This window comes from Hoplias malabaricus, chromosome 4, assembly GCF_029633855.1.
Source record: "Hoplias malabaricus isolate fHopMal1 chromosome 4, fHopMal1.hap1, whole genome shotgun sequence".
In the NCBI taxonomy this organism is placed as follows: Eukaryota; Metazoa; Chordata; class Actinopteri; order Characiformes; family Erythrinidae; genus Hoplias; species Hoplias malabaricus.
The window spans coordinates 9016120-9088208 of NC_089803.1; the positions used below are offsets into that span (position 1 = coordinate 9016120).

The following is a 72089-nucleotide window of genomic DNA, read 5'->3' on the forward strand; positions in this document are numbered from 1 at the left end:
GTGGAGGACTATAAATATCTGGGCGTACACATTGACAATAAACTGGACTGGGCTAAGAACACTGACGCCCTTTACAAGAAGGGCCAAAGTCGTCTCTATTTTCTGAGGCGTCTGAGGTCCTTCAACATCTGCAGAACTATGCTGAGGATTTTTTATGAGTCAGTTGTGGCCAGTGCCATCCTTTATGCTGTTGCATGTTGGGGCAGCGGGTTGAGGGTGGCAGATGCCAACAGACTTAATAAATTGATCCATAGAACCAGTGAGGTTGTGGGTGTAGAGCTGGACTCGCTGACGGCAGTGTCTGAGAGGAGGGTGCTGTCTAAACTGCAGGCTATCATGGATAATGGCTCCCACCCTCTTTATCACATGGTAATGAGACACAGGAGCACGTTCAGTGCAAGACTCATTCAGACAAAATGCACTACAGAGCGCCACAGGAGGTCATTCCTACCAGTGGCTACCAGACTTTATAACTCCACACTTAAAGCACGACACCTTTCACATGTACAGTAATAACAATAGAACAAATTTTTTAATTATGAGTGTAACAACTCAAATGTGCAATACTCATACTGCTGTATACAGTATATCCGTATTTATTATTATAGATGTGTACATATTGTAAAAAATTCCTTTTGTGTTAAATTTTTATTAGAGTGTTTATTCTTTTACAACTGGCTGCTACTGTAATAATTGCAATTTCCCCCTGGGATAAATAAAGTATTTCTGATTCTGATTCTGATTCTGATGACAGTGGGGTTCATCTACAAGAGCAAATGCGACTTTGGACTGATTTTGGATTTTGAGGCGAATGCAATCAATCAGAGGGGACACTGGAGTTGATTTCCTTTTTTTGCCAAATAGATTTGAGACTAAAAGGAATCTAGGATTGTCTTTCTTGTTTTCTATACGAGAAGAGATTTGGCTTTAGATAAGGCATGTTTGTAGTCGGTGGGGCTGTGCTGCCATGCAATTCAGAAACATTTTAGTTTTGTGTGTCTCCATTTACGTTCATAGTTACAAGCAGCCAGTTTTAAGGCACGCATGCTGTCACTGTACCATGGAGCAAGACATTTCTGTCTAAATTGTTTGGTCTTGACTGGTGCAACACTTTAGGTTTGTACACAGTAAAGCCTTGGCTTCCCATGCCCACACTGGTGCTCCCATCCTGGTGCGGGCATAGATAGGTACCCCCACAATCTACTGCTGCAGTGGAGTGGCGATGGCCATGTATGAGGTGTTGTGGGCTGCATGATGGAGGTAGCTTTCAAGAGGAAAAGTACAGAAAACTTGCTGCAGCATGAGCAGAAGCAGAGAGGAAGGCATTATCCTACCCTATTTTAGTGGAATGCTGAGAATGCTTTGGAAAATCCACTCAACAGCTACTGAAAACCCTTGGAGTAACTGGGTCAAAGCAGAAGGTGGCACCCAGGAAATGGGCCTAGAAGCCAAGGAAAGGGATTTTCTGGCTGTGGCCAAAAAGGCATTAAGTGGGGAAAGCAAGAACCCTAGGAACACAGGAACCTAAGAGATTCAGAATGAGCCACAGGAGCTGTAGGGGTGTCATCCAGACCCACTGCCCAGAGAATCCTAAAGGTGCAAAACATCTGTGAAGGATTGTTTCCAGCTAATGGTCCTACAACTAGCCTTGCAGGCAATTAATGCCTTTTCTCCCATCTGGACTTTTTGTATTTAAACACACAAAAAACTGAAAACAGATTTCTACAAAGTAATGTGTTTTAATAAAAAATATTTAATGTAAAATAAGTGACTATTAATATTCACACCCTACAAGTTAGTGTTTAGTAGGCCACAATCACTGCATCGAGTCTCAGTCAGACTCACACTGAACTGCTCCAGCTCTATGAGGCTGCACAGGGATCAGAGATGATTAGCTCTTCAGCCACAAACTCTCAAAATGGATGGAGATCTGTGCTTTGACTCTGCTGCTCCACAACTTTCATCTTGGTGTCTTTAAGCTATTTCTGTGCAGCTGTTTTTTTCCAGACAGGACCATTTAAATGTGTTTATGTTCTGCAAATCCATCTTCCAAAAAAGTTAGATCAGTTGTGTGCTTCCCCGTTACACCTTTGTTTTTATCTGTTTGAGCATTAAGCTTAAGATATTTGCAATGTTTCACTTGATACAAGACTTGGCTGCTCTGCAGTTTTTCTTTTCAGGGTTGCAATTTTGCAAACTTAGAGATCCCTTGTACTCACATGCAAAATGCATTGTTTACCGCTGCTCCAACTATTTAAATGCCTTCATCCTGATGGTGAGCAAAAGTTACAAACTGCATTTTTATACTTTCTTGATTGCTGAAAAAGTTGACTATCCATTCATCAATATTTTTTCATATATAATTGCCATTTTAAACTATTTTGGTCAAGCAATTGAAATTTTTACATTAATATGTTTTGTGTTTTGTCACCATGCCTTCAGTGTTTTGTTTTCCTTTTCTGTCGATATGTTACATTCAGTAAATCTATTAAAATTGTGGAATAAAAATAGAAAAATGCCTGTTTTAAATTTTACTTGTTTAAAAAGTTACTTTCAACATTTTTGCCACTTACAAAGTAAGTAAACATCATTTGAGCAGGGGTCTTCAAATGTCTGCATATGATTGTATATACAGTGCACTGATGGGGAATTGACTGTGTGCAAGAAACTGGCTACTAGCTAAAAAAAAGACTATGTGAGACTCCCGTGTTATGGAGTACATCACAGAGAGCTCAGGGGACAAATTTCAGCACGCTCATTTCCACAAGAGCTTCCTGGACACCATTACTACTACTACTAATAATAATGTTAATAATGTTAATTTTAAAATATTAATGTTTTCTGGTAACATTGTATTGTTCAGTAGTTTGTAATGCACCAGAAGGTCATCCACACACAAGGTAACCCATCGAAATTGTACCTCTACTACTACTACTGGCCAGTCCATTTTTTCATGTTTCTTTAAACATGTTTAGTCCTCATTTAGATGTTAAAATTAAGTATGGATCCCTGACACATTTATCCACGTTTGTCAGCAGAGCTCAGTTTTGCTCAACTGTCCCTAGAGAGGAGCTTAGACTGCATGCCAAAAAATCCTTACATAGTGCAGTTCAGATAGTAATTCTAAGACTACCACACCCAGAGAGTACACTAGAGTTTAAACATGAATATGAATTCATCCATCCATTATCTGTGACCGCTTATCCAATTTAGGGTCGCGGGGGGTCCAGAGCCTACCTGGAATCATCGGGCAATACACCCTGGAGGGGACGCCAGTCCTTCACAGGGCAACACAGACACACACACATTCACTCACACACTCACACCTACGGACACTTTCGAGTCGCCAATCCACCTGCAACGTGTGTTTTTTTGGACTGTGGGAGGAAACCGGAGCACCCGGAGGAAACCCACGCGGACACGGGTAGAACACACCAACTCCTCACAGACAGTCACCCGGAGCGGGAATCGAACCCACAACCTCCAGGCTCCTGGAGCTGTGTGACTGCGACACTACCTGCTGCGCCACCGTGCCGCCCAATATGAATTCATTCATCCATTAATTATTTATAGTTTACACCATAAGTACAGAAACCCTTATTGTTTGACCTACACTGTGCACTACGCAGAGTGTAGGGAGACATCTGAGATTCAGGTTCAGATATGCTGTGGTATGGAAACATCTCTGATCATATTTTCAAATTTATTCAACTTTAAAAACAAAACAGGGAAAGAATTTAGACACGGTCGCAATAAAACCTAATCCTCCAGGAATCTGTGCCACGCTCAGAGCACAGTGGCAGATTATTTACCTGGAAACTGAGAGAAAATATCTGACCAAAGAACATGAGATATACACATGCCACATGCTGAAACAAAACAATAAATAACCTGATTTCTGAAGCTTGTATATGATCTGTGTACGGATAACTTACACACATTCACTCACACTGGAGGCTACATACTAATATTTTTTCCATCCTATGGTGAAAATGCTAATATGGCTATCAGAAATAAGTCTGTTTCTGCTAATTACATTAAACACTGATATCTTTACCCTGACGCAGAGGTAGTGGACTTCTGTGTTTCTGAGTGTTGTGAGACTCTGTCCTGCGCAGGGAGTAGAACTGTGTAGGAGAGAAATTTATCCCTCTTTCACATTTCTTTACATTAGTTCTGTGCTTTGAAACCAGACAATCAGTCCCTAACTGGAGTCACCAGTAAAAAATCATGACTGCAACCCATGCATAGAGTTAGAATGAGGGTGAATGGAGCAAACAAAGTGTGCTGATTGGTGGAAGACTGTCACACCTTGCTCACTGGTGAGGGTAGTGTGTCTCAACAAGGTTATGGGTTAATAAAATAAATAACTATAAATTAATTAAATGATGGCAAACCACAATAGCGCCTTCAGTGCAAGGGTGCTTTATTTAGTGAAACGTGAAAAAGAAAAAAAAGGAAAAAGGAAAAAATACATAAATAAATAAATAAACTAGTTACCAGTTACATACAGGGGATTAGAGGGAACAATCTTTTCTCTTCCAATATAAAGATACTTTCCTGGCACATCTATTCAGCCAACTCTCCAACCTTCACCCCCCCCCCCTTCTGTCCTCAAAATGAGTCCTTATATAGACTCCTAGTGGCTTAACTAATTCAGCATGTACCACTCCTCCTCTTCTACAGGGGGAGACAGCTACAATCAAAGAAAAAAAACAAAAAACAAACATGCAATTGTACTCTGCAAAACCCTTGTTCAAAAGTGACTACTTGATACTAATCAAACTACAAACACACATCATGAACAAGGTTAAATCTAAAATGAAAATAAAAGAAAAATATTTCCAATCATACAATCCCCCCCCCTCACTCAAATGGACCAACCCAACCTGGCTCCAACAGGCAGGTCTGAATTTTCTCAGGCACTATTTAAGGACACCTAAAACTCAGTGTGGGCCTTTTTTTGAACAGGAAGGTGCAGTAAGTCCTATGTAAGTATGAAATATCTGTTTTACAACTCAGTAGTATATTTTTAACTGAAAGGGTGAGATTTTTTACCAAGCTAGCAATATGGATGTAAAATTGAAAAAGAATAATGTAGGTGTGGGCTACTGGGAGATAAAACCGGGACAGAAAGGTCTATGAGGAATAAGAGGGGAACAGAAATATTTATTTAGTGGTCTTGTATTGTCCGTTCTGTCACATCACCCACCACCTCCTCTGGTTTGACCAAGGTCGGCAAACGAGAAAGGTAATCAGCCATAATGTTCTGACGTCCAGTCTTATGACAGACTTGAAAAGCAAAGGGTTGCAAGGCCAGGTACCACCTGGTAATGCGTGAGTTATTGTCTTTCATTGAATTTATCCAAGTCAGAGCTCTGTGATCCGTTACTAACATAAATTGTCTTCCCAGCAGATAATAACGGAGACTTTCCAAAGTCCATTTTATTGCAAGAGCCTCTTTTTCCACGGTGGAATATCTTGTCTCTTTTGGTAACAGCTTACGACTAAGGTACAACACTGGTTGTTCCTGTTCGTTAGTACCTTGTAATAAGACTGCTCCAATTCCAACAGCTGAAGCATCAACCTGTACTGTAAATGGCTTGGAAAAATCTGGGCTGATTAGAACGGGCTTGGAACACAAAGCATTTTTCAAGACTGTGAATGACCTCTCACAATCCTCCGTCCATCGGACTGGATTCTTTGCAGATTTGAGGGTCAATTCGGTCAGTGGGGCAGCAATGGTGGCAAACTGTGGAATAAACCTACGATACCTTCCAACCAAGCCAAGGAAAGACCGCACTTGTTTTTTGGTGTGAGGTCTGGGACTATTTCTAATAGCTTCCACCTTGTCAACCTGTGGTTGTATTAGACCTCTTCCAAGGCGGTATCCCAAGTACCGAGTCTCCACCTGACCCCATTCACATTTGTCCACATTGAGTGTCAAGCCAGCTCTGTCAATTCATTCTAAGACCTCTGCCACATGCTTGAGGTGGTCACTCCAGTTGTTGCTAAATATCACGACATCATCAAGATATGCTGAACTGTAAGCTTCACAGCCTCTCAGAACATGGTCCATTAACCGCTGAAAGGTTGCGGGAGCCCCATGAAGCCCAAAAGGCATGACAGTAAAGTGGAAGAGGCCCAGGGGAGTGCTGAACGCGGTGTATTCCCGAGATGCTTCCGCCAGCGGAACCTGCCAATAACCCTTGCAGAGGTCGAGGGTTGTTATAAATTGAGCATGCCCAAGCCGCTCCAGTAAATCATCAGTTCGGGGCATGGGATATGCATCAAACCTAGAAATAGAATTGATTTTTCTAAAATCAATACAGACCCTTAAGGTTCCGTCAGGTTTAGGGACAATCACTATTGGGCTACACCACTCACTATCTGAGGGTTCAATGTCCCCCAGATCCAGCATAGTGCGGACCTCAGCCTTAAGAGGTTCGACAAGTCTTTCTGGTACACGATAAGGCCTCTGTCGGATGGGATGGTCGTCTTTAAGATGAATACTATGCTGTGTGACATGTGTGCGCCCAGGCTTAGATTGGAAAAGGGAAGGATGTCTATTAAATACACACTTCAAATCTATTTGTTGAAGAGGGGTCAGATGGCCTAGTGTAGGCTTATGTGAAGACTTCCACGATAAGAGTTCAACATTGTGAAATGTTCAGTTTTGACAAATTCATATTAAAATATTCAGATTTTAAAAATATGAATCTAGGTCAACCAGTGGGCTTCTCAGGAAAAGTAAACTTCCACAGGGAGAGCATTAAGCAATCAAAGTGCCCTCTTCTCAATCCCAACCCCAATCACAGAGCAGTCTCACACTGTCCCAAAAAAAGATGAAGGGGTCTGAGAGTAGAAATGGGACACTTCGCCTCCTCCCTTAGCTCCCACTAGAGCTCTAACACTGTTCACACTGTGTTTAGCCGAGCTCTGCTCAACATTACAGTGTTTTATTGGATGCTCAAACAGAACTGTGTTGAAAGTTAATATCGTATTCAAATATAGAGCTGTTTCTGTGACACATGCCTTTCACTTTATGACTGAAAGTCAGCTCCTCTGTAACCCACACTCCAACTGGACACAATCTGTTACTGCATTTCTGACCAGTTCACTGCAGCTTTTCTCTTTAACTTTCCACTAAAAACAGGTGAGATCCCAAACTATTAAAGCCACAACACCAGAGAGTGAGAGGTTTTATCAATATTTTAACAGACTGTGAATCTTCATTTAAAACAGCACTGTTTAATCAATCAGACCTTTACAGAAGTTTAAACATTACCAAAACAACAAAAACCCGTTCCTTTCCCAAATATATTAATCTGGGAACACATTATTTATGTAGAAATACTTACAGTTCTGTGTAAATGTCTGATTATTAAACAGTGCTGTGTGTAACAGAGGTCCGGTCGCCTCTTAAGTAATATTCTAATTTTCTGAGATACTGAATTTGGGGTTTTCATTAGTTGTCAGTTATAAACTTTACATTAAAAGAAATAAACACTTGAAATATACCAGTCTGTGTGTAATGAATGTGTATAATACACAAGTTTCAATTATTGAATGGAATTACTGAAACAAATCAACTTTTTCATGATATTCTAGTTTTATGACCAGCAGCTGTATTTGGGACTGTGGTCACCAGTGATGGTCATAAACAGTGCAACAGACGACTTAGTGTGAGGGCAGCCCTTCACATGGCATCACAGGGTTAAACTAGGTGGGGTATTTTATGCCCTTCTGGTCTCCAAAACAGACCGTGTGAGGGGGTTGTTTATTGCAGTCATTGAGTTGAGGGCCATAGGATGTGTGTGCTAGGGAATTTGAAGAGCAGGGGAAGAATCTTAGATTCCCTGATCAAGTGATTTGAATTATCCATAATCCTGAAGGTGATAAGCATACCTGTGCTACCTCCACTAAACTATGTTTTCAAGGACACAACAGCAAATATAATGCTTTAATATGAAGTGTATCATCTTTTGACATTCTTTTGAATGGCAGATACAACAATGGCCAGGTTTCTCTTCCTAGAGACATTTCCCTGTTAAATTAACTGTCTATACAACGTTTATTTAAATGTCTATACATCCCATATTTGCACATTAAAATATGTATTGAAGCGATACATGATGCACTTTTAGTATTTGTGGAGTGTCCATCTCCAAAACAGTCACGCCCACCTCTCCCCAGCTGACATTTGTTGATATACGTCAGCACTTTTGAAAAGATCCTGGACAACATGTCCTCCGTCAATCTGAAGAAACCTTTCACAGTGTAAATAATTATTTGAAACATGCAAGCAGCATTTCATTGCATTATAAGTTAATTAGTAAATGTTACAAGTTTTAGTTTTAATGTTTGGATACAATACTAAATTTTACTTTTATTTGTCAATATACCATAGACAAGACACGTACAGATAAAGTGGCCAGTGAGTGTCAGTAGAAGGGGGTGTTTCTGATAAAGTGTCCAGAGTGTGTAAATACTGATTTATTCTGTTGTCCAGAGGGAGCTCCTCTGAAAATATGATTTTATCATGAGATGAAGCTGCAGAACGTGTTTTACACTGGGGTTAAACATCAGTACTTTCTGAGCCCAGTCTCCCAAAACTATCATTTCCATTTTGAGTGGCACGGTGGTGCAGCAGGTAGTGTCTCAGTTACACAGCTTCAGGGACCTGGAGGTTGTAGGTTCAAATCCCGCTCTGGGTGAGGAGTTTAGTGTGTTCACCCCATGTCTGCGGGTTTCCTCCCACAGTAGAAAGTGGATTGGTGACTCAAAAACAAAAGTGTCCATAGGTGTGTATGGGAGTGAATGTCACCCTCAGAAGGACTGGTGTGTTCCTGCCTTGCGCCTAATGATTCTGGGTAGACTCCAGATAACTCCAGAACTGGATAAGGGTTACAGACAATGAATGAATGTTAGAACTTTGATGGCCTGTTTAACTATAGCCATCTAATGTAATCCTGTTATTAAGATACATTACAATAAAGTGTCTTTTACAATATGGCTGATGTTTTTTAAGTTTACCCTGCACTTTAGTTTTTATATCTGCATTTGCTTTTTGCAGGCAATATGTGTACTCTGTAAACTGTTGTTAAATATTTTTATACATTTTAATTAAGCAATATAATTAATCATTGCTTGGTTTTGGCTTTGTTTTTTATAGTTTCTTGATTTTCATTTATATCATTGTTCTTGGTGTTATTTTCTTTCGTTTTGAAACTCGATCCTAACTTTCAGACTCTACACAGAAACAACATTTAATGCTTCACATTACATTCTCTCATTGGCTCTTACTTCTTCAGGAAAGGGCGTTACAGGGCGAGCCTGTGCTCTGATTTGGGTGAAGGGGGTTGTTTTTCAGAGCGTACTGCAGTAGAGAAACAGGAAAAGAAGGGAAAACGTCTAGTTTCTAGTTTTAACGGCGTCTAGACAATCGCCGTTAAAAATCAAGATTTATCCTTGCAGAATGCTCCAGAGCAATTTATCGTGGGTCTGTAGATAAACAGGTGAAATGGGGCTTTGTGGTGTGGTCGTGATGCTGTCTCTGTGCGGGTTTCTGACTCCTGCTCTCGGAGGTGAGTGCTCTCTGTTCGAACAGCAGTGTGTTACTGCGCCATCTGCGAAAACGAAAGTAAAAAACAAACGAGGTCTTATATCAAATAAAGTCAGGAATGTGACACAGAATGAACCACGTCCGACTTTAAAACCAAACACGAGCTGAAAGCTGTGTCCTCAACTTAGTAACTCCACTTTAATCCGATTAGTTTATTTACAAAATGAGTTTGACAGAGACAAAATGGCCGCCTTCCCCTAATCATGCACACCCTTTGGTTTGTCTATAAAATTAAATTCTTATTTTTTATTGAATTTTTTAAAATTGAATTTTCAATAACTTTTCAACAAAGTTATATATGAAGGGTGTGCATGATTAGTGTGATTAATGTCTACGATGCACAGCTGTATTTAAAGTCTTATATAACTTTGTTGAAAAGTTATTGAAAATTCAAATTTAAAAAATTCAATAAAAAATAAGAATTTAATTTTACAGACAAACCAAAGGGTGTGCATGATTAGTGTGATTAATGTCTACGATGCACAGCTGTATATAAAGTCATATATAACTTTGTTGAAAAGTTATTAAAAAATAAATTTAAAAATTCAATAAAAAAAAAGATTTTTCCATCCATCAATCATTTTATTGATAAAATAAATCATGTGCATGATATCAAACACAATGTACACTTTATATTAAAAAATAAAGGCTTAACATTTAAAAGAACAGATTCCAAAAACAGAATTACAGTTAGAACTTTAACATTCTCTTTAAATAAAGCTTTCTGCTTCAATACTTCTCACAGTCTCTGGTTTTCTTCACTGTGTCCACAGTCCTCACCACCTGACCCCTCCTGGGGGAATCAGATCAGACAGACAAACAGAGTGAGAGACAGACTGAGTGAGACAGACTGAATGACTGAGTGAGTGAGTGTGAGTGAGAGAGAGAGACATAAATTCTGAATTTAACTGTTAATGAGAGGTCAGTATGAAAACACATTGCTGTGCATTCTTCCCCATCACTCCTAGTGTCTAACGCGGCCAATCTGATGTTTATAAACACAGTGAAAACGAAGCTATTGAAGATTGTCACCTATTGTTAGCGGCGACAGGAAAGTACGTATTTAATCGTATTTAAGCAAATTAAGCTGAAAGACAATGGTGTGCGGTGCTGTAGACAGAGTCTAGAAACGAATGCACTTTGTTGCAATGTCAAAAACGGTCTGTATTTTTTAGCTATTGAAAGGAAAGCTAAAAACCGTGGTCAGAAAAGGTTAGAATCAGGTTCATGGTGAAATTACTGCTTTATTAAATAACTTAAACTCTCAGAAAAAGATACGTTATTGGTCACTAAAGGTACAAGTGTTTAAAAGTCCAGTTTTGTTCCATAAAAGTTCATTGCATTCTCATCTCCAGAGGGAGAGATACATGTTTGTAGTATTTCATTATAGAAATGTCATATAACAAAAAACATAATAAAAGTCCTGAGATGAAATGGTGTATGAAATCGACACATTTTAAAATCTACAATTATAATGTAATTATGTTCCCTAATTAAATGTACAAATATGTGCCCTTTAGGGTACCACCACAATGACAACATTTCTGACAGTGTACATACATAGTTTTTAAACAGCAATTCAATGCAATGAGATAAGTAACTGCTTTTCATACAACCATGAAACAATGTAAACATACGTGACAGTACATAAAATCAATAAATAGAAAATACATTTGTAACTGGCTTTGAAATTTGAAATCAGCAGTGTCATGATTTCCTAAATCCAATTAACATTCAAATACTGTTTTTCAAAGAAACATAATTGTTTTACACCCTAAGAACTGCCTTTTATATTCAGACATTTCTTTAAAAAATTGTAATTTAGGCCAAATAAAAAAAATGCTTAAAACACAAAAATAAATATTTCACCAGTAGGTTTAGAAAAGTAAAAAAATAATAACAAAAATAGAATTTCTAAATGGCTGAAGGGTACACTGTAATAAATGTGACCCATTACATGTGTTACTTAAAAAAATTATGGCAACAAAGTGACACGTAATATTAATGAGTAGATTCTAATTTTCCAACTTTTAAGTAACATTCATTGAATAAATTAACTAAATTTAAGCAAGAAAATTATGTAAATGTTAATAAAATACACAGTTTAAATGTGTTGGATTTAGTAATAACATGCCTAAATATGAGTTAATATAGCTCAAAAATATTGAGTAAATACAACTTAATTTCACAAGGAAAGGAATATTTATCTGAGTAAACTTAATTAATATTTACTAAATATCTTGCAAGTACTGATTTACATTTACTAAATATCTGGCAAAAATTTAGTAGCCTGTACTAGGTTCCTGGAGAAAGCTTGTTTCTATTTACTAATTATAGTAACTTTACATCTATTCAATAATATCACGTGTCACTTTGTTGCCATATTTTTTTTATGTTAAATCTACTTAATTTGTCCTTTTTGTGCCATGTTCGAGTCATCAGGTCAATGTGCATAAAAATAATACCAGATAAACATTTATTCAACTCTTGAAACATTTATTCATACAAAAATTGAAAATTGATACAACTACATCAAGGATCACAGGCAGAATATATTTTGGAATGTGATGCAAAGTCAAAACTTGCTGGTCCACTTAAATCTCAACAATGTTTTGAGAATGCACTCATCTTACACCAGATCAATTTAATTAGGATTCAGCATGCACCTGCAAATAGATGAATATTAGCCCTAACTTCATAAGCAAGTGTAATGTTTTAGTGTTGGTCTTTTCTATTCATCTATTTTCAGGTGCATCCTGAGTCCTAATTAGATTGACTGGGTATAATTGTTAACAAAATATGATCTCTTGTATTTCATATTCATTATGTACATGAAATATAAACAGACATAACCTTGCTGTAGTCAAATAATTTAAACCAGACTGTAGACAGTGAGAAAACACAGGTCATAAAATTGTATAGAAACGATTGGAATTGGAATTTTTCTTGCTTTTAATAAGTACTAATTATATTGTTTATAGTAGTGCCCTCAAGTCACGCTCGAATTTAGTTTTACGATTCAGATTCACAGAAAAATGTAAACTACGAGCCATATCAGCTACAGCCTGTTTTCGAACGCTACAAAAACCCGAAACACAAATTAGTGCAAATAAACAGTGAATATAACACCGTTTCTGACACAGAAATAACACAGCAGTAAAAATTCAGAGTGATCTGAATGGTCTACTTTAACAGAAACCATCGGGTATATGGCGCGAAAAGAGAAAATGCTGTTGGGAAATAGATAAAAAAAAAAAAACTTAGCAGAAAACCAAAGAGATTCAAAATAAAAACAAATGTAGCTATGTGTTCCTACACAATATTATGAAAACATGCATTCTGATATATTGAGAATGGAATGCTAACATAATACGTAAACTGTTAAATGTTTAGTAAACAGACGAATCATTGCCACTGATTTCGTGGTGTGCTCTAATTTGCTGAACTCTGTTCAAACGCAGCTCTGTGTGTGAAGTGAGAGTGCGCTAGAGCTGCAATGACCGTTTGAAAGTGTACTCTCACAGAGACTGAGCGTCGTGTCATGGCTTCATTATAGCCTCAACAGACACATGAACGACCTGCAAACTACAGAAAGCAAAACACCAGTTTCTTAAAACCGTAATTCAGGATTGTAATCACAAAAACACTTTGTTTTTAATCAAACGTTGTTCCTCACCATCAGCTGACTGTCTGTGCTCGAAACCGGTCTTTATGAAGCACCAGTGCAAGTTAATTGGATCAGCCCCTCATCAACGTCAAAATCAAATGTGGTCTCTTTCGTTAGTGATTTCATCTTAATGAGGAATTAGTGACCAATAATGTACCTTTTTTCTTTAGTTATTTAATAAAGCAGTAATTTCACCTGGTAAACTCTCGGGCGAGTGTTGTGGCTGAGGCGCGGCTCAAATGACTCGGCCCTAGTCCGGCAAGCCATAACTAAATCGCGATAAAAGGACCACGGCCGAGTTTGAGCCAGAAGCACGCCATTAGTGCCAGACTCGGCCCAGATCTGGCTCATTATCGATTGTAATAGTTTATTTCCTCTACATCGCCCCCCCCCCAACACACACACACACACACCATCCTCCCTTTCCTCAGAAAAGGGTACAATCAGGTCCGTGGTGAAATTACTGCTTTATTAAATAACTAAAGAAAAAATGTACATTATTGGTCACTAATTCCTCATTAAGATGAAATCACTAACGAAAGAGACCACATTTGACTTTGACGTTGATGAGAGGCTGAGCAAATTCACTTGTTCAACTTTATGGCTGAATAACTCAAGAATTAAATTGGCACGAACGTTTATTTTAACAGCACAAACGCAGCACTAACGAATGAGACCACTCTGGTGCGAATTGGATGTTGATGAGGGGCTGAGTGATGTCACCGGTTTAAATAAATATTTCTTAGCCTATAACTCAATAAGTAAATGAGCACAAATATTTATTTTAACGGCACAAACCAGCACAAACGCAGCACTAACGAATGAGACCACTTCGGAGCGATTTGGACGTTGATGAGGGGCTGAGTGACGTCACTCGTTGAAACTTTATAGCTAAATAACTCAAGAATGAAAATGGCACGAACGTTACTTTTAACGGCACAAACCAGCACAAACGAATGAGACCACTCTGGTGCGAATTGGATGTTGATGAGGGGCTGAGTGATGTCACCGGTTTAAATAAATATTTCTTAGCCTATAACTCAATAAGTAAATGAGCACAAATATTTATTTTAACGGCACAAACCAGCACAAACTCAGCACTAACAAATGAGACCACTTTGAAGCGATTTGGATGTTGATGAGGGGCTGAGTGACATCACTCGTTGGAACTTTAAGGCTGAATAACTCAAAATGGTTCTAGCGTTTCCGAGGCACGAAAGAATGAGACCACTTTGGCGCGATTTGGCCACTAATGAGGGGCTGCGTTACGTAACAGGTAATAAGATATAATGTCTAATTCTTCAAAAACGGTACGAGCACAAACGATGATTTTTGCGGCACAAACGAGCACAAACGCAGCACTAACGAAAGGACACGTTTTTATTCCGTTTCTCATCATATGAGGGGCCAGCTTCACGGAGGTATAATACAGCACTGAGATTGGGAATGTATTTTAACCTACTTAGCTAGTACCTTATGTCGTCTTAATGTGTTTAAGCAGTTTTATTTATTTCATTTCTTATACTGAGGTATGCGGTTCTGTGTGACATAAAAACCCACAAAAATGCTCACATCATCTTGTAAAATACGCCATCAAACCACATAATTCCTCAAATTAAAATACTAATGTATGAGCGATTGTCATATAATTTAAATGTTTTCTAGGTCAGAGAAAAAGAGCTATCTAGAGTTAAACAGGTTAGCTAAAGTTTGTCATTTGAAAAAAAAAAGTTCAATATTACGTATGTAACGTATAGCAGTTGATATAAAAATGTGGTTTGCAAGCAGGAGCCAGAGTATCGCACACACCTTGCATTGTTTCTTGAAACATTTATTGCTCTCTTAGTGCAAAAGAATACAAGCATCAGGCTGTTTTTTCCCCCCTTGATGCTCACAGAACCGCTTGGGTCTATACATCTCCCACACCCCACAAAAACGGTTACACACTCAATAAACACATGTAACTACATAAAACAAGACCTACCTTAACACTAAACTAGACCCACCAAATGACATGAAATAAAACAGCACACATAAACAAATATTAGCAATTATAGTCAACTATCTATATGCAAGCAGTTCTGGGTATTCTGGGTTATGACGATGCCACATAGCCCCCCCACCAATGGACGTCCCCGGCGACCAACCAACACAAACAGAACCCCAAAAAAGAAAAAGAAGGAAGAGAGAGCTCAAAAGTCCACCTAAAAGTGGACGGCGTGGTGGCCTCCGTGTCCGTTGAGGCCGGGCGAAAACAGTTTGTGGCGAGACAGGATTCAAAGGAAGTGCTGGAGAGTTGATGTTGGTCAGTGGTGGTGGGGTATTCGCGGCATGTCCAGTGCCCGGCAGTTTAGGTCTGTACGGGGCAAGACGGTCGCGATGGATGACCAGTCGCCGTCTGCCCCAACGGATCCTGTATACCACCTCCCCCAGTCTCAACAGAACAGTACAGGGCCCCACCCACTCAGACTGTAGCTTTGGGCAGAGTCCCTTCTTGCGCCGTGGGTTAAAAAGCCACACTTCCCCACCCACAGCCAGCGGCTCACCCATGCAACGCGAGTCATATGCACGTTTTTGTTTAGCGCTGTCCTCTGCTTGACTTTCCCTGGTCAATTTGTGGACCCCATGCAGCGTAGAGAGTAAGTCAGCTACAAATTTTGGACCAGGTCCGCAACCCCCATCCTCGTTTGGCGGCGCGCCAAAAACCATGTCTACAGGAGTGCGAAGTTCTCAGCCGAACATTAATAGTACTGGCGTAAAACCCGTGGTCTCCTGAACAGCTGAGCGACATGCCAATAATATGGCTTGCAGTTTCGTATCCCAATCCCGCTGATGCCTACTCGTGACCATCGCTAGCTGCGTAGCTAAGGTTCGATTGAACCGGTCCACCAGTCCGTCACACTGAGGATGAAGCGGGGTGGTTCTTGTTTTGCGCACACCCAGAACCCGGAAAACCTCGCTCATGACTTCCGATTCAAAGTTTCGTCCCTGATCGCTGTGCAGCTCTTCGGTGCCCCCGAACCAAAAAAAGAATTCATTCACCAGTTTATCGGCTGTAGTGACAGCGCTTTGGTCAGGCACCGCTTCCGGCCACTTCGTGAAGTAATCCATCGCAATTAAAACAAAACGGTTACCCGCGTCAGAGACCGGAAATGGCCCCAAAACATCAACCGCCACCCTTTCCATCGGACTACCGGATTGTAGCAGTATTAGAGGTGCCCTTGCTGGCTTGGCCAGACCCTTTTTCGCAGCGCAAATGTTGCAACAATGTACAAACATTTCCACATCCGCACGGCAACCCGGCCAATAAAAACGCTGGCGCAATCTTCGTAGAGTTTTCGTGATGCCAAAATGCCCTGAGCCTGGTGCGCCTTGAACAGCTCACAAAAGCACGTCGCGTAACTCGCGCGGGACCAGATCCTCCCAAACTCGACACAGAGTGCCGCGCACCAGCTTCAAACTCCCCCAATTTGACCGTAACGCCTTAGCAACGGGACCGAGGGCCACGACATCAGCCCAGTCAGGCACTGATGACAATTCCAATGCCGGAATTGCCCACCCGACCTCCGGATCCGCCCTTTGCGCTACGACAAATTGCTCAATCGGCACACAAGTGACAGCATTTGGTTCGGACACGGCCAGTGCAATCGTGGCACAACGCCTGGTTTCAGCAGATTTAGCCTTGGCACGCAAACAGTACTTACACCCAGAACACATGCACGGTCTGCGCGACAGTGCGTCCGCGTGGCCATGACCACGCCCCAGACGGTGTTCGATTTGAAAATCGTATTCCTGTAGTCTCGTAATCCACCTCGCGAGTTGACCCTCAGGTTCACAAAATCGCATCAGCCATTGCAATGACGCGTGGTCTGAGCGCAGCAAAAATGGCGCGCCGTATAAATAAGGACGGAAATGTTCCAAACCCGCAACCACAGCCAATAACTCCCTACGTGTAACGCGGTAATTGCGCTCGGCTTTGTCCAAGCGTCGGCTGAAATACGAGATGACGCGCTCAGCTCCGTCCTGAACCTGCGATAACACCGCCCCCAACCCATGGTCGCTCATTAAGTATCAAGGTCCCCCGCTCGCAAACTATAATAGTATAATAATTTAAATATACTATTTACATAAATATAATAATTTAAATATACTATTTACATAAATATAATAATTTATGTGTGAAAGGACCCTGCCCAAAGTTGACAGTGGCCAACCAGCACCCCAACAGCTTGACACGTCCTCCGGTCACAGTAGCTAAACAAGCATGCTCAGTAATTGCATTGTGCAGTTCATTTGTGACGCTTGGTAATATGTCGGGCCGCAGCAGCGACACTGAAGAGCCCGTGTTGATGAGAGCCCTTACCGTGATCCCGCCGAACTTGCAGTCAATGTAATGTCCGTCGTGAAGAAACGTGAAGAAAACAAGGAGGGCAACACACGGGGGCCAATCCGTCCCTCAATGGTTGACCCCGGCCTCGTTTCCCGGCGCCTGGCACTGTGAGGCCTTGTGCCCGCGTTGTCCGCAGTGCCAGCAGACCACAGAGCACTTTGAAGAGCCACGAGCCCTCGTCGCTCCTGCGCCGGTTTGCCGGGATGCTTTCCAGGGACTGGCACGCCCAGACAGGATCAACTCGACCCTTTCTGCCTTATCTACCGCAGCTTCCAGTGAGCATGTATCAGCCAGGCGGACGTGTGTCTGGAGCTCGCGTGGTTCCAGCGCGTTCAGGAACTGGCTGAGCGCCAATTGTCGTTGGATCTCTCGTGGATAAGTCGGGTAACCTTGCCGCACCAGTAGGGATATCTCGGAAGCCAGGACTGGGATCCGCTCCCCGTTTCTGCGATGACGGCCAGGCAAGAGTTGCCTAGCAGCAGCCTCCGGTGGTTGTCGTCCAAAGCGGACCCGCAATGCGTATTTCAGCGCATGCAGGTCGCGTTGTTGCCATAGTTCGGGCAGGTATGGAGAAGCTGTGTCCTTCCGCGGTATGCCGGGGCTTCTTTTCTCCTCTTAGCTCCCGTTCAAGCAGATCAATCCAACAACCGATCTTGGAGGCCCACTTCTGACACCAAATGTGGCGTGCAAGCAGGAGCAAGAGTATCGCACACACCTTGCATTGTTTCTTGAAACATTTATTGCTCTCTTAGTGCAAAAGAATACAAGCATCAGGCTGTTTTTTCCCCCCTTGATGCTCACAGAACCGCTTGGGTCTATACATCTCCCACACCCCACAAAAACGGTAACACACTCAATAAACACATGTAACTACATAGAACAAGACCTAACTTAACACTAAACTAGACCCACCAAATGACATGAAATAAAACAGCACACATAAACAAATATTAGCAATTATAGTCAACTATCTATATGCAAGCAGTTCTGGGTATTCCGGGTAATGACGTACCCACACCCCCCCCTCACAAACACAGTGGCGGATGCCACAATAACATACGTAACATTAACGATGGTAACTACATTTGGGCGATACCAAAATACATATGTATCCAAAAATATAAGGTTAAATTGAAATACTTACGGGATGAAGCTGTTCCCTGAGGCCGGTGAGAGCCACCTTCCATTTTCTCATTCAGAGTTAATTCATTTTAAAGCTGTCGTTCCAGTCGAGTCGTCTTCAAAAACCTAAATAACAATGTCCACCCGTCCTCCCTGGCCGTCCTCCCGGGTCGTTAGTGTCCCAGTCATTACATCAATATTCTAAAATATTACAATACAGAGCTTACCTATAACTGTATGGCATTTAACAAGTTAAAATAATGATTTTATTTATTTAACATTTATTACATCATTTTCCAGACAGTTACCAGTATTTTCTTTTATTTTTAGATGTGGGCCACATACAATTAATATGCAGTGTTTAATAAAATGCTCTGATCAGTGTAGTGTGTTAACTGCAATCTCCTCGCCAGCCGACTGTGTTCAGCCGGAACTGGGCTAGATGCAGGGTGCCACATTCACGCCGAGTCACGCCGGAGCCAGAATCGGCCCAGATCTATCTTGCTAGCTGGAGAAGGTCATAGACGCCTGTTATTATGAGTTCCGCTAATGTAAACTTCACCCTCTGTGGACACAGACTGTAGTGGAAATAGTTATGCACACGTTGCGGTGGCATTTGCACTACATAGCGGAGTCAATGATAATTAATTATTATTTTATTAATAATTAATTATTTAATTCATTTTGCTAAGCTCCATGTTTGGGAGCCATTAAATATTATGTAGTGTCTTTACCCGTCTTAATTTTAGCGTAGACAAGTAGGTCATCTTCACATATTATACAGCAGAATTAGCTAGAATTAACTATTATTAATGAATTATGCTCATTGACCCGCCGTGGGTTCTTGACTCTGAAATGGAATCTGAACTAGAAATTATAATTCCATACAAGAAAGGTGCACACACAAACAAATAACCAAGGATTGGTTTTATCACACAACTGGTTTATTAATAATAATATCAAATAATGAATATTAATTAGACTTTTCATATAATAAAATGGATTACAGCGATATATGAGGGAACAGGGAGATTAATATATGAGGGAATTTCTCTATGATAATTATTGCCCTAAGTTCTAAGAAAGGCTATTGTTTATCCCAGCAAGCATTTCAGTACCAACCCGTGAGCCATGAGAGACATGAAACCATGTGACCTTACGTATCCGGAGATCGACAGGGAACATGCCGCTGATGGTGCCTTAAGTTCTTAATCAGTAGCTGTAACAATTTACAGAACTTCTTCTGTTCTTTATATTTCTTTACACCACATCTGTATTTCTTCTATTATCCATCCATCCATTGTCCACCGCTTATCGTCTGGGAAGCTGTCTGAGTAAGAATGTACACACTAAACACGCAACTTCTGAAAATGAGTGCTGAAAAACTTTTTGAAGAGCGAAGACATGCAGGAGGAAAATTTTGTACCAAAAAAAGGGAGAAACAAGATTTTGGGCAAAGCAAGGTGATGAGGCCGGTGGGTCATAGCGAAATCCTCACATGTGAGTTTATGTACGCAGACAGACTCCTTCGTGGCTGTTCTGGGCATGTTCCCGATAGTGCAAACATTTGGGAACCGCTGACATAAGCTTCAGACAAAGGTATGAGAAGTGTTTTGCCAAATCTAAAAGCCCTGTTAAATCCACCTCTCATCACGATGCAGTTCCACATGCAAAACAAATCTCTACTGCTCCAAACAAACAAATACGCTGGTTTTCTTAGCCACAAAAATATGATTTTAAGCATTAAGTTGAATGATGGTTTGTCACTCTGTAACTAAACATGAAAGAAATGATTAGATAGAAATCAGGAAACTAATGTAAGAAAATAAAAGCTGATTCTCTCCTTATTTGGAGGTTTTTACATGTTTAGGAGGATTACAAAAAAATTAACTGTGGAGTTCTACATTAAAAACTGTTCTGTCCATTCAAAAGTAGTTATTTCATGTTTTAACAAACTATTCAACTCCAGTAAATACTTTGGATCAAATAATGGCTCAGTCAGAGTATTTATTTGAGCTGAATAACCCGTTCATTGTTGTCACATGAAGTAATTTTATAGGTTTTATGGGCAAACTATGTTTTACAGTGTAGACCTGATTTAAAAAAAAATAGTAGATGTTTTGGTGTTTATATGTTGGCTTTTGGACCGCGACCCTGAAATGGAGAAGCGGAGAAGAAAATGATGATGATGATGATGTTGGCTTTTGGATGTTGAGCCCCAGTAACTTTGTATTAATATGAGAAAATAATATTTTTATTTAGATATAGATACTCATATCTCTTATTCACTTACATATTTATTTATTGTATTTTCACTTGGTGTTGGTTACAGCCTTGCATTGCCCAAACTGCATGCACTATTACAATTTATATACTCGTTATCTAATTGAAGGAGAAATAATGTCATTATTCTGATTTCGTTACACAGTAATAACAGTTCATTTTCAGGTTATGAATGTACTGCTGTACAGAGACACACATTCTTTATATCGATATCTGCATGTCCAAGAACATTATCGCACATCACATGTTTGTCTGTATCATGCACCTCTAATCACAGTGCAGCTTTACAGAATTAATGCCTCCAGCCCTAGGTCAGGTTTTTGTGAAACAACAATGGAGCAGGAAATTAATCCCTCAGAAAAGTGTAAAAAAACAAAAAACAAACACTGAGAGGAATCAGGACACTCGTTTGTTTGACACCTGAGCAAAATAATAAATAAGAGCTGTGTATTTTACCATATAATACTAGTTATATATTTACTATATGTATTCATGTTCATGTCTCTCATTGATAGATCTCTGAAAGTTGTGAGCCCTAAAACTCTAAAAATGGCCTAAAATCATCTTAATACCTTTTTTAAACAAATGAATCTTCTGAGGGTGGCACAGTGGAATGACGATGGAGACAGTGTCACACGGCTTCAGGGTCCTGAGGTTCTGGGGTCAAATCCTGCCTCAATGTCTGTGAGGAACCAATATTTTGGAGTGTGGTGGGGGTTGAGGGTGCCGTGGTGCTCCCTCACTGTTGAAGGGTCTTAGAGCCAACTCCCTCTCCACATGAATATGGACTGACACATTTTAAGCTAAAAATATTACATAATATTTCTTTAAATGTCTCTCCTAGGGTTCAACATCAGCAGTAGCTATGACTTCCTGCCAAGCTGTAGCTATAGATATATAAGCACTAACTCAGTTTTAGAAAACTACAACAGTGCATTAACTGGGGACAGACAAGGTCGATTTAAATTTAATTATACTTAACATATAATCAAACACTTTACCCCCCAAATTTGTTCATTTCTGCATGCTGCTGATCATTTAGATTTGTTGTATTTGAACTAATAATATTGCTATAATACAGCAGTTACCAACATCTAATTGTAAAACAAATGTCAACATAGAAAGTACAAAAGCAGTCTGAAAGAAAGGGTTAAATGAAATTAATTAACTCATTCATTCATTGTCTGTAACCCTTATCCAGTTCAGGGTCGCGGGGGGTCCAGAGCCCACCTGGAATCATTGGGCGCAAGGCAGGAATACACCCTGGAGGGGGCGCCAGTCCTTCACAGGGCAACACAGACACACACATTTACTCACACACTCACACCTATGGACACTTTTGATTCTCCAATCCACCTACCAACATGTGTTTCTGGAGCATCGGAGGAAACCCACACAGACACAGGGAGAACACAGCACACTCCTCACAGACAGTCACCCGGAGGAAACCCACGCAGACACAGGGAGAACACACCAACTCCTCACAGACAGTCACCCGGAGGAAACCCACGCAGACACAGGGAGAACACACCACACTCCTCACAGACAGTCACCTGGAGCAGGAATTGAACCCACAACTTCCAGGTCCCTGGAGCTGTGTGACAGAGACACTAACCTGCTGCACCACTGTGACACCCTTAAGTGAAATTATATTTATTATTATGTATTTACCTGATGTTTACAGGAAGTGGTAGAAGACCTCAATTATAACACAGTAAACATGTTTAGATATTATAAGATTATATATTAATACATCTGATTCTTAAAATTGCAAAATTGTCCTGTTCCTTTATTTATATATGAAATTATATATATGTTTCTCTTTCAGAGAAACACTCCCTGTACAACATTTACACGGCCCTCTCCAAAAATGTGGATCTTCCAGGGATCTATGATTTCACAGCAATGGGTTTACTGGATGACCGAGAGATCGACTACTATAACAGTAAAGATCAGAAGAAGATTCCCAGGCAGGACTGGATGAGAGAGAAGATGCAGGAGGATTACTGGGAACAAGGCACTCAGTCTCGCAAGAGCAAAGAGCAGTGGTTCAAAGACAGTGTGGACATCCTGATGCAGAGAATGAGGCACAATCACTCGGGTTAGTGACTTCTCAGTCTCAGTCATTCATTCATTCATTTTCTGTAACCCTTTTCCAGTTCAGGGCTGCGGTGGGTCCGGAGCCAACTTGGAATCATTGGGCGCAAGGCAGGAAAACACAGTGGAGGGGGTGTCAGTCCTTCACAGAGCAACATTCACTCACACACTCACACATATGGACACATTTGAGTCTCCAATCCACTTACACTAATCCACTTAGTGTGTTTTTGGAGCATTGGAGGAAACCGGAGCACCCGGAGGAAACCCACACAGACACAGGGAGAACACACCACACTCCTCACAGACAGTCACCCGGAGGAAACCCACACAGACACAGGGAGAACACACCACACTCCTCACAGACAGTCACCCGGAGGAAACCCACACAGACACAGGGAGAACACACCACACTCCTCACAGACAGTCACCCGGAGGAAACCCACACAGACACGGGGGGAACACACCACACTCCTCACAGACAGTCACCCGGAGGAAACCCACCCAGACAGGGAGAACACACCACACTCCTCACAGACAGTCACCCGGAGGAAACCCACACAGACACAGGGAGAACATACCACACTCCTCACAGACAGTCACCCGGAGGAAACCCACGCAGACACAGGGAGAACACACCACACTCCTCACAGACAGTCACCCGGAGGAAACCCACACAGACACAGGGAGAACACACCACACTCCTCACAGACAGCCACCCGGAGGAAACCCACGCAGACACAGGGAGAACACACCACACTCCTCACAGACAGTCACCCGGAGGAAACCCACACAGACACTGGGAGAACACACCACACTCCTCACAGACAGTCACCCGGAGCTGTGTGACAGCGACACTAGCTGCTGCTCCACTTCTCAGTCATTCTACTTTAAATCATGTTCTCTTGTGATGTACTAATGGATTTAATTGTCCTTATTATTTTTTGCAGATCTTCATGTTCTTCAGTGGAGAGTTGGCTGTGAGGTTGATGACACAAATGGAGAAATAAAATATTTGAGTGGCATTTATGAGTACGGCTACGATGGATCAGCGTTCATCTCATTTGATTTTGAAAACATGCGCTGGATCGCTCCGGTTCCAGCTGCTGAGCCGACCAAAAGGAAGTGGGACGATAACATCGAACTGAAGCAGTACATCAAGGCTTACTTGGAGAAGGAGTGTGTGGACTGGCTCAGAAACTTCATGGGCTATGGGAAAGAATCACTGAGAAAACACAGTGAGTATCTAAAATTTTTATTTAATAAACAGAAGATTACATTTGTAATCTAAAGTTTTTTTAAAAAAAGTTTAATGTGTAGCATTTTAAGACTGTTTTACTGAGCGAGTCTCTTTTTTGGAAGTTTAGATCAAATATCGAGAATGAATTCCCACAATTTCACACCTATTGGAGCCTATAATCCACAAGAAGAAAAGTATTAAAATTGTTTAACAGACTAGTGGCTTTTAAAGTGTGCCCTCAGTGTTCTTCAGTTGTTTAACACTAGAAAGGCTGAAATTTTCAGAACCTGAAGACAAGACCACCCCTCTTGCAGCCCATTAGTAGACTACCTTTCTTATGTAAATGAGGCAAAGCAGAGAAGGACACATGAGCTCTGAGAGAGAGAGAGATATAGCTAGAAGTGTATAATTTGATATTTAATAAATTTTGTATTTTTCTTTGTAATTTTGATCCAGGGATATTGGATAATTTCTCTTTTTGAAAAAAGAGCGTGACAGAGAGATATTAATCATTAATCATTGATATAGATCATTAATCTATATCAAGATTCATTTTTTGTCTATAGTTTATTATTTTATTATTATTTAAAATAAAGAAAGAAATAAACCTTGCAACAGTGTATGAGGTTTCAGTCAGCACGCTAGAGTTAATAAAAAAACTAGATATAATGTGACAAAAAATAAATAACATACTCCAACGAATGACAAAATTGCAGCTTCAGGTGAGTGTCTAGAAAGTCTGTGTTTTAGTGTTTGATGCTGCTTTTTTTTTTTTTTTTTTTTTACAGAATAATCCTGTGGGGGAAGAGAGAAATATTAGTCAGAGTATTTTGACTATAGTTTATTTTAGAATTAGTTTTCTGATTTCTAGTTTCTTTGTATTTTGGATCTTGATTGTTTGAAAAAAGAGAGAGCGAGACAGAGAGAGTTATTAATCAAGATTCATTTCTTTTTTGGCTATAGTTTAATACAGTATTATTATGTAAAATAAATAAACAAATAAAACTTGCAACATTTGCCTTTATCTTGAATTTGGTACAGTGTATCTGTATATTTCTGAGGTAAACACTGTTGCATTTATGAAAGTTTTGGTAGAGTTTGAGTTTCCGTCGGCATGCTATTAAAAAAGAAAAAAAGAAAAACTGTAGAAAATGTCTCAGCCGTAATGTGACAAAAAATAAATAACATACTCCAATGAATGACAAAATTGCAGCTGTGAGTGTCTAGAAAGTCGGTGCTGTTTTTTTTTACAGAATAATCCTGTGGGGGAAGAGAGAAATATTAGTCAGAGTATTTTGACTATAGTTTATTTTAGAATTAGTTTTCTGATTTCTAGTTTCTTTGTATTTTGGATCTTGATTTATTGGTTGATTTCTCTGCCCTTCGTTGGTGAAAATGTTTCCTTTCTTATTGAATATGCAGAGTCCGCTCTTTGGCTGGCATCGAGTAAACGAGTATTCACCAACGTGCACATATCCTGCCTTTCAAGCACCACACAGTTTCACCATATTATTGCAAGAGCTTATCTCCTCAAAATACCAGCTTTGGACGAGAGAACGTCTAGGAAATGTTTAACTGTTTGGGCGCTGTTTGTATTTTAGCCGTCATGAGCATCAGAGTTTTTTTTAAACATAAATGCACATGACGGCTAAAATACAAACAACCCACACTTTGGCCCAGTGCTGCACGGTCAACTCTGACTATTCTCTGAAACACAGAGCACTCCTCACCCCATCTCCCGCTTCGTGCTTGTACTTAGCAAAACAATAGGCACTAACTATTTAAATAAACAGTGTACATTACACCTTCCGCCAGTGCAGTGCAGTCATCCACACACATGCTACACATCCACACTACCATCGCAAGAGCCCAGAACCAAAGTCCCTGGTGTCAGACTTTGTCAGCTGGTGTGAGCTGAACATCAGTAAGACAAAGGAGATGGTGGTGGAATATTAGACCTGCCCCATCATCAGTCACCAGTGGAATAGAGTGGAAGTCGAGGTGGTTACAGACACACGTTGTTTCCTCCTAAGGTTTCATCTTTCAGTTTTTCCTTGCCACTGTTGACCCAGGTCTCCCTCACCTGGGGGATTTCACGTTTCATGTTAAACCTTTGTCTTTACAGGAATTAGGTGAAGCTGCTTTGTGAGAACATCCGTTCTAAAAAGCTCTACACAAATAAATTGATTTGATTTGATGACTGACTGGACTGAAGCGCCAACACCTGTGCAGTGTTTTTGAAAAGACAGAGCCATCTGTACTTTCTGAGGAAACTCGGGTCCTTCAGGGTGTCCACTAAACCCCTGTGGTCTTTCTACCAGTCTGTTGTCACTAGTGCTATGTTCTGTGCTGTTGTGTGCTGGAGCTACAGCATTAACAAAAGTGCTCTGACCAAAGTAATAAGGAAGGCTTGCTCTGTCATACTGGACACTCTGGAGGTGGTGACAGAATAATGACTCTTAACAAGCTGCTGGACATTATGGACAATACTTCACACCCCCTGCACACTTTAGTGGACAAACAGAGAAGCACGTTCAGTGGAAGACTGATAGAGCTGCGCTGTGGTGTGAGGTTATTTCTTCCCACAACAATAAGGCTTTACAACAAGTCTCTCCTTACTGCAGGGACACGACTGATCTCCTGCTGTCTGAACTGTGCTGATCTACACCGTACTGTTACATGTCCAGTGTGTACTGTCATTTATACCATGACCTGATGCACTCATTGTCACTGGTTTGTGTCTGACTTGCTAATGGTCCACATTATTATTCTGCTCTCTGGACAGACCATTTTTGTCTCTGTGGCTCCTAGTACTAAGAATACATTTACTGACAACTTCACTGCCTCTGAACACCACTAGTAGCTGCCCTTATGTGTGTCTCATGTTTACAGAACCCATATGTGTATATAGAACCTCCTCAATTTTATTATATTAAGGTTTCTGTAACCCACTTCTATATCCCTGCACTATATCTTCTCTTGACACACCCACAGGCAACAACCAATGTGGAGCGACGTAAGCGACATGTCTCCTCTGTTAGTGTGAACATAGGGTCAGACTCCTGTTTAAGGAGGGGCGAGTGGTTTGTTATAGTGTTGGACTGTACTTGTAGGTTCATCGTGGATGTAGCATTCTTCATATTTCAGCTCGTTCATTCAGAGGATCCAAGGGTGGAACAGGGAACCAGGACGCAATGAGTTCTCATGAATTAAAAGAACACAGTATGAATTTTATTACTGAAGTGAAGGAAAATTTGAGACCCCCCTGATCCCTCTCCACAGCTTTGTTCCTGCTTCTATATTATGTACTTAAGAGATATATAGATTTATAGATTTTAATGCTACAAAAACACAAGAAATTCATCATTTTTATTTTCTTTCTCAGCTCCCCCAGACGTTCGTGTGTTTGCAAAGAAATCTTTGTCTGATCCAAAGAAACTGACCTTGACCTGCCTGGTGACTGGCTTCTACCCCAAAGACATGAGACTCAGCGTGAGGAAGTTCCACAATCCACTCCCTGAACATCTACTAACATCCTCAGGAGTCAGACCCAATGGTGATGGAACCTACCAGCTGAGGAAGAGTGTGGACGTCCAGGAGGAAGATACAGCAGGATACGACTGTTACGTGACTCACGTCACCTTTAAAGAGCCAATTATTAAACAATGGGGTAATTATTCTTGATAACGGTTCATATTTTCAGGCTATGTTTGTTTCTTGACAGCAACTACATAATTTGCATTTATTGGTTCCCAGTTTACTCCTTTCCTTTTTATGTAACCTGTTCTAGAGGGAAAACACAGATATTAGCAGATTTATATAATATCAATATTAGCAGCTAATAATTAAAAGGCAATTAATGAGCTTCGGACCAGCAACTTCCTATAAAATGGGTAGAAAAGAACTGTTGCATTCATCCTGGGATATCAACCACATAAAGATACATATCATCGCTGTTCAAGTAAAAACATGTATCTCCTAAAACAGTAACTTTACAGGAGAAGAAAAACTTTCATTAATCATGACATTTTCACACAGTGTGAAGGACAGCTGCTGTGTTCAAATGATGTAGTAAATAAAATCCACAAACGGAGATACAGGTTTTTAATTGGAGAGTGACGATATGCATGATTGAGCTTGTTTTATAGAAGTAGGTTTTCCATCCACTGACTTTCTGCAAACTATGAAAATGCTAATTAAAAAATGTGAATGGGAAAAGACCAAAATGTAAAAAAGGCTCTTATGAGGTGTAAAAGTTAGTAAGTATATTGAAATGCTAAAATGCGACTAATAGAGCAATGGAAAAGGGCTTTTCCAATAGAAGTAGTAGTTATGGCTGGTTCATACTTATTCTGCATGTGGCAAAGTGTGTGCTATGGCCTCAGACTCTTATAGACTTTTATGGCTGCAGACTTTTAGTCTACAAAAATGTTTACCTTTTTTTTAAAGCAAAAACTTTCCTGAAATATTTGCATGGAAACCTGGTTATTGTCCTGAGTTTATTTTCTCAGCTTTGGTTTAATGACATGTAGGTCATGTTGCTTTAAGTCAGTGGTCAGTTTAAAGCTGTTCTTAATTTAACTTTGTCTTAAATTTGTCCAGTTTTGTTAGCATTCACCACATCTGTAGGTAACCTTTACAAACATGGTTCTGTACTCTGCCAATACAGAGACCTGTAAGTTGAATTTTAATAATGCATACTTTAATAATGCATATAATACTGTGTACTATTTTTAAAGAAGTAGTACATTTATAAGTATGACCCATGTCATAACTTTTAGTGATTTGGACTGGGAACCCTACATTGTACTGGAGCTGGAAACACAATAAAAATCTTGTAGAAAAGGTTACATTGGTGAGACCCAGAATCTTTGGAGTAGATCTTAATATTCTGTGGGACAGGAGGCAGTGTGTTCAGTGGATACACAAAGCACGGTGGGTATAATATGTAGCAGTAAAGTGGAGGTCATTTGTCCATCCTCGTAAAACACAAACACTGTCTCTGATTGTTGTTACTCACGTCTCTGTTCACAGACGGGAAACTCAGGGATTCTTCTGGTGGTGTGGGTGTGATTATTGGAGCAGTGGTTGGAGTGTTGTTGGTCTTGGGCGCTGTAGTAGGACTCATCATTTTCCTTATAATGAAGCGCAGAAATGGTGAGTATAAACAAATGATCAGATCAAAGTAGAAGGTGAACTGGTTTAAGCCCTGTCTGGACAGGATTATATTTCCATGGGGTCCTGGGGTAATTCACTGATTTATGGGGAAGTTTTCTGTAGTTTTATTTCTATCTGAATTGACCATGTCTGTGTTTTCCCCCCAAAGTCCTCTGGGGACAGGCTTAATTACCTAGTGTTTTCATTGAACTCAGTAGTTATCTGATCATTTTAAACCTGTCTGGATTTATATCTGAGTTTTAACAGGCAGATCTCACCTGGCATTGGATGAAATAGGAGTGTGGCCTCTGCTGCGCTCCGTATTTAGCTTCTGAGTGCACGTTTCATTAGATACTCACTGAAAAACTTTCCCAAGCAGCAAAACAATATCATAATGGAAGTGTTACTGAAGCAGTCACTTGGTGAAAGTGTTAAAAGTTCTCCAGGCTTCACCTGAGAGAGTGTTATCAGAAGAAGGGGAAGAAAATAAAATCAATGAGAAAGGGAGATGACGCCTGCTGATAAAAGTAGTGATTACAATAAAAGGAGCGATTATAAGAGCAGCTGCTGATATATAGTGTTATCTTTATATTCAGATATGCACATATTCATCGATGTTTTCTACTGCCTGCCTTTGATAAAAGTTGTGCTTTTTGAAACAGTGAGATGCAATTTCGGAACTAACATTAGAAAGTATATGTGCCTGATATCGTGTGGCTGGCTTTGTAACCGGGAATAAAAATGAAGCTCATCAAACTCTGTTAATCAAACCTTATCATATTTATTGAGCAAAAATTAATCATGAAACAAATCGATATCATTTTACCACCCAGCACTACACTGGACAACACGTTATAACGAGTTATAAAAGAGGCATTAAATATTACAGAGTTGCTCTAATTTAGCTAAGTTTGGTTTGATTGAGGCTATATTCAGAACATCAAACCATTCTGTTTACGTGATCATAGACTAGAGAGTATTACTCTCACACTGCATTCACACCAACAGCAACTTTTTGCCTCGCCCTCTAGCTGATTTGTGGTTGCCATGGTGCTCCTAATTTGCATGAAGTTAAACTGTTTTGACTTTTGTTGCATCACCTTGTTTTTGTCAGTGATATTTCTGCTACCTCCTTCATTGAAAACGTTTCACATTCTGCCTCTTCGCACCTGGTGTGAACTAGGATCACATCATACAATTGTGTGCATGTAAAATTAATTATTTAATGACTTATTTATTTCAAGGTTGCTGTTTTTATGCACCATGAAATAAAAAAAAAACTGTCATCATCACCTGTCAGTCAGTGGGTGGGGCCTAACTCTGATCTTTACAGGTTGATTGCTTCTACAACAAAGTAAGCCATGACCCATTGATCATGCAAGAGCAGAAATAACTCTTAACACCTCAGTAAATTATGTATTTGACACCTGAGAATCCCTGAAGTACAAAGCTATCATTTACTGTGCTTTACAACCAATCAACCTGTGAAGATCACATTTAAGCCCCACCTAACGTCTCTAATGGGTGTTTTTGACATCCACTGCAAGCCTGAATCCAACAAGTGGTTACAGACAAAGTATGTATGAATATTAATGTTCAAACCAGTTGAGAGGCTATTTATTCAGTTGCATTTCAAGAGCATTTAGATCACATAGAGCAATTAATCTTGTCAGTGTGTAAAAAAATTCTATTTAGTGGGGATCCTACATTGTCATGACCACAGGTTTTTCCTTAGATATTTGTATAAAAATAAACTAAAACCTTTAGCATTTACATTTTTTTATTGCACTCTATATTTGTGTTTGTAATTGTTGTCCTTTTCTGCTGTTTTCCAGACCCTTTAATGACTAACGGGACAGGAAATGGCACCACCACAAATGGAAATCATTGTATGTCTCATATTGGTTGATTATGCTTATGTTCTCTATTTTTCATAGATATAATAAACTAGATTCAGTAGACTAATGAAAATTCATTAAAAAGTTAATCTAAAATGAAGAGTAAATACATTTCTGATAATAAAAATATTCTGCAATTTATTTACTCTCACAAATCTCACTGAGCATAAACGGCTTGTTCGTTAAAGAATAAACTCATTTTAGCAGCACTTGCTCTACTAGTCCATTTAAATAAAATTCTAAGATAATTTACAGTGAATATATAGAATATATATAGATATATAGAAATATGACCACTTGTGTTGGCAGTTTATGAGCCCCCGACTGATCCCACGACCACGGTCTTTGATTCAGTTAGCATTTTTTCTGCCGATATTTCTTTATTTCTTTAACATGTGAACATTTTGGATGGAATCCCACCTAGTGTGTCTTCACAGAACAAATGTCTTTAGTGGAGATTGTACATTATCCTACATTTGTTTCTTAGATATTTGTCTAAAAATAAAATCAGATCTTTACAATTTACATTTTCTAATTGCACTGAATATTTGTATTTATCATTCTTGTACTTTTCTGTTGTTTTCCAGACATTTCGGTCAGTAACGGGACAGCAAACGTCACCAACGGGACAGCAAACGTCACCAACGGGACAGCAAACGGCACCAACGGAACAGCAAACGTCACCAACGGGACAGCAAACGTCACCAACGGGACAGCAAACGGCACCAACGGGACAGCAAACGTCACCAACGGGACAGCAAACGTCACCAACGGGACAGCAAACGGCACCAACGGGACAGCAAACGGCACCAACGGGACAGCAAACGTCACCAACGGGACAGCAAATGGCACCAACGGGACAGCAAACGGCACCCTTCATTTTTCAAATGATTCATAAGCTGTTAGTGGTCACCTATATCACATAGAGAAATGCATTAAACCATGAAGTATGGTCTGATAAAGGACAGTAGTAGTATATATCCTACACCTTCTGTCAAACACCTCTGTGAATGATTTATGACCCCTTGATTTATGACCCCTGATTTATGACCTAGGTGACAGGTCAGTACAGGATGTCCTTATATGGGCTTCCCCTCACACCTACTCCCCACCCCTGACACCCTCACAACCCCCAACATGTGGGGTGGGTTGTGCTTGCATGTGGTATTTAAAATGAGCCTGGTGGATTTCTATGGCTAAACGCTTTTTAAAATGTCTACAGTGTGTGTAAATCAGTCTCTTTTAAGAGAATCTACAGTTACACCAACTATTAGTTCTGAAACCAACGTTGCTTTTGCGCCAAGGAAGAAACGGCGTGGTAAAGCATTTGGTAGCAGCCCTCGCGAATATTTTAGGGGTGTTAAAATTAACCTGTGGGACGTTTGTGGGATGGTCAAAAGTGGATCAACGCCTTCCAGTGATGTCTGTTAAAAGAAACATAAGCCGGCACTGAAACCACACGAAGTCAAGACACGAACAACACGCAAGCCATCATGTTTGAGGACATTCTTCCAGCAGACCATCCCGACACCCGTGGACCTATGTGGTGTGGAAATTATCGACTGTCGGACATTGAATATACGCCGATTGACACGGGTCGTGGGTTTGTAAACTACAGCTATGGTGAATCGACGGCGGTTGCCAAAGCGGTATCAGACAACAGTTTGTTGGGTCAATATGGTGATGATCTCAGTTGTGTGGACATTGCGAACCCGCATGTTTTTCGACAAGACCCGGTGGATGATTTGGCAACGTTGATGGCTAGACAACTGACAATCGCTGAAGCTCCTGAAGACAATGCTATATCTGCTCCGATTGATGTGGTGGACGGGCAAGTAAGCTCTACGGCGCTAAAACTGATAAAGTCCACTGTCGTTGTAATCCTACAACACATCATAAACAACAAGCTGAAGGAAACGTGTCTTGGTTGTGAAGTGGATCACCCTAGTCAACTTCGACATTCGTGTCTGTTTGAACCTGACATCTTCTTTTTTGAAAAATACTATAAAGATATAACAAGGACATTGTTCACGCCCGCCTTAAAACATGCCATAGCTGGGCTTCTAAAGTGTTTTGGAATAGAACTACCCCTTCTAAAAATTCAAGGATGTGTTGAAACAGTCGTCTGTGAATTACAATGCGAGCCAAACATTGTGGAAAAGCTGCAGGAACTAAGAGAAAGCCTGATTGATCAAACCTCTGAACAGTTTGTCAGCGATGCCGTTGACTGTTGGGAAGGTGATTCAAAGACTTGCAGAGCTGTTTAAGTGAAAATGGGGATAGTTTGCGGACACCAAAGTCTGTCAAAGCGTGTGCTGAAACACCGTGTGAACTGCGAATTGACACGTTTGTTGTATAAATGTATTGACGATAGTGTGGATGATTTTACGCTCATTAATAGTGTGCATGATGTCAATGTTAAACGTTTACAAAATTTCAAGAACCAAATGAATATTGTTAAATCAACATCGCATGATTGGTGTCATTTGACACAGTTATGTATAGATTCTGACGAATCAACCCTTGTGACTATTAGTAAATTACTGTCTCTCATGCCTAAGAGTGAAAATGTGGTAAAAATTGGTTATGTGCTTTGTCTATGTACATATATAATAGACATTTGTGTGATAAAACTTTCAACAAAGAAACCAATTGATGTTCGTAAAGTGATTGAAACATTTGTTGAATATCTAGTTGAGAAAAATGTAGATGTGTGTGCAAACTTTTTAGATTTCATCGATGCATTGTGAATAAAACAGTCAAACAAACAAATCTGGGGTCATTATTTTCAACAATGTCATCTATCGACACATCAAATCTTATGAGAACGGTATATTACACACCGTCTAATTCTGGTTCATTAGGCGGTAAAAATCGTTTGAAACGGGGTGTTTTAGAGAATACAGGATTGTGTCTGTCTGATCAACAGGTTTCAGACTGGTTAGCTGGAGAGGATGCATACACACTCCACAAACCCATACGACATAATTACAAAAGAACCGGGTTATGGTATATGGCATTGACGCTCAATTCCAAGCTGATCTTGTTGATATGAGTGCGTATTCTAGGGAAAATGAGGTATATAAATATATGTTGACATGTATTGACGTGTTCAGCAAATATGCGTGGGCTCGACTGTTAAAAAATAAGTCTGGTATAGAAATCTCAAAGGCATTTGCGAACATATTAGAAGAAGGCAGAGTTCCTCAAAAGTTACAGACTGACAGGTGTAAAGAGTTTTTCAACAAACATTTTCAAAAATTAGTATCGAAAAACAAAATCAAACATTTTGCTACAGGTAGTGAGCTAAAAGCCAGTGTCATTGAACGGTTTAATAGAACGCTAAAATAATTATAAATTGAAAGATTATGACGGTGACATTATACACAGCCGTTTCTATGAAGAAGAGTTGCAAAAAATCCGCATGTCTACAGAAAAAGCATTCAAAGTTGAAAAAATTTTGGATAAAAAAAAACAGGGTAAAAAAACAATGGTTTTAGTGAAATGGTTAGGTTGGCCATCAAAATTTAACAGCTGGGTTCCTGAAAATGATGTTGTGGACATACAAAGGCCTTAAAAGGTGTTGTACTTTGTGAACTAGTTCATTTACATCAAAGGACAAATATGGGGGACAATGGTTTTTGCGTCACACTGCAGAGCAATTCGTCTATGTCGGTATACCCCGATAATCAAATTTCTAATTATAGAACAAAACTAGCGAAACCAATCGATCTAAAAGGTGACTGGGAAGTAGGGGTGATAGAGTTTCAATACCCACGAACGTGGACAACCTTTTGTGAGCTAGATGCCACATTTAGCGTAATTTATAAAAAATCGGGCAAAACAACACAAATAACCATTCAATAGGTCTTGTTTATGACCAAATAAGTCACAGGTTGTTTATTAAGACGTTATCTGATATCGGTTTGATATTTAATGGTAAACTAGCCATCATCTTGGGTTTTAAACCGGGTGTGATACTAGAGTGTGTAGTTAAAACAAATGACCCGGATGTCGTACAGAAAGAGTACGCGCCACACCCTGTCGACATGTATGGTGGTTTCTACTCAATGTTTGTTTACACAGACATTGTTGATTACCAATTAATTGGAGACAGTTTTGTACCCCTGTTAAGATGTGTACATATATCAGGGAACAACCATGATATTGTCACAGTTAGATATAGTAAGCCGCACTACGTGTCGACAACAAAATCACAGATAAATGATATCGCTATAGAAGTGAAAACCGATCAGAACCAGCACGTAAATTTTTCTTATGGGAAAGTGGTTGTAAAGCTACACTTTAGACCTGTAAAACAAGGAATTAGGTTTTGAAATGGAATCTTTCAACAGCCTGGCCATGGATCCTGAACGTTACGTTTCTTACTATCAAAGTCAGGCCGGAGGCCACATGCCCGGCTATACAGGTAGCCCAACAATGTATGGTGCGGGATTTTTAGACATTTATTCAGAATGGCTATACCGTTGTTCAAGAAGGGTTTTAATATAGCCAAACCACATCTAAAAACAGCTGCTAAAAACATTGTAAGCGATGTTGTCAGTAGCGGTCTGACGCGTATAATGGCACACAATCAAGATGGGTCGGGCATGTTGGTGATGGCTCGAAAATCTGTGAAACGACCCCCTGGTAAGAGGCGTGGCCGTCCTGCTAAGAAAACCAAGCTTGAGATGAAAAAACATCCATTATTCATTATCTGTAACCACTTATCCAATTTAGGGTCGCAGGGGGTCCAGAGCCTACCTGGAATCATCGAGCGCAAGGCGGGAATACACCCTGGAGGGGACGCCAGTCCTTCACAGGGCAACACAGACACACACACATTCACACCTACGGACACTTTTGAGTCACCAATCCACCTGCAACGTGTGTTTTTGGACTGTGGGAGGAAACCGGAGCACCCGGAGGAAACCCACGCGGACACGGGGAGAACACACCAACTCCTCACAGACAGTCACCCGGAGTGGGAATCGAACCCACAACCTCAAGGTCCCTGGAGCTGTGTGACTGTGACACTACCTGCTGCGCCACCGTGCCGCCCTATGAAAAAACACATAGTGTCAAAAAGAAGGAGTAAGGGGAAGCAGACAACAACCTCGACCTGTAGGAAACCTGTTAAAACCATTTTCTGATCATGGCTCTAATTCATCGCATGTCTGAGGAGTGTATTAAATCAGAACTGGACTTGTTTACAGTACCTTTAACACAAACCGCTATTGAGAAAAACACTTATGTCGAAATTCCGCCGCTGTCAGCAATATCCGACACTGCCCCACTGGAGTTTTTCATAGCCGGCCATGGTGAAGATTATATGGATCTAAATAACACACTATTATACCTTCGTCTTAAAATCACAAAACCTGACGGAAGCGACATTGATGACGGAGCCGCTGTGGGGTTGATAAACTATCCTGGAGCTACAATATTTTCACAGGTCGACGTGTCCCTAGGAGACAGGCTGGTATCACAGAGTTCAAGTACCTACCCATACCGTAGCATGATAGAATGTCTTCTCTGCAGGCCTCTTTTATCTGGACACTGCAGGGCATATGGATGAAACAAACCCCGCAAGGAACAATCGCGGTTTGGCAAAGAGAGCCGTATTTACAAACGCTAGTAATGTGGTAGAACTGCTGACCCCGATTCATAGCGACATATTTTTTCAGGAGAAATTGATGCTTAACGGTGTTGATATAAAAATTCGCATGACACGTAATAAGGATGATTTCTGTCTAATGCGGCATGACGCATTAGCATACAAAGTGAATATTCTCTCTGCTTCATTATTTGTCAAAAAAGTATCTGTGTCACCAGCTGTAAGGTTGGGTCATGCCCAGACATTGTTGTCAACAACGGCTAAATATCCCATTGACAGAGTGTGTCTAAAAAATTTTTCCATACCCGCTGGAACACGTGTTTCTAACCAAGAAAATTTGTTCTTGGGGACTCTACCTAAGTCTATGATAATAGCCATGGTTGATAATGATGCATTCACAGGCGCCTATAATAAAAACCAGCAATTAGACGGCCAGCAATTTCCAGCCAAACCACACCAACCCGATTTCCACACTGGTTCCGCCGTGCGCGAATTCTTCCAGTTAGCGCTTGCATCTGGAAGACATCTGAAAAACCAGGCATTGCCAATTGATAGGCAGGATTTCCTACAGGGCTACACTCTGTACGCGTTTAATCTCACACCTGATGAAGAATGCGGTCAACACGTGTCTTTGGTCAAATCAGGTAATATTAGACTGGAGGCCCGTCTCAGACAGCCGCTCCCGCATACTGTAAATTTGGTTGTGTATGCTGTTTTTGACAGCATCATTGAAATATCTAACCGAAGACAAGTTTTAGTGGATTTTTACTAATGAATACGTTGGAGCTGTCTGCTGTAATGGACAAAGTGGCTGTTAACACACATTTTCTCGGTGTTTTAGCATGTGACCAATTACCAACAAATGGTATATGGAAATTACCTGTGACGGCTATTGTCAATACACACTCATCTGATCTTCCTGGCGAACATTGGCTTGCTATCTACATAAGTAAAGACCGTGTCGGGTGTTTTTTTGACAGTTTTGGAAATGCACCTACCTATGACAAGTTCCCTAAAATTATTAGTGATTTCCTTAAAACAACATGCACGACTTTGAGGTATTCTACCAGACAAGTTCAAGATTTTACATCAACCACATGCGGTCAACATTGTGTGTTTTTTCTATACCACATGGTTAGACTGTGTAATTATGAAGTGATGTCAATATATGGTTTTAATTTAACTAAAAATGACAATATGGTTTCAGCCTTTGTGAAACATTTGTATCTGTGTGTTTGTAAGAACAGGTCGTTTATTTGTATACAACATGTTCAAAAAGGAGAGATGTTTATTGTATAGCCCTGTGTAGTGTAAAGCTGACGAATAAAAACACTCATTTTCAAAAAGATTTTCAACTCTGGTTCGTTTATTTACAAATATACATGTAACAATAATAAAACAACAAATGACAGTTTTTCAAACAATGTGAAAAATATTCAAAACAATCAAGTAAACAAAACAATCACACATCAGATAAAATAAAAATAAAATATATAACAATTAGAAGTTTAACCAAACACTTCTGTCTAAAACGGGGGAGAGAAATCTGGGGTGTTCAACACTCTTAACAGGCAATTGCAAAGTGTCTTTCACTGGTGTAGCATAATTTGGTATGGTAGAAAGAGGTATGTTTAAAACAGCAAAAGCCTCTAGAAACTCGCTCCACCCCCGAGGTCTACGATCATCGCTAACACGTTGTGCGGCGGTGATGCTTTTCACCAAGTCCAGAATATGTGACCCTGGGATCGTACGTCCATTTAAGACAAATTCTCCTAATTCATTCCAGGAAGACACATCTTTTGATTTAGACATTGTATCTAAAACATACTGAACATTCTGTCTGCTTCGCGAAGATACATTTCTAAGAACATCATTGGTTATGGAATGTTTGTTACCAGTCTGATCGACAACATTTATTTCCTTATTAACAGTATCCGCAGGCGGCAATGACAATGTTAAAGTATTGGTCTCCATATCACCATGTTTAGCGATGGTTAAATATCTCTGTAACATGGATGTATAAAGTTTGGCCTTCTCGTGGGGGTCGAGATCCCTCCTGGCCAAAATATCTCTGATCGACATGTCCAAATCATTTTCTACAATTTGTCGGACAGCGCCCCGACTGTTATCACTCTTTAACTTATCCAACTGGTGCTGAGGTACCAAAAATAATTTTTCAGCGTACTCCATGTCTTCAGTTTATCTCCCTGCTATCAAGCTTGCTATAAATGGTAAAGCAACGCTTAACAATGGTAAAAGAAAGCCGCCTTTCTGATTAATTATTTTCTTTTTCCGTGAAACACCAACCTTTTTATTTGCGATAAATTTAATTTCAGACTTCTTCTTCTTTAACTCACGATATTGTGTTGATGTGAGAGGTACGGTGCCATTAAGAACATTAAGGGCAACCTCGCACAGAGTTAAGATAAGTTCATTAGACGTCGTCTCTGTGCTGGTGTGGCTTTAAATAAAATTTAAGAAGCGGCAGGTTTCTATATAGTCTGTCCGACATACTGATCTATCTGCGTATTTTTGGAATGTAAACAACAGGCGTGTTTGAAAGCAGATCTGTTCTGAGACGAAAGTTTTCAGGAGTCTTAGCTTTATAATCAATTAAAAGGTGACCGAACGGCTTGCTAACAGCGTTTTGAAAACATTCCATGAAAAATTTGGTGTTGCCGGAGTACATCTGTCTACTTAATACACAAACCTGATTGTTGTCTCTAGGATTTTTAAATAATATGAGATAGTTTGTGTTCAAACTAATTGTCCTACTAGACTTTCCTTGAAAAAACAAATTTTGCATTAAGTAAATGGCACTTCAATTTCTGTGATGTACATACTGTGTAAACACCTTTTCCACTTCGGCATTATTGCTGGCGTCTTTCATAACATCATCAATTATTAACAAATTATTTCTGTTAAGCGGTAAAAGTGTGTCGTCACATAGCGACGTTGGTATCCCTTGAACAAAAATAATATTTCTTATCTTTAACATTTCATCATAAAGGGGTTGCCAGCAGTCATAAATGTATACTATGTTTTCTATTTTTTTGAAATCAACTCATCAGAACGCTCAATCAACTGTTTTACAAAAAAAGTTTTTCCGGAATTTGATGGTCTGCTTATTACACACGAAAATGGGTGTTGTAATCTAAAATCAAACCCGTCAACATCTATCAGACCTCGACCGTCTTTAGTACCCATAAGGAAGTGTTGAAAAATCAGGCAACAGGACACGTTTGTTGTACACAACTTTAAACCGCTTCACTACTGATTTGTTTTTCAGCGTGAGGTTCTTTTTATTTCTCACAATGCCTAAATAAGGCCCCAGAGGGGGTTCCCAATCACCTTCACGAGAAACAAAAATAACACTGTCAGTGTCGCTATACAACAACCTGTCTCCCAATTTATCCATTAGATTATACAATTCTAAACGAGCGTGAGCTGTTGTAAATGCGGCGAGGAATACATTAATATCGCGTGTTGGACAGCTGTCTCCAGCCGAATAGCACCACTGAATCAATGCTGCGGTGTCGGACACAAATGAAAAGTGTTTAACCTCATAGCCGTCACCAAAGATGTGTTGTGAAAACTGTTCAGGGTCCGTTAACACTTCAGACACTCATTGAAAAACCCTCATTGAAAAACGCCCCCACAAGCTGTTTAACAACAATTTGTTAATAGAGCGACGCGCCTGGTTAAGGCATATCTTGTCAGGATTCAGTTGGATATTTTCCTTTTCAAAATAATCCCTGATGTATTCGGCCCTCTCTTCCTCTGTCACAGCATGTGCTGGATAACCACTGGCCTCCTGCTTGTACTGTAAAAACGTCTTTACATACTCGCAGAACAACGTCTCTGAACTGTCTGGGAAATGCCAAACTTCGTGGATTTTTGCAACTACATACCCTTTCTCAACAGCCTTCACTAGTTCAATACTGACCCATGACCCCGTTATAGATCTCTGTTCATCACTATGCATACACGAACGCAACTGGTTTTCGTGCTCGGCACATGTGCGGCACAGCGGGAACATTAAATTTCCATTACAACGGTGTGGTAAAACAGGGTGGAGGAGTTTTCTTGGCGGATATACTGTTGCCTTGACTAGACCATAGTAATCCTCAAGAGGTTGAAAGTCTTTGAAAAATATTTGGGGGTGCCCTACCGGGTATTTCTTCCGGGCCTGGCAGAATGGGTACAAGCTAGTGAAGTCCAAATATCTAATCTTCTCACCCTCCTTTGCTTTGTAATACAAATTATACGCATTTGTTCAACCACCAAAAAGTGCGTCTCTTGGTTTGAGCCTTTCAGGAACTGTGTAATTAGAAATGAACGTGGCAACATCCAAATCATCCCTCTTAGCAGATGCCCACTGACATTCCCACATCACTTCAACTTCTAGACCATATGCACGAACAAGCGTCTCCACCTTGGTATCAAACCGCATTCGCAAATCTCCATACAAGACCTTTGACATAGGATGGCACTGGTTCGGGTTGTAACGACATTCATGACCATGATGTATGCAACCATTAAATTCTAAAGCTTTTCGCACACCATCTTTTTCATAATAACCGTCCACATAATATGCGCCAAACTTCATTTCCCCGTGAGTTAAAACGTGGTGCACATCAACATCTCTTACATGCTTAACATACTCAAGCCATTCAATAGAGACGTTAGAGAATGTCTTGTGCTGGTTAATGTATGCGTTGTTGTGTGTCAGTGCCAGTGTCTTTTGGTAGAAAATGTGTTTTGTATACTGCCATACAACATGATACTAATGTCGTATAATTAAACGGGTCTAGCTTTGTGCACTGAATGAATTCTTCGCGATACTTGATACATGCTTCGCGCAGTAAAACAACGTCGTTCCTGCCGTAAACATACAACTCCTTTTGGAAGTCAAAAACACCGTTTGAGACTGTGTCGTACCATTCGTCAAACTCTTTTTTGTCTTTGTCATTCATAGTGTCATAACCATAAAAACCCTTTTCAGGGTATGGCCCCACATAGTTCTCATTTTGTTTTAAATTGAATTTGTGTGGGAAATGTCCTTTCTCGGAGCATGTTAGATTTAAGGCTGATGTTGTTTTAGCCAAACGCATTGGAATGAATGAATATGAGTCTATGTAACGTTGTTTGTATGTTTCATCATACATGGAGATCAGTCTACATCATGGTGATTTTGACAGCGACACCCACACTAGAAAAATATTCCAATAATAGAAAATTGTCAAAACCGGCCGCATTGTGTGCTAACCATGTGTACCCTTGATATTTGAGCTGTCTAAACTTTCTCATAAGCCTTTCTATGCAGTCAGACCCTTCTGCAGTGAATTCTGTACCATCATATGTAATAGCGCATACAAAATTAGCTTCATGCTTTCCATTTTCAAAGCGTGTCTCAAAGTCGAAAAAGATGTAGGAATTACTGGGTTCTTTTATTTTGATCGGCTGTATGTAACATTCATGTGTGGTGTCCGATATTAAATCTTCACCACAATGAACACAACGACCCGACACACACTTGTGGGGTTTTGGTTTTATTAAACTTACGTGATAACGATGGCCACATTTTTTGCAATACTTAGTTAGATTGCATGAGGATGCTATCACCCCTGTAATAGACTGTTGTTTTTGTTTCTTATGCTGCTCATAGCAATAGACAGACTTGCAGTAACGCGAACAGTCATCACAATATTTCACACGCCTGGGGTGTTTGTGACACATCGCATCTTGACACACATCGCAACTATATTTACAGCTATGATCTCTGGCGTTAGTGTAGCCCGTATAACAAAACATGCAAACATGCGGCACCCCCATGAACGCTTTCAAATTTTTTACCAAATAATAATGACCGTCATGGAGGTACAGAAACGCAGTCTTGGTATGTGGTTTGTCTTTGGTTTGGTACTTTTCTAATTTACCCGAACGACTCTTGTGGAACACAACTATTTTAATACCATACTTATATTCAAAACGACCAATATCATTAAAACCTACTCTATGGTCACGTGTGTAGCCAATGTTTATCTGTATCTGTTCGGCTATAGGTTCTAACGTGTTATGTGGTACATGCGGATTCAGAAAAAGAGCAATGCAGATTGCAAAACACAGATTGTTTGAGATGTTTGTTGGGCAGAAAAGATTCAGTCTGTTCCTTTTGATCACCTGATCGTGTGCTAGGTCACGCACCTTACGACGAACACCACCATTTTTACCCATGACTATCGAGACAGTCAGAGCCAAACTCTCATCCGTTTTAATACTGTTGTTGCTCTGCATAACCCTTTCAATAGCATCTGAAAATCTGTCTACACTGTAACCGTCCCTTGAAGACAACACCGTGTTTACATCAGATGTTAAACTACTACCTCTTAGGGTGATGTCGATAACACCGCCATCACCAGCCAAGACCCTGGAGAATGACACAATTTCTGACAACACATCGTGTATATAGGACGTGTATGAAGCTATGTCTGTGGATGGCGCGTCATGTAAATTCAGCATCCGGTGAAGCACAACGCTGTTAAACCGATTCCTAGACACTATGGTATAATCGTCTACAACACCACCATTTCTCACCAATTCTGCTATATTACCGTCAGATAAACCAAAGTTAGGAGCTGTTGGGTCAAATGATGAATGTCTAGGTGTTGTCACACCGCTACCTGTTTGTTCATTGTTTATGTGTTGTGTATTATTTTGAATATCATTTTCTAGGTCTGCTATAGCCATGTCACATTCTTCGATAAGACAGTGTAGTTTTTCACTTGGAGACAACCGCCCCCAAGCATCATATGTTGCGTCATCACATGCACAATCTGTTGATTGTTCGCCACTACTATCATATCTACAACGCTTAACCGGTTGTGTATGTGATGTTTGCCTTGTGTTTGTTAACCATTCATCCGGTGTAGTTTGTAATAATCCATGTGCGTTACTACTGTTATCGCTGTCTTGTATGTCTACGTCTTGTTGATTTTTACTAAACGATTCAATAGTATCACATTCGTCCATAAGACAAAGCATTTTTTCACTCAGAGACAACTGTTTCCACGCTTTATTGGGTCATCACATGCAAAATCTGTCGATTGGCTGTGGCTATTGTTATTATTACAAAGATTTGTCGGATGTGTTTGTGATGTTTGACTAGTGTTTGTCAACCATTCCTCCAGTGTAGTTTGTAATAAACCATATGCGTTACTGTTATCGCTGTCTTGTATGTCTACGTCTTGCTGGATATTACTAAGCGATTCAATACCCATATCACATTCGTCCATAAGACAAGCATATATTGGGTCATCACGCGCAAAATCTGTAGATGCCATGACTGTTTAGACCTATTTGGTTTTCGATACACAAATTGTTGGTTTTTAAATGTCACTGGTTTAAAATAATGCTATTACTTTTGAATGTACGTTAATGATTTGATTTATTTAACACATACTTGAAAAATAAACCACAGTAAATTATTAACACAATAATAATAATAATAACAATTATAATATTAACTATTATTATCTACAAGAAAATACGGCCCTGCAACAGGGATCCGTGTTGATTTTTTTAACTGCAAAAGTCTGTTTAATTTATACAACAATTCTAATGCTGTTTTACTGTGCGCAACCTGTTTCTTACACAAACCATGAATATCCTTAACTAAATTGGTATTAGCTGTTTGTTCTTTACACAAGGCTTCAATACGTTCAACCTGTTTCTGAATAATATTGTCACGCCTGCGGTTTAAAGCAGCCTGCCTACGCTGTTCAATAGAGATTTTAGCGATCTCCTGTGACATCTGTCTCATCAACGTTATAAGCTCAACAGGGTTGTTAGCGCAATTACAACCCCCCACCTGGTTTTGTTGCTGTTGTTGTTGTTGTTGTTGTTGTTGTTGTTCGTGATCTTGATTGGATTTTATGTCATCCGAAGTCCCCAGGTTCGATCAGAGCATCATTTAACACATCATTCGGCACAACAGCAGCACCGTTGTCCTCCTTTACTGTAAAGCTGTTATCATTCCATGTTTTAATTAACTCATCAGACCATCCAGCGGCGCACAGACCAGGATCAACACAGTCCTCATACACCGACAGATCGAAAATGTCCAAATCTATGAACAGATCAAATAATGAAACACTCGTTAACACACAAACCTCATGTTATAAATAATACAAATAATATTTAATTGTGTTTTTATTACCGTTTGTTTTGTGGATATCGTCCAATCTAAGACGTTTACCACTACTTGAGCGCGATGTTTGAGCACCACCAGATCCAAAACTATCACGTTTTCCTTGTGGAACAGGCACCCTGATGTCCCTTGGGACGCTTTGATTGGATCGGGTAGGACTGCTTGTTAAACACGGCGTAAATGTTCGTGGCGCTTGGTCGTTGCTGGCATACGTAGCATCCAACGGTTCAACAGCGGCAGAGGTGCCGGGAACAACTTCAAACCCCGGCGGTGTTAAGAGATTTGTTGCTTCAACCAAACGTGTCAACCCTACTACAGAGAACATATAAAATTACACACTATTGCGCCACACAATCAAAATATAACACCATGAGTTATAAGATGTATCAGACAACCTACCAAGAGGATTTAAATACCACGTAGCATCCACAGTTTCTGAAGAAATGAAAAAATAATCTCATGAAAAACAACTAAAATAAAAAAAGACATAAAATAATAAAGAGCAGAGTCATACCTTCACAAAATGGTGATAAACCTTCAATGCTCCTAATGGCACGGATGGTTTCTAACTCAGATGTACCTAGACAAGATAAACCCTGTTAAGTGGGTAAGAAAATATTATATCACCGAAATTCTGACAAAAAATTAGGTAGAAATCTGTAGTTTAACACTTACCGAGAATGTAGGACTCCATTGCCACTTCCAAATAGTGTTGGTATAGGATTTGTCACAAACACAGGATTCAAGTTAACTATATATACATGGGGGGCTGTGGGTGTGTCAGGGGTGGGGTGTGGGTGTGAGGGGAAGCCCATATAAGGGCATCCTGTACTGACCTGTCAGTCATAAGCCCGAGAATCAAACAGGTTAATTTTAACACCCCTAAAATATTCGCGAGGGCTGCTACCAATTGCTTTACCATGCCGTTTCTTCCTTGGCGCAAAAGCAACGTTGGTTTCAGAACTAATAGTTGGTGTAACTGTAGATTCTCTTAAAAGAGACTGATTTACACACACTGTAGACATTTTAAAAAGCGTTTAGCCATAGAAATCCACCAGGGTCATTTTAAATACCAAATGCAAGCACAACCCACCCCTACATGTTGGGGGGTGTGAGGGTGTCAGGGGTGGGGAGTAGGTGTGAGGGGAAGCCCATATAAGGACATCCTGTACTGACCTGTCACCTAGGTCATAAATCAGGGGTCATAAATCAAGGGGTCATAAATCATTCACAGAGGTGTTTGACAGAAGGTGTAGGATATATACTACTCACCATGTTCGAACATAAGGGTGTCCACAAGTACACCTGGCATCAGGACACCCTAGGCCGCATTTCAATGATCGACTTTATAGTCGTATCATCTGACCTGCGGCCATATGTTCTGGACACTCGGGTGAAGAGAGGCGATGAGCTGTCAACTGATCACCACCTTGTGGTGAGTTGGATCAGATGGCGGGGGAGGATGCCGGACAGACCTGGCAGGCCCAAACGTGTGCTGAGGGTTTGCTGGGAAGGTTTGGCAGAGGAACCTGTCAGAAAGATCTTCAACTCCCACATCCGGCAGAGCTTCGACTGCATCCCGGGGGAGGCTGGTGACATTGAGTCCGAGTGGGCCATGTTCCGGACCTCCATTGTTGAGGCGGCTGAACGGAGCTGTGGCTGCAAGGTTGTCGGTGCCTGTCGGGGTGGCAATCCCCACACTCGGTGGTGGACACCCCGGGTGAGGGGGGCTGTCAAGCTGAAGAAAGAGTCCTATCGAGCCTGGTTGGCTCAGGGGACTCCGGAGGCAGCCGACAGGTACCGAGGAGCCAAGCGGCTTGCGGCCTCAGCAGTCGCTGAGGCAAAAACTCGGGTGTGGGAGGAGCTCGGTGAGAACATGGAAAACGACTTTCGGTCGGCTCCGAGAAGTTTCTGGCAAACCGTCAGGTGACTCAGGAGGGGAAAGCAGTTTTCTACCAACACTGTATATGGTGGGGGTGGGGAACTGTTGACCTCGACTGGGGACGTCACCAGAGGTTCACCCCGGATTCCTCAAGGCTCTGGATGTTGTGGGGCTGTCCTGGTTGACACGTCTTTGCAACATTGCGTGGACATCAGGGGCAGTGCCTCTGGACTGGCAGACTGGGGTGGTGGTTCCCCTTTTCAAAAAGGGGGATCGGAGGGTGTGTTCTAACTCCTGGAGGGTGCATGGGAGTTTGCTCAACCAGTCTACATGTGTTTTGTGGATCTGGAGAAGGCATTCGACCGTGTCCCTCTGGGTATTCTGTGGGGGGTGCTCAGGGAGTATGGGGTACTGGGCTCTTTGTTACGAGCTATCCAGTCCCTGTACAAACAGAGCAGGAGTCTGGTTCGTATGGCTGGCAGTAAGTCCGACTGGTTTCCAGTCGGAGTTGGACTCCGTCAGGGCTGCCCGTTGTCACTGGTTCTGTTCACAATTTTTATGGACAGAATTTCTCGGCGTAGCCAAGTGGTGGAGGGTGTCCGGTTTGGTGGCCTCAGGATTCCATGTCTGCTTTTTGCAGATGATGTGGTCTTGTTGGCTTCATCAAGTCGGGACCTCCAGCTCTTGCTGGACCAGTTTGCAGCCGAGTGTGAAGCGGTAGGGATGAGGATCAGCACCTCCAAGTCCGAGTCCATGGTACTCAGCCGGAAAAGGGTGGAGTGCTCTCTCCAGGTTGGAAGTGAGATCTTGCCTCAAGTGGAGGAGTTTAAATACCTCGGGGTCTTGTTCACGAGTGAGGGAAAGATGGAGCGTGAGATTGATAGGCGGATCGGTGCAGCGTCAGCAGTAATGCGGGCTCTGTACCGGTCCGTTGTGGTGAAGAGAGAGCTGAGCAAAAAAGCAAAGTTCTCGATTTACCGTTCAATCTACGTCCCAACCCTCACCTATGGTCACGAGCTTTGGGTAGTGACCGAAAGAATGAGATCGCGGGTACAAGCGGCTGAAATGAGTTTTCTCTGCAGGATGTCTGGACTCTCCCTTAGAGACAGGGTTAGGAGCTCGGACATCCGGGAGAGACTCGGAGTGGAGCCGCTGCTCCTCCACGTCGAGAGGAGCCAGTTGAGGTGGTTCGGGCATCTGGTTCGGATGCCTCCTGGACGCCTTCCTGGAGAGGTGTTCCGGGCATGTCCAATGGGGAGGAGGCCCCGGGGCAGACCAAGAACACACCGGAGAGACTATATGTCTCGACTGGCCTGGGAACGCCTCGGTATACCCCCGGAGGAGCTAGAGTCGGTGGCTGGGGAGAGGGAGGTCTGGGTTTCTTTGCTCCGACTGCTTCCCCCGCGACCCGGACCCGGTTAAGCGGTGGATAATGGATGGATGGATGGATGGATGGTTATTTAATTATTAAATAATAAGAGCTGTTTAAGAGCAGTAGTGATGGACACAGCCTAAGGAGACTCTAGTAAAACACTGTAGTGTTGAGTGGAGCTGAACACGGTGGTGAACGGTGTTAGAGCAGTAGTGACGGACACAGCTGAATGAGACTCTAGTAAAACACTGTAGTGTTGAGTGGAGCTGAACACGGTGGTGAACCGTGTTAGAGCAGTAGTGATGGACACAACTGAAGCAGACTCTAGTAAAACACTGTAATGTTGAGTGGAGCTGAACACGGTGGTGCACGGTGTTAGAGCAGTAGTGATGGACACAGCTGAAGGAGACTCTAGTAAAACACTGTAGTGTTAAGTGGAGCTGAACACGGTGAATGGTGTTACAACAGTAGTGATGGACAAAGCTGAAGGAGAGAGTAGTAAAACACTGTAGTGTTGAGTGGAGCTGAACACGGTGAACGGTGTTACAACAGTAGTGATGGACACAGCTGAAGGAAACTCTAGATAAACACTGTAGTGTTGATTAGAGCTGAACACGGTGAACGGTGTTAGAGCAGTAGTGATGGACACAGCTGAAGGAAACTCTAGTAAAACACTGTAGTGTTGAGTGGAGCTGAACACGGTGGTGAACGGTGTTAGAGCAGTAGTGACGGACACAGCTGAAGGAGACTCTAGTAAAACACTGTAGTGTTGGGTGGAGCTGAACACGGTGGTGAACGGTGTTAGAGCAGTAGTGATGGACACAGCTGAAGGAGGCTCTAGTAAAACACTGTAGTGTTGAGTGGAGCTGAACACGGTGGTGAACGGTGTTAGAGCAGTAGTGACGGACACAGCTGAAAGAGGCTCTAGTAAAACACTGTAGTGTTGGGTGGAGCTGAACACGGTGGTGAACGGTGTTAGATCAGTAGTGATAGAAACAACTGAAGGAGACTCTAGTAAAACACTGTAGTGTGGAGTGGAGCTGAACACGGTGGTGAACGGTGTTAGAGCAGTAGTAATGGACACAGCTGAAGGAGACTCTAGTAAAACACTGTAGTGTGGAGTGGAGCTGAACACGGTGGTGAGCGGTGTTAGAGCAGTAGTGATGGACACAACTGAAGGAGACTAGTAAAACACTGTAGTGTTGAGTGGAGCTGAACACGGTGAATGGTGTTAGAGCAGTAGTGATGGACAGAGCTGAAGGAGACTCTAGTAATTCACTGTAATGTTGAGTGGAGCTGAAAACGGTGGTGAACGGAGTTAGAGCAGTAGTGATGTACACATCTGAAGGAGACTCTAGTAAAACACTGTAGTGTTGAGTGGAGCTGGACACGGTGAATGGTGTTAGAGCAGTAGTGATGGACACAGCTGAAGGAGAGTCTAGTAAAACACTGTAGTGTTGAGTGGAGCTGAACACGGTGGTGAACGGTGTTAGAGCAGTAGTGATGGACACAGCTGAAGGGAATCTAGTAAAACACTGTAGTGTTGAGTGGAGCTGAACACAGTGGTGAATGGTGTTAGAGCAGTAGTGATGGACACAGCTGAAGGAGACTCTAGTAAAACACTGTAGTGTTGAGTGGAACTGAACTCGGTGGTGAATGGTGTTACAGCAGTAGTGATGGACACAGCTGAAGGAGACTCTAGTAAAACACTGTAGTGTTGAGTGGAGCTGAACACGGTGGTGAGCGGTGTTAGAGCAGTAGTGATGGACAAAGCTGAAGGAGACTCTAGTAAAACACTGTAGTGTTGAGTGGAGCTGAACACAGTGGTGAACGGTGTTAGAGCAGTAGTGATGGACACAGCTGAAGGAGACTCTAGTAAAACACTGTAGTGTTGAGTGGAGCTGAACACAGTGGTGAACGGTGTTAGAGCAGTAGTGATGGACACAGCGGAAGGAGACTCTAGTAAAACACTGTAGTGGTGAGTGGAGCTGAACACGGTGGTGAACGGTGTTAGAGCAGTAGTGATGGACACAGCTGAAGGAGACTCTAGTAAAACACTGTAGTATTGAGTGAAGCTGAACACAGTGGTGAACAGGTTTAGAGCAGTAGTGATGGTGTTAGTGTGTCTTCACAGAAAAAAATGAGGACCCTACATTGTTAGAGACATGACCTGAATGTTGCTCAGATATTTTTCTAAAAATCAACCTAAATCTTTCGCATTTAATTTTTCTTATTACACTTTTCAATTGTGTTCATCATTGTGTCCTTTCCTCCTGTTTTCCAGACCCTTTGATGTAATGGGACATGAAATGGCACCAACGCGAACGGAAATCATTGTATGTGTCATATTGGTTGATTATGTGTACGTTCTCTTTATTTCACTGATACAAACTCAAGCAGATATTCAGTAGATTTATGAAAAGTAATTCACCTTTTTTATTTAAAATTAAGAAAAATACATTTCTTTTATGATTCACTATTTTTATTACTTTCCATTTCCATACATATTAGAAAGTACAGAAGCATAAATGTCAATGAAATAACATCTTAATAACACCTTTCCCACAACCCCCTTCACACTGGAGTCAGTGTAACATTAGGACACAGTGTAACGTTACAACACAAGTAGGACACAGTGTAACGTTAGGACACAAGTAGGACACAGTGTAACATTAGGACACAAGTAGGACACAGTGTAACATTACAACACAAGTAGGACACAGTGTAACATTACGACACAGTGTAACATTAGGACACAAGTAAGACACAGTGTAACATTAGGACACAAGTAAGACACAGTGTAACATTAGGACACAAGTAAGACACCGTGTAACATTAGGACACAAGTAGTACACGGTGTAACATTAGGACACAAGTAAGACAGTTTAACGTTAGGACACAAGTAGGACACAGTGTAACGTTAGGACACAAATAGGACACAGTGTAACGTTAGGACACAAATAGGACACAGTGTAACATTAGGACACAAGTAAGGCACAGTGTAACATTATGACACAAGTAGGACACAGTGTAACATTAGGACACAAGTAAGGCACAGTGTAACATTATGACACAAGTAGGACACAGTGTAACATTAGGACACAAGTAAGACACAGTGTAACATTAGGACACAAGTAGGACACAGTGTAACATTAGGACACAAGTAGGACACAGTGTAACATTACGACACAAGTAGGACACAGTGTAACATTACAACACAAGTAGGACACAGTGTAACATTACGACACTGTGTAACATTAGGACACAAGTAAGACACAGTGTAACATTAGGACACAAGTAGGACACAGTGTAACATTAGGACACAAGTAAGACACAGTGTAACATTAGGACACAAGTAGGACACAGTGTAACATTAGGACACAAGTAAGACACAGTGTAACATTAGGACACAAGTAGGACACAGTGTAACATGAAGACTTATAAAGAAAAAACAGGGCATGTCCGCTTCACAAAACATTCATAACTTTTAAAATGTTGTAAAAATCCCACCTTCTATTCATATACATGTGGGCAAATTAATAAAACAATAATTAATAAATAAGTACAATAAATCCACCAATCCAATCACCAACCCAGAAACCTCATGAATCCTGTAGGTAGTCCAAAATACATTTCTGAAAGTTAAATTATTCTGGCACTTTTTTTTGTACTCTAAAAATCTTGACTGATTATGAACATTTTGTTCGTTAAAGAATAAACTCATTTTAGCAGCACTTGCTCTATTAGTCAGTTTTAAAGGTATTCTAAAATAATTTACAGTGAATTCATTTAATTTAATTAGAAGGCATTCAAACATTCTCTTTCAGATCTCAATACAAGTTAATGCACAATAATTACATCTGAAAATAACTTTCCAGATGTAGATCTGTGTTACATTCATTTAACAGGTGAACTTTCAACTCTCATGATCTACACCTTATACGTTACATAAAAGAACATCATTGTGACATTCAGCTGAGAGGCTATTTATTCAGTTGTGTTGCTGGAGCATTTAGGGTATGGATGGAACAGGCAGTAAATATTTATGTCATATTTTTGTAAGCTTATCCAGATCTAAAATATGAACACTTGTGTTGGCAGCTTTGGAGAATGATCTAATCACACGTCAGTGTGTCTTCACTAAAGAAAATGTCTTTAGTGGGGATCTTTATTCTACAAGACTTTCTTAGATACTGCTCTTAATAAAAATTTTAGCATTTACATTTTCAAATTGCACTGTGACACTGAAATAGATTAAGAGTCAAAGATGATGATGGTGGTTTTCTAATTGTATATTTGTGTTTATTTTCTGCTGTTTTCCAGACCCTTTGATGAGTAATGGGACAGCAAACAGCACCAACGGGACTGTGTCTCATAGTGTTTAATTATCCTTATATTCTCTACATTTCATTAATGTACATATTTACAATGAATGAAGTTAGTTGGAAAAGTGCCTTGATTCAAAGATGAAGTCCCAAACTATGAGCCAAGACCCTTCATTTTACAAACAATTCATAAGCTGTTAGTTGTCACCTATATCACATACAGAAATGCATTAAACAATTGTCTGGTCTGATATAGGACAGGTAGAACTGGGCAGAACTATGCAGAGATTTCTCTACTGCTATCAAAATTACCACAACATATCTGTATTTTTTAAAGTCAACATGAAGTTTTCAGAAAAAAATGGCAAAATCTAGAAAATGTTAGAATTTGTCTGAAAGATTCTTGAATAACTTAAAAAACTACAATCCTATTTCTCTAGCATCATCAACAATAACATTAACATCCCCTCTCATTTTTAAATGAATGGTACGCTCTGATCCCGGCAGAGTGGGATACATGAAATGTGTGTGTTCTGGGAATGCTCAGCTCAGAGTCTAACGTGAGCTCTACCGCTACACAGGTTCACACTCGATCTGTCACTGTGAACTATGAAATCCGGTTACCAAAAACACCAGGAGAAGCAGCAGAGAGCTGAGAGGCAGAAAAAGAGCTGACAATTAGTCACTGACCTTCACTGACCTTAAATAGGTGCCGTTATAACACACTATTGAATGATAGACCAGCGGCTTGTAATGTAGAAGGTCTGCAGGGAACTAGCGGAACGTGTGTGATAGACTACTAGGCTAATACATGAGATAAAGTATTAGCCTACATGATGCTGGTGCTAATAACGTTTTTTTTTTTTAATCTTGATTACTGATGGGTGCCTTGAACACATCACTAACTGGATGGGACACAGCTTTCTGCAGCTGAATAAAGATAAAACTGAGATTATTCTATTTGGGAACAGCACTGAGACACAGATTGGCTACGTATCTGGACTCGAGAGCCCTCAAATCTAAAGAACTGCCTCACAACCTTGGTGTATTAATGAACTCAGATCTCAGTTTTAGTCTCGTATTAAAGCGATTACTAGATCAGCATTTTACCGTCTTAAGAACATCAGTAAGAAATTTTCTGACTAAAGCAGAGCTGGAGAAATTTATCCATGCCTTTATTTCTAGCATTGATTACTGTAATGGCTTCTTAGCTGGACTTCCACAAAAGACCATTTAACAGCTTCAGCTGATTCAAAATGCAGCTGCCAGAGTTCTCACTCAGAGCAAAAGAAGAGATTACCCCCGCCCCATCCTCAAATCCCTACACTGGAGACCAGACTGTTACAGAATAGACCCTAAGAACCCTATCTATATAGTTATTTTGCTATTCATTTTTTTCAGTGCCTCTTTCAGTTGCATTTAAACAGTAATTATGTGACATAGCCATATTCAATATGTTGTTTTATTTTATAAAGACCCTTTGCTACTCAAATATGTAATCACTTGAGGTTTTCATGCTGACCGATAAATCAATTTTTCTATAAATTTGTCAAAACTTTACCTAGCACCTGCTTTTTTTCATATATCTCAATGTACAGCCTTGAAATCATACTCCCACGTCAGATATCTTGACACAGATTACATAAGCATTTTTGATGCTAATTTATTACTGTGACAAAATAAATTTGTAGCATCAGACGGACATGTTTTTCTTGATATTCTAAGCTCTGGGATGTATGACTGATAAAGCTCTGACAGTCACAGCAGGCCCAGACTTTCAGGAATTTAGTTCAGGGCAAATATGGACAATATCTCAACAAATAAAAAATGTTTTGGTACTTTGGCAGTTTTCTCAGCTGCTGATAATATTTACAATTATTATTATTATTATTATTATTATTATTATCTTTTAAAAAATTATGAAATAATACTTGTTTATTTATAATACACACAATAAAGAATTATTTAAGCTTTTTAGTTTATATTTGTTGATGTAATGCAGTGTTATTTGATGTGAAACCTACAAAACCTTGAAAAACTATATATCAATAATAGAAATATGTTTTTGCTGATGACTCATTTTTCTGCCCAGAGACAGCGTGGGTTGACCTTATGTGAGTCAAAACGAAACTGAAAGTAAACACTGTCTTTCTTGTCTCTGCAGCGTCTTCATTTCTGATTATAGCGAATATCATTAGAATCTTTCATGACAAGAACATAACACATAGATTTTAATGGAGCGCCTTGATTTTTATGTGTTTTTTCACACTGGATTACTCCCAGAAGCTTCACAGCACCGCGATGAGAGCGCTATTTTTAGAAACTGTAGGATCTGCGCTTTCTAACGGTATACAGAGCTCACAGAAGCATTCAGACATTCAAGACTTACAAAACTGATTATATAAGGTGTGTTTTGAAGGAGTGCCTTGATTTTTAGGTGGTTTTTCACACTGGATTACTCCCAGAGGCTTCACAGCACCTCGATGAGAGTGCTATTTTTAGAAACGGTAGGATCTGCGCTTTCTAACGGTATACAGAGCTCACAGAAGCATTCAGACATTCAAGACTTACAAAGCTGATTATATAAGGTGTGTTTTGAAGGAGCGCCTTGATTTTTAGGTGGTTTTTCACACTGGATTACTCCCAGAGGCTTCACAGCACCGCGATGAGAGCACTATTTTTAGAAACGGTAGGATCTGCGCTTTCTAACGGTATACGGAGCTCACAGAAGCATTCAGACATTCAAGACTTACAAAGCTGATTATATAAGGTGTGTTTCTACCCCGCAAAATGCGGGATTCGGGTTCAAATGGTTAAAGATAATGTCATCATTTTACACTTTACCTTTTCACTGGGGCTTGTTTCTCATTCAGGACACAAGGTGGGGCCATAGGACAAGTTACAGCTTTAATATACACTCAGCCAAAGACACTGAGGTTGTGTCTGAAACGAGTGGAATGCCGTCCACTGCCTGCTGATGTTTGTTTGTCCTTTGCTGCCTTAAAACTCCAATAATCCTGTGTAGGGTCAACAGCAGCGTTAGTGAGTCCTTGGGACGGGGACGGCTGTGTCTGACAGGACGAGGAGCATTATCATAAAGAGCTCACCACACTGAGAGCAGGTGAGAGAATTACAGAAGAACAGGGAGAAGGACAGAGACAACTACAAAAGGAGATGTCTCCACTGAGAGAGGAGCTGAGACACAGAGACAGTACAGAGTCTGAGAGATCAGAGAACTTCCTCCAGCTTTAGTCCTCACCTTCAACCCCCAGCAGCACTCAGCAGAGTCCTCCAACTCCAATCACCAGCTCTCAGCAGTGTCCTCCAACTCCAACCACCGGCTCTCAGCATTGTCCCCCAACTCCAACCACCAGCTCTCAGTGGAGTCCTCCATCTCCAACCACTGGCTCTCAGCATTGTCCTCCAACTCCAACCACCAGCTCTCAGTGGAGTCCTCCATCTCCAACCACTGGCTCTCAGCAGTGTCCTCCATCTCCAACCACCGGCTCTCAGCAGTGTCGTCCAACTCCAACCACCAGCTCTCAGCAGTGTCCTCCAACTCCAACCACCAGCTCTTAGCAGTGTCCTCCAACTCCAACCAGCGGCTCTCAGCAGTGTCCTCCACCTCCAACCACCTGCTCTTAGCAGTGTCGTCCAACTCCAACCACCAGCTCTCAGCAGTGTCCTTCAACTCCAATCACCAGCTCTCAGCAGTGTCCTCCAACTCCAACCAGCGGCTCTCAGCAGTGTCGTCCAACTCCAACCACCAGCTCTCAGCAGTGTCCTTCAACTCCAACCACTGGCTCACAGCAGAGTCCTCCAACTCCAACCACCAGCTCTTAGCAGTGTCCTCCAACTCCAACCACCAGCTCTTAGCAGTTTCCTCCAACTCCGATCACCAGCTCTCAGCAGTGTCCTCCAACTCCAATCACCAGCTCTCAGCAGTGTCCTCTAACTCCAACCACCAGCTCTCAGCTGTGCCCTCCAACTCCAATCACCAGCTCTCAGCAGTGTCCTCTAACTCCAACCACCAGCTCTCAGCTGTGCCCTCCAACTCCAACCACCGGCTCTCAGCAGTGCCCTCCAACTCCAATCACCAGCTCTCAGCAGTGTCCTCCAACTCCAACCAGCGGCTCTCAGCAGTGTCGTCCAACTCCAACCACCAGCTCTCAGCAGTGTCCTTCAACTCCAATCACCAGCTCTCAGCAGTGTCCTCCAACTCCAACCAGCGGCTCTCAGCAGTGTCGTCCAACTCCAACCACCAGCTCTCAGCAGTGTCCTTCAACTCCAACCACCGGCTCACAGCAGAGTCCTCCAACTCCAACCACCAGCTCTTAGCAGTGTCCTCCAACTCCAACCACCAGCTCTTAGCAGTTTCCTCCAACTCCGATCACCAGCTCTCAGCAGTGTCCTCCAACTCCAATCACCAGCTCTCAGCAGTGTCCTCTAACTCCAACCACCAGCTCTCAGCTGTGCCCTCCAACTCCAATCACCAGCTCTCAGCAGTGTCCTCCAACTCCAACCACCAGCTCTCAGCAGTGTCCTCCAACTCCAACCAGCGGCTCTCAGCAGTGTCCTCCAACTCCAACCACCAGCTCTCAGCAGTGTCCTCCAACTCCAGAGAGGACTCCATAAAAACACCATGGGTATACTCAGAACATCATTCCCTCACCCCTCAACATCAGCTCTAGACCAGGCCTGGAACATTGAGCTGCCCTCAGGGTGTCAGAGGAGCAGCAAATCCTGATTTGTCTGAACTCAGGGACATAGACCAGACACTCAGTCACCACTGATGGGACTCCCTCCTTAGTAGTAAGTTAGAGCACTGTACAGGTAACAGATGTATATTAACTGATATATCGTCAGTTAATGTGAAGAAATGCATAATTCATTATTAATGACATTAGAGACACTGATGTATTAGTTAACACTCAATAAGAAACTCTTTAGTAAACACCCAAGAAGACCCAGGAAAACATGTACATGTACAGATGAATCTGTATTGCATAATTAGCAGCTTTACAAACACAAAACCTGACTGTACAACAGATCATCTGATAAGAAATCTCCTGGGTCATTATTGTACAAAGTTGTCAGTGTAATATCAAACAGACTCTGGTTTAATTTCACCTGAAAGTTAAAGCGTTGAATTCGCCCAGATGGATTTATTTCAAATTGCTTGTTCAAATCTGTGTGACTGACAATTTCTCAGCTGTTATAGGATGGTCATGACAAGCTGTGATGGCTGAGGTGTTTTTAAAAATAAAGTGGCTTGACATTTGTGATTGCAGGAGTGCAGAGTACATTTTTGCATAGGCTTAGGGGTATGAGACGCCAAACTTCACTGCTGAGTTTTCTGGAGGTGTTATGGGCTTAATTCAGTGAAACACTGATGAGGGGAGGTGCCTACCTGATGACCCCTGTGAAGAGCTAGTGATACAGTGGGTGGTTTGTGTACTCATGGGCTGGGCTCAATGAGTAACCGTAGATGTTATGGGTAGCTGGATGCTGATCGGATCATACATGGCCACAGAAACCTTAGGGAGTAGCTGTAGTATTGGAAAAATAGAAATTGTGTGGCTGCAGGTAGGAAGAGAGTGTGGTGAATCCTATGTGAATGGATTTAATGGATATTTTATCTTGTGTATGATTATAATAATAATTTTAGTTATTCCAATGAATATGGGATAATTCTGATGTCTGATTCTGCTCCGGGGTGGCACGGTGGCGCAGCAGGTGGCGCTCTGAGTGACTGTGAGGAGTTGGTGTGTTCTCCCCGTGTCCATGTGGGTTTCCTCTGGGTGCTCCGGTTTCCTCCCACAGTCCAAAAACACATATTGGTAGGTGGATTGGTGACTCAAAAGTGTCTCTGTGTGAATGTGTGAGTGAATGTCTGTGTTGCCCTGTGAAGGACTGGTGCCCCCTCCAGGGTGTATTCCTGCCTTGCGCCCAATGATTCCAGGTAGGCTCTGCAACCCTGAACTGGATAAGGGTTACAGATAATGAATGAATGAATGATTCTGCGCCACTTCTGATGTCAAGAACTTTAGAATTGCCATGCCCCCTCATCTGAGATTGTCCAATCACAGCGCTGGGCTTATGTTTTTGTGAGAAATAAGAGCACTGAGTAAAAACAGAGAAAGCTAGAATGAGAACTGAGTAAAAACTGCTAAAAACTAGAGCTTTTGGTCCTTGCTCCTCACTGCTCGGTGCTTGGGGTCGGGGCGAACACAGAGAGGCTCATTATCATTTAAAGGAACAGGTGTTGAAAGTGGGTGTTCTGAACAGTGCTGTTTAGACATGGGGGGTGAACGCTGCTGTGGGGCTCGTGGGTTGTGGCTTAAAGCAGGTCACAGACGTTTCATTAAGAAACAGAGCTGTGCTCCACTGTGAAGAAGTTTGGACATTTTCTACCCACTGTCTCTGATTCCTGAACCCCACTGCACTGACCAGGATGAAACAGACTTGTTTTGTTGTTCCTTGTGTTTGGATTTTGAACTCAGCATCAAGTTACAGCTCGATTTCAGAGTCTAATTTCTTTTGGTGAAATGAAAGTACAGTTTAATTCTGAACACCTTCACACAGCTGGAACACTCCTCAGGCCCTGATCCAAAACAAACCCTAACAAGCACGGTCCTAGCTGAAGTGAAGCCAGGTGGTTTGCTGTTGTATTTCAGTTGGTTGCTAGACTGTCTTCATGGTTTCTGAAGTATCCTAGGTTATTACTGATGTGTTGTGAGATGGTTTCTAGTTGGCTGGTTTCTAGTGTTGCTATGTCAAATCAAATCAAATCAAATTTTATTTATATAGCGCTTTTCACAACAAAAAGTCGCCACAAAGCAGCTTTACAGAGATCCGGGTCCAAGCCTCCTATGAGCAAGCCAGGGGCAACAGTGGCAAGGAAAAACTCCCTCAGCACACGAGGAAGAAACCTTGGAAGGAACCAAGACTCATACGGGGAACCCATCCTCCTCGGGTCGACACCGGAGACACAACAGAGAACAGAAGTAAAAGTGAAATGACAGTTGAAGGGGTTATAGTAATATAAATGTAGTATGATAGTGATGATGGAGAAGCAGAAATGAAAATGGTGAGGATGATGATATTAGTGATGTATGAGTCTGATGAAGGAGGAGGTGATCAGGGATTCAGTGTGAGTTAAAATTAGGTGCAGAGTTAATCTGAGATAAAACAGCATGGCCAAGCATGATAATGTAGATGAGACAAGGCCAGGATCTTGTACAGGACACGGGCTGGATCAGGGCAAAACCTGGAGAGCAGCAGGACATCTCAAAGCATGAGAGAGAGACAGGAGAAAGAAAGCCAGACAAAGGGAACAAATAAAAATACAGAGGTTAGTAGGGTCATGGTAAAGAACGGGGAAATTTGTCCTGCGAAAAAAGCTTCCACTGGTCAGGCAAGAGAACCCAGCGACAGACAGCGTGTTGGCGGTTACTACAAAGCTAACTAAGAATGCTGTAGCTATGGTGATATGACAGGATTAATACAGAACAGTGATAATATGAAAACCAGCCCGAACACCAATAGAGAAGGAGTAACCTGAAAGTGAATGATTAACCAAAAGCTTGTTTGAAAAGGTAGGTTTTTAATCTAGATTTAAAGATTGAGAGTGTGTCTGAGCCCCGAACAGTAACCGGAAGGCTATTCCAGAGTTGAGGAGCTTTGTGAGAAAAGGCTCTTCCTCCTGCTGTGTTTTTCTTAATGCGAGGAACAAAGAGTAGATGGGCATCCTGTGAACGAAGTGTACGTGACGGGCGATAAGGTATGAGAAGTTCAGTAAGATACTGCGGGCCTAAACTGTTAAGAGATTTATAAGCTAAGAGGAGTATTTTATAGTCAATGCGAAATTTTACAGGTAGCCAGTGTAGGGACGAGAGAACTGGGGTGATATGTTCGAATTTTCTAGCTCTAGTGAGCACCCTGGCTGCTGCATTTTGAACTAACTGAAGCTTGTGTAACGCTTTGCACGAGCTCCCTGCCAGGAGCGCATTGCAGTAGTCTAGACGTGAAGTTATAAATGCATGCACTAGTTTCTCTGCATCTTTTAAGGATAAAATATGCCGAATTTTGGCAATATTGCGTAGGTGGAAGAAGGCGGTTTTGACTGTATTGGATATGTGGGTATCAAATGTGAGAGTCGAATCAAAGGCTACCCCTAAGTTTTTAATGATGGCATTGTGTTTTACTGTTGAATTATCAATAGCAGCATTTCTGAGTGAATGTATCTGAGTATCTGTACCTAGTAACAAGACCTCAGTTTTATCAGAATTTAACATGAGAAAGTTTTGCATCATCCAGTCTTTAATTTCAGTTAGACATTCTGTTATTTTACGTAGACAAGCAACATCATTGGGTTTGGCTGATATATACAGTTGTGTGTCATCAGCATAACAGTGGAATTGAATCCCATGCTTACGGATTAGTCTACCCAGTGGCAGCATGTAGAGTGTGAACAATACAGGGCCAAGCACTGATCCTTGTGGAACACCATATTTAACTAAAGTATGATTAGAGGATTTATTATTCAGATAAACAAATTGGTAACGATCGGATAAATAAGATCTGAACCGAGAGAGGGCAGATCCTTTTATTCCTACCAGATTTTCCAGCCTATCAAGAAGCATCACATGATCTATGGTATCAAATGCTGCACTAAGGTCAAGCAGCACCAGAATAGAGATATAGCCCTTATCATGTGAAAGGAGTAAGTCATTAGTTACTCTTGTTAGAGCCGTTTCTGTGCTGTGATTTGGTCTAAATCCAGACTGAAAAATGTCATGAATGTCATTGTTTTGTAGATAAGAGCACAACTGCTGTGACACGACTTTTTCTAGAATCTTAGCAATAAAAGGGAGGTTTGATATTGGCCTGTAGTTTGCGAGTACAAGAGGGTCAAGATTGGGTTTTTTGGTTTGATTACCGCTAGTTTCAGAGGTTTTGGTACATATCCAATGTTGAGGGATGAGTTTATTATTGTGAGCAATCGTCTAATGACTTTAGGTAAAATTTGTTTAAATAATTGTGTTGGTACAGGATCCAGTAAGCATGTAGTTGATTTAGATGAGCTAATTAAACTAAGCAAGTCATTTTCATCGACAGAATTCAAGTAGTCTAAGTGCACCTCAGAGCTGGCGGGGGGTTCATCTACGAGAGCCGATGTGACTTTGGACTGATTTTGGATTTTGAGGCGAATGCAAGCAATTTTATCATTAAAAAACCTCATAAAGTCATTGCTACAGAAATCAGAGGGAACAATGGGGTTGATTTCCTTTTTGTTTCCAATTAGATTTGATACAGTGCTAAAAAGGAATCTAGGGTTGTCTTTGTTGTTTTCTATAAGGGAAGAGATGTACTGTGATTTGGCTTTAGATAAGGCATGTTTGTAGTCGGTGAGGCTGTGCTGCCATGCAATTCGGAAACATTGTAGTTTTGTGTGTCTCCATTTACGTTCATGGTTACGAGCAGCCAGTTTTAATGCACGCGTGCTGTCACTGTACCATGGAGCAAGCCTTTTCTCTCTAAATTGTTTGGTCTTGACTGGTGCAACACTATCTAGGTTTGTACACAATAAGTGGTGTAGGTTGTTTGTAATGAGCTCAAGGTCATTTGGGTGAGTTGGAAAAGAAATGGTGGTAAGGTCTGGAAGGTTGTTGATAAAATCACTAACTGTTGAGGATGTTATAGTGCGCTTTCTAATATAGCGTGGTTGTGGACAAATATCAAAGTTTAATGCAATTTCATATGTGATTAGATGGTGATCAGAGATGGTCTCATGTAGCGAGAGATTGGATAGATTCTTTATCTCAATGCCCCGTGTTAACACTAGGTCCAATGTGTGTTTGCATTGATGAGTGGGCCCAGTAACATTCTGAGTGAACCCTAGCGCATCCAAAATTGATTCAAATGCAATTTTAAGTGGATCATGGTCCTTCTCAAAGTGAATATTGAAATCACCAACAATTAAGGCCTTTTCTGATACGATAACTACACTTGAGAGGAAATCAGCAAATTCACAAAGAAATTCTGTATAAGGGCCAGGAGGACGATAGATTGTGATGAGCATAAACGAGGGCTGCCTTTTTGATGCAGTGACTTTAAGAGTAAGTACTTCAAAGGATTTAGTATCATAACTAGATTTTTGTGTTGTGTCAATGGTAGGGTCATAAATTGTGGCTACACCCCCACCACGACCAGATGTTCGTGGGCAACTGTAATAGCTGAAGCCAGGGGGAGTGGACTCATTTAGGGCAATGTATTCATTGGCTTTAGCCCATGTTTCGCAGAGACATAACGCATAGAGTTTGTTGTCAGTAATAATATCACAGACAGTGAGTGCTTTGGATGTTAGAGATCGTATATTTAAAAGCCCTAATTTAATGCTGGAAGTGCTGAGATATTGCGTTCGCTGCAGTGCCTTGGTGTTAATTCTAATTAGGCTGTTAAAACTGATTTTTGGGCGTTTGTGTGTAGTGGATGCTGGTCATACACCCCGATACATATACATATAATTTTATAATTTGTTTTATAGCCTTGACCTTATTCAAACTCCTCCAACCTCTGATATTTGACTTAATGATATTAATTAAGATTTATAGTTGGTTTAAGCAATTAAAACATTAATAATTAGTTTGAGAATGAATAATAATCATGCTAAATGAGTTCTTCAGGATTTTCAGAAATTCTAATGAATAAATTGCAAACACTGTGACTTCAAATAATGAGAGTTTTATTAATAAAAAGAAGATATTTAGTTAACATAGCACAACCTTGTAATCTCACGGTGTCCGGCAGGGGGAACTGATTTTGACCTTAAGGTGAGCTAGGCACTTCTAACTTGTGACTAAGGTTACTAACTAAGGTTTAATTAATACAGAATTTATCAAGAACTTAATTCGGTGTTCAGCTCTGGAAGTGCATAAGTTTAGCTTACTTTTCGTCGGTTTTTTACCACTCGTTTGGATGCAGAGGCTCTTTGGAATCCTGGGAATGGAGGCGTCTCACTTAGTCTCGCGGTTCTTACCGCAGAAGCGTCCAGGCTGGTTTAGCGTGGAGGTCTTTCTTGTTGATTGAGTTGTCTCGGGCGTACCCGGAGTGTGATGACGCAGGCGGCAGGATCCTCTCTTCGGCCTTCGGTCCGGAGTGGGAGAGTCCAAAATATGGACGTTTAGACGAAAGTTCGCTGGTTGCTGCAGCTCCAGAACTGAAAAACCGCTTCAATAAACTCACTTATTCTAAGACTCTATGGTACCTCGGCAGTGTTTCCTTATTCTGGCCACGAATAAGTTCCCCTGCTTCGATTAGTCGTGAGATTAAACTTAGGTAGGTAATAAACATAAACAAGATTAAAAGAAAAGAAAGATATTCAAATTACTCGACTTATTAGTTAAACTTCATACTCTTAGCTAATTTCGAGACGTCTCTCGTAAGCTTTTCTGAAGTCTCTGAGAGGGTTCCTTTGTTTCGTTGTCGGCGTGGAAGAGACAGCGTTTTTTTGTTGTTCAAGGTTTCTCGTCGGCGTCCTCTCTTTCCACTTCCTTTCGTGGTCCGTTACTTCTGCAGAGTCCTCGCGACTCTTCAAACTTCGAACTCATTGTCTGTCTTGCTGTTTGGCCTTTTCAAGGCTGGCGCGGTCACGCCTTAACGGGCGGAGTCTTCTTTCTGATTGGACACAAATCCAGTCTCACGTGACTCTCGCTAGGGGAAGAGAGTCGAAGGGAGTTTGGATCATTGATTCTCACATAAAGAATATGAATTTCTCATATCAAAATTCTTATACCCGCTATCAACGTATAACGATGAGTACATTGGACTATTAATATCAGACATTTACATAAGGTCCCATCTTGAGTACATTGTTCACGTCCAATTCGTGATGATACGCTGAAAAATAAAACATTAATCCATTTTCTCTCATTCAGAGACAAACTGATCTTCGTAATAGAAACAATCGGCATTATACATCATTTCATTAGAAGGTAGGCATTCATCTGAGGGTACAGAAAGTGACATTAATACGTTCGTTTATACACAAATAACTCAGAGATCGACTATTTTCGCTATTGTCTTGCGGCGACTCCGAGCGAGGTGTAGTTCCGCCAGTGTCCATTTGGTGTCGTTGTTAATCCGTGTTTCGGTTGGTGATTCACGGGAGTTCACTCGAGGTCACTTTGGTTTGAACATCTGTTGATCCCCGTGAAAGATAAGGGATATTGAGGCGCCACTTTGTCATAGGCGGCCGTAAAAGCTCTCTTCTTTGTTTGAAGTTCCTGTCTCTCTAAAAGCATCATAAAAGTTATCTCGAGTTCCTGAAGAGGTTAGGGGATCCAGATGCCATATGTTACGTTAAAGGGTTCTTTGATGCTCTTAGCTTAAGAGTGTGCGTGTGTGGGGGCTTTGCACCCCGTTGTTCAAACAGTCCTGTGGAATGTTGACTTCGGGACCAGACGAAAGTCCTGGTCAGAGTGAGAAAGGTTTAATTCAAAACCTTTCATTTCATTATTCCTTCATTGTCCAATATTCATATTTGGTCCATACTCCACTACATGTGATAACAAGCTTTGCGGGGAACAGACACAGTCTCAATGCTGAAAAATTTATTAGCGTTAATCAGAGTGGGTGATATGGACATGCTACTCATCATACTAGCAGTAGAGAGATGGTCAGGAGGAACATTAGGAATTTTAATATTACTTACCTGCTCGCTATCTATTCCACCTACCTGACTGATGTGACTGGGAATGACCAGTCAGTTCCGGCGCAGAACCACCTCAATGTTCTCAGAGAGAACTACGGATCCTAGACGGCTCGGATGAAGCCCATCCCAACGATACAGGGCCGGACGCTCACGAAAACACTCCCAGTTGTCGACGTAGTCCACGCCGACAGTGCCGCACCAATCCAGGAGCCAGGAGTGGAGCCCGAAGAGCCTGCTAAACGCCTCGCATCCTCGACGGTAGGTGGGCAGGGGGCCAGAGACGATGATCCTAGCATCCGTCTTCTTCCGAGCGGTATCCAGAAGCGAACGGTAGTGCTCCTTCAGGACCTCGCTGCGGCGGGCGGAGATGTCGTTCGTTCCCACGTGGAGAACGACGGTGCCGAAGTCCTCCCGCTGCCGAAGCGCCGACGGAAGCCGCCTGGCAACGTCCAGGACACGTGCGCCTGGGAGACAAGACACGGTTGCATTACTCTTTATCCCCGGCACTTTTAAATGTCTAACTATTGAATCACCAATAATAAGAACACCGTCCTGTTTAGTCTTCGGCACTGGAGCAGGTGAAGGCCAGGAGCTGAGCACCTCAAACCGGTTGGCAGAAGTGAAGACTGGCTGCGGTGGAGGGGGGGACGGCCTCGGCTTCCCACGCCCACGCTGGCGTTCCCATCCCGGTGCAGGCGTGTAGATGGGTACCCCCGCAAACCGCCGCGGCAGAGGAGCCGGAGAGGCGACGGCCACGTAGGAGGCGTCGCGGGCTGCCTCGAGTCTCGTCTTCTCCCGCTGGAGCTCCGTCTGCTTCTCCAAGAGACGCTGAATCCGGCGACCGAGCTGCTCGAGCTCCGCGCCGAGCTCAGAAAGGGCTCGTTCCTCGGCAGGCGCCATGAAGAGAGAAAAATAAACAATGAGAAATAATATGTACGAAAAAAATGAAGTTAAGAAGCACGGTGGGTTAGGAACGATGAGGACAACACACTAGGATAAGCAATGCCAAAGAATATGCAATAGAGATTGTAAATAAACGTCTAGAGGACTAAAACAGCGACAAACAATTTCAAATCAAGCACGCGAGTAGTCAGCCGGAAGTGACGTGGTTGCTATGTGGTTGCTATGGTATCACTAGAGGCTGCTAGAAGCACAGTACTGTGCAGAAGTCTTAGGCACCTAAGGTAATGATATATATTTAAACTAATACCAGTGAGTGTGGTGCTTGTATAAAGTTATATTTAATCACAGTAAATACAAACAAATAATGCTATGAAACAAATTAGAAATATACGATTATTTTTTTCTATAAAGTAGTTGGTGAGAGTGAGTTTGAAGAATAATATTTTGTTCAGATTCTCCTTGATTTGCCTGAATTTGTTAAATCAACAGAAGACAGTATTTAAAATCATCATTTATTAATCACTAAAACTAGGTATTGTATGATAACCTCAAATAATACGGATTCCACGAGGAGAGATTTGTTAAACCACCACATTCACACGTGTCTGTGTGGGTTGTGTGCTGTGTGAGTCAGCCACAACTTACCGGGAAAAAAGTCAAAACCCACCATCAATTTTAAATTTGATTAATTATAATATCAAGCTATACATTGATTAGTTTATGCAATTACTAATCAAAACTAGGCAAGGTGAACAGATCTTCAAATATAAAAGAATGCAGCCCATTTCATTAAAAATATCATCCATTATATCTTTTGAACAAAAACATGTTTATGTCCAAAACATTGGCTTTAGAGAAACTTTAGAGATTGCTTTTCCTACAAATTCACATGTATTTCAAATACAACAGTTCAGTAGTTTTCAAACTCTTCATTAACTTATTTACTTCACTCAGTTTTTTTAAATCAAGATCAAACGACCTCTCATCTCAACATTTCACAAAAACATGCTGCAGGACTCCTCTGTCCAAATGCCTGAGAAATAAAATAAATACAATAACTTAATCTTTTATCTTAGTTTATTTCATTAAATAACAGACAGGTTTTACATGTTTCTCTAGATTTAGTTACAATCACATGACCTTAGCATTTAGGATTGCAGTGATTTACGACTACATCATTTCTAAAAACAAATGCTCACACTTAACAAGCCATAGGTTAATGTGAGGGTTACTGTGGTGTGTGTGTGTGTGTGTGGGTTGTGTGTATAATGTGAGGGCTACTGTGGTGTGTGTGTGTCTGTGTTTGTGTGGGTTGTGTGTATAATGTGAGGGCTACTGTGGTGTGTGTGTGTGTCTGTGTGGGATGTGTGTATAATGTAAGGGCTACTGTGGTTTGTGTGTGTGTGTGTGTGTGTGTGTGTGTCTGTGTGGTTTGTGTGTATAATGTGAGGGCTACTGTGGTGTGTGTGTGTCTGTGTCTGTGTGGGTTGTGTGTATAATGTGAGGGCTACTGTGGTGTGTGTGGGATGTGTGTATAATGTAAGGGCTACTGTGGTTTGTGTGTGTGTGTGTGTGTGTGTCTGTGTGGTTTGTGTGTATAATGTGAGGGCTACTGTGGTGTGTGTGTGTGGGTTGTGTGTATAATGTAAGGGCTACTGTGGTTTGTGTGTGTGTGTCTGTGTGGGTTGTGTGTATAATGTAAGGGCTACTGTGGTTTGTGTGTGTGTGTCTGTGTGGGTTGTGTGTATAATGTGAGGGCTACTGTGGTGTGTGTGTCTGTGTGGGTTGTGTGTATAATGTGAGGGCTACTGTGGTGTGTGTGTCTGTGTGTTGTGTGTATAATGTGAGGGCTACTGTGGTGTGTGTGTCTGTTTCTCTGTGGGTTGTGTGTATATTGTGAGGGCTACTGTGGTGTGTGCGAATGTCTGTGTGGGTTGTGTGTATAATGTGAGGGCTACTGTGGTGGGTGTGTGTGTGTCTGTGTGTGTCTCTGTGGGTTGTGTGTATAATTTGAGGGCTACTGTGGTGTGTGGGTGTGCGAGTGTCTCTGTGGGTTGTGTGTATAATGTCTGTGTGGGTTGTGTGTATAATGTGAGGGCTACTGTGGTGTGTGCGAATGTCTGTGTGGGTTGTGTGTATAATGTCTCTGTGGGTTGTGTGCTGTGTGAGTGTGTGGATTGGGTACAGTGTGTGTGTGTGTGTGTGTGTGTGTCTGTAGTCAGGGGTAAAATATGTCAGGGTTATTTGTGGTGTGTGTGAGAGTCTGTGTGGGTAGAGTATAGTGTGTGTGTGTGTGTGTGTGTGTATGTGTGTGTGTGCATGTGTGTGTGAGTGTCTGTGTGGGTAGAGTATAGTGTGTGTGTGTGTGATTTGTCAGTGGTAAAATATGTCAGGGTTATTTGTGGTGTGTGTGAGAGTCTGTGTGGGTAGAGTATAGTGTGTGTGTGTGTGTGTGTGTGAGTGTCTGTGTGGGAAGAGTATAGTGTGTGTGTGTGTGTGTGTGTGTGTGTGTGAGTGTCTGTGTGGGTAGAGTATTGTGTGTGTGTGTGTGTGTGTGTGTGTGATTTGTCAGTGGTAAAATATGTCAGGGTGATTTGTGGTGTATGTGAGTGTCTGTGTGGGTAGAGTATAGTGTGTGTGTGTGTGTGTGTGTGTGTGTGTGTGTGTGTGTGTGTGTGAGTGTCTGTGTGGGTAGAGTATTGTGTGTGTGTGTGTGTGTGTGTGTGTGTGATTTGTCAGTGGTAAAATATGTCAGGGTGATTTGTGGTGTATGTGAGTGTCTGTGTGGGTAGAGTATAGTGTGTGTGTGTGTGTGTGTGTCTGTGTGGGTAGAGTATAGTGTGTGTGTGTGTGTGTGTGTGTGTGATTTGTCAGTGGTAAAATATGTCAGGGTGATTTGTGGTGTGTGGGAGTGTCTGTGTAGCACAAAGCTGTATTGGACACAGCCCTCGTGTCACTGCCAGTGGCGACTGATGATGGCGGCTGCACTGAGCGCAGTCCTGGAGACAATAAAAAGATGCATGAAATCAGATCAGAACATTCACATTCATTTAAATAAACTGGATTTGAAAATGTCACATTAAGGCAGAAAGTCAGATCGAGGCACTTCAGGTGTTCATAGCCTTAGGTTTAGCAATGAAGCTTTAAAATAACCTGAGCATGTTAAAAGACCTGAAAAGGGCCATGAGAACTTCATCAGAACTTCCTCAGAAGTCCATTCTGATCTGTGCTGCAGGCACTACAGGGTACTTCCAATCACGAAAATCAACCAATCAACAGTGACATTATAAATGTTAAATATTTTAATACGCATGAGCACTGCACCTGTATTATTTAATTACACATTAATCATTTATTAGATCGTTTGAGTTTTCATATTTTCACATTTCAGAAAATATTTCCCACTGTCTCTGCACAAAGACACAATGTTTATTCTGTACTCACCATTGGCTCTTTGTGACCGTCCTGTCAAAAACACAGAGGTTCTGCATTATTGTTCAGCTTTTACCCAATACAAAAATGAATTAGTTATCTTAATCAAAGAAAAATACATTAAACATGCATGTGATGTGATGCATCAAGTACCTAATCAAATGTGCTGCACTGTATATTAACATCTTAATGGATTTGTAGGGCAGCACGGCGCAGCGGGTAGGTGTCGCAGTCACACAGCTCCAGGGACCTGGAGGTTGTGGGTTTGATTCCCGCTCCGGGTGACTGTCTGTGAGAAGTGTGGTGTGTTCTCTCTGTGTCTGTGTGGGTTTGTTCCGGGTGACTGTCTGTGAGGAGTGTGGTGTGTTCTCCCTGTGTCTGTGTGGGTTTGTTCCGGGTGACTGTCTGTGAGGAGTGTGGTGTGTTCTCCTTGTGTCTGCGTGGGTTTCCTCCGGGTGACTGTCTGTGAGGAGTGTGGTGTGTTCTCCCTGTGTCCGCGTGGGTTTCCTCCGGGTGACTGTCTGTGAGGAGTGTGGTGTGTTCTCTCTGTGTCTGTGTGGGTTTGTTCCGGGTGACTGTCTGTGAGGAGTGTGGTGTGTTCTCCCTGTGTCTGTGTGGGTTTGTTCCGGGTGACTGTCTGTGAGGAGTGTGGTGTGTTCTCCCTGTGTCTGCGTGGGTTTCCTCCGGGTGACTGTCTGTGAGGAGTGTGGTGTGTTCTCCCTGTGTCTGCGTGGTTTTCCTCCGGGTGACTGTCTGTGAGGAGTGTGGTGTGTTCTCCCTGTGTCCGCGTGGGTTTCCTCCGGGTGACTGTCTGTGAGGAGTGTGGTGTGTTCTCCCTGTGTCCGCGTGGGTTTCCTCCGGGTGACTGTCTGTGAGGAGTGTGGTGTGTTCTCTCTGTGTCTGTGTGGGTTTGTTCCGGGTGACTGTCTGTGAGGAGTGTGGTGTGTTCTCCCTGTGTCTGAGTGGGTTTGTTCCGGGTGACTGTCTGTGAGGAGTGTGGTGTGTTCTCCCTGTGTCTGCGTGGGTTTCCTCCGGGTGACTGTCTGTGAGGAGTGTGGTGTGTTCTCCCTGTGTCCACGTGGGTTTCCTCCAGGTGACTGTCTGTGAGGACTGTGGTGTGTTCTCCCTGTGTCTGCGTGGGTTTCCTCCGGGTGACTGTCTGTGAGGAGTGTGGTGTGTTCTCCCTGTGTCTGCGTGGGTTTCCTCCGGGTGACTGTCTGTGAGGAGTGTGGTGTGTTCTCCCTGTGTCTGCGTGGGTTTCCTCCGGGTGACTGTCTGTGAAGAGTGTGGTGTGTTCTCCCTGTGTCTGCGTGGGTTTCCTCCGGGTGACTGTCTGTGAGGAGTGTGGTGTGTTCTCCCTGTGTCTGCGTGGGTTTCCTCCGGGTGACTGTCTGTGAGGAGTGTGGTGTGTTCTCCCTGTGTCTGCGTGGGTTTCCTCTGGGTGCTCCGGTTTCCTGATTAGCAACTCAAAAGTGTCCATAATTGTGTGTGAATGAATGTGTGAGTGTGTGTGTGTTGCCCTGTGAAGGACTGGCGCCCCCTCCAGGGTGTATTCCTGCCTTGCGCCCAATGATTCCAGGTAGGCTCTGGACCCACCGTGACCCTGAACTGGATAAGCGGTTACAGATAATGAATGGATGGATGGATTTGTAACATTCTGATATTGACTCAAGACCCTGAACAGGATGAAGTGGTTACAGAAGATGAATGAATGAACAGAATGATGTGTTTTAGTGTTCAAATATGTATTTCCCTTATTTACAACCAACAGGACTGCAGCTTTTTCCTTGAAGTAGCTGGCTTAGCCGGCCCAAATGCCATTGGTTATCCATTTCACTTCTTCTTGCTCTTGTTGCAATGAAGTCTCTCTCCCCACTTGGCTTTTTTAAGGAGTTCTTCTGCATGTTGTACTTGGACTGCAACTCCACAATGTGCCTCACACTGGTCAAAACGACCTGAAGCTTCAAACAAAATGGACCACATTTCCAAGTGAATAATTCATTACAGACTTGAGTTAATGAATACTGGGGTTTTATTCACGGTTAACATCCAATCGTTTTCTGAGGAAATCTTAGTGACTGTAATAACACCACGATACAAAACTCTACAAAACACATCAACCCACACCATCAGGGGCAATTTCCACCTTCAATGA

At 41.6% G+C, this 72089-nt stretch overlaps 3 protein-coding genes across 3 annotated transcripts in view; all 3 read left to right on the forward strand.

Annotated features, from left to right (window-relative positions):
- Positions 1-9399: 9399 nt before the first annotated feature.
- On the forward strand, positions 9400-34234 carry LOC136694115 (zinc-alpha-2-glycoprotein-like). The gene is made up of 7 exons (XM_066667500.1): positions 9400-9587; positions 22916-23188; positions 24135-24422; positions 27810-28094; positions 29459-29581; positions 31417-31470; positions 32067-34234. Exons 1-7 carry the CDS (start codon positions 9524-9526, stop codon positions 32375-32377), a joined length of 1398 nt encoding a protein of 465 aa, XP_066523597.1. The 5' UTR covers positions 9400-9523; the 3' UTR covers positions 32378-34234.
- A 21440-nt stretch (positions 34235-55674) lies between these two features.
- On the forward strand, positions 55675-57575 carry LOC136694892 (uncharacterized). Its single transcript, XM_066668719.1, has 2 exons — positions 55675-55687; positions 56137-57575. Exons 1-2 carry the CDS (start codon positions 55675-55677, stop codon positions 57573-57575), a joined length of 1452 nt encoding a protein of 483 aa, XP_066524816.1.
- An 8391-nt stretch (positions 57576-65966) lies between these two features.
- The window catches only part of LOC136694893 (H-2 class I histocompatibility antigen, alpha chain-like), a 17805-nt gene continuing 11682 nt past the window's right edge, over positions 65967-72089 (forward strand). Inside the window, exon 1 of the mRNA XM_066668721.1 lies at positions 65967-66057. Within this exon, the coding sequence (XP_066524818.1) occupies positions 65967-66057 (91 nt within the window). The remainder of the gene's footprint in view (positions 66058-72089) is intronic.

Bases quoted from the DNA above. Each gene is read 5' to 3' on its own strand.
- LOC136694115 (XM_066667500.1), top strand. From the start codon at position 9,524: ATGGGGCTTTGTGGTGTGGTCGTGATGCTGTCTCTGTGCGGGTTTCTG. The intron at 23,189-24,134 runs GTTAGTGACTTC...TATTTTTTGCAG, and splicing joins AATGAGGCACAATCACTCGG to ATCTTCATGTTCTTCAGTGG. The intron at 29,582-31,416 runs GTGAGTATAAAC...GCTGTTTTCCAG, and splicing joins TATAATGAAGCGCAGAAATG to ACCCTTTAATGACTAACGGG.